Source organism: Apodemus sylvaticus, chromosome X, assembly GCF_947179515.1.
Source record: "Apodemus sylvaticus chromosome X, mApoSyl1.1, whole genome shotgun sequence".
NCBI lineage: Eukaryota > Metazoa > Chordata > Mammalia > Rodentia > Muridae > Apodemus > Apodemus sylvaticus.
Window position 1 is genome coordinate 91842212 of NC_067495.1, and position 71700 is coordinate 91913911.

At 41.4% G+C, this 71700-nt stretch overlaps 3 protein-coding genes across 5 annotated transcripts; 2 read left to right on the top strand and 1 right to left on the bottom strand.

Annotated features, from left to right (window-relative positions):
* Positions 1–7647: 7647 nt before the first annotated feature.
* On the top strand, positions 7648–8845 carry LOC127674585 (protein ARMCX6-like; the record flags this gene model as incomplete). Its single annotated transcript, XM_052170298.1, has 1 exon — positions 7648–8845. A coding segment is annotated over one exon (534 nt), but the record flags the coding sequence as incomplete, so codon positions are not given.
* Positions 8846–22392: 13547 nt separating this feature from the next.
* On the bottom strand, positions 22393–25313 carry LOC127675468 (protein ARMCX6-like). Of its 2 annotated transcripts, XR_007975481.1 has the most exons (5): positions 25225–25313; positions 24829–24921; positions 24440–24519; positions 22956–24109; positions 22393–22823 (listed from the first exon to the last, which is right to left on the bottom strand). XR_007975481.1 is itself a non-coding variant. In XM_052171576.1 (4 exons), the coding sequence occupies exon 4, from the start codon at positions 23963–23965 to the stop codon at positions 23063–23065; it is 903 nt and encodes a 300-aa protein (XP_052027536.1). In that variant the 5' UTR covers positions 23966–24109; positions 24440–24519; positions 24829–24921; positions 25225–25313; the 3' UTR covers positions 22393–23062. The 2 variants fall into 2 exon arrangements, 1 of the variants encoding a protein (XP_052027536.1); XM_052171576.1 differs by having other exon boundaries at positions 22393–24109.
* A 5163-nt stretch (positions 25314–30476) lies between these two features.
* Positions 30477–35342, top strand: Armcx3 (armadillo repeat containing X-linked 3). 2 transcript variants are annotated; one of them, XM_052171146.1, is made up of 5 exons: positions 30477–30635; positions 31171–31249; positions 31653–31714; positions 31983–32052; positions 32355–35342. In XM_052171146.1, exon 5 carries the CDS (start codon positions 32502–32504, stop codon positions 33639–33641), a length of 1140 nt encoding a protein of 379 aa, XP_052027106.1. In that variant the 5' UTR covers positions 30477–30635; positions 31171–31249; positions 31653–31714; positions 31983–32052; positions 32355–32501; the 3' UTR covers positions 33642–35342. The 2 variants fall into 2 exon arrangements, with proteins under 2 accessions (XP_052027106.1, XP_052027107.1); XM_052171147.1 differs by having other exon boundaries at positions 31988–32052.
* The last annotated feature ends 36358 nt before the right edge of the window (positions 35343–71700 follow it).

Sequence of the window (71700 nt, forward strand, 5' to 3'; positions counted from 1 at the left end):
TGTTTATGTTTATGAAAACTGTGAAAAAAAATTAAGCCAGCTTTGTTTGAGCTTGCAGCCTTCTCATTTAGTGAGGCTTGCTGAACTTGCACAGGCCATGGCATGTTATCAAACAAGGTGGAACTTCCTTTGGAAAATAAAATCCAGAATGATAATTTATAACTGTGAGAAATAGAATATAAGCACAACCAGTTCTTAATGTTTTCTGCTTAGAACATTTTCTCCCTAAGATCAATGTAGATTGGGATCAAAGATCATAGAGGGTTGTTAATTTAAGGATCTGGCTTTCGAGTGATTTAGATAGTTATTGCTCCTCTCAAAGTAAGAGGTTTGGTGGAGATCTGCTTCATTAAGTTTATGTTTTTTTTTTCTTGAAGAAATGATTAGTGATTGATGTTTCCTTATTTTTTCTTTATGACTTCTAAGTTTTGGCCATACTGAAGAATCGTATAAACCATATTGTTTTTTTTTTATAAATTTATTTTATATTTTTATCTAAAATATTGTTTATGGAGCTAAAGAGATGGGTCACTTGTTAAAAACACTGCTCATTCTTCCAGAGGATACAGGTTTGATACCCAGTACCCATGTAGTGGCTCATAACTATCTGCAACTCTAGTTCCAGGGGACCTGACATCTCCTCTAGCCTCCGTCAGCAACAGGCAAGCATGTGATGCCCAGCCATATATGCAGGTAAAATATTCAAACACATAAAACCAAATAAATAAATCGAAAAAAAAATCTTGGCTGTATCCAATCATGTATATTATGAAGTCAACATATATTTTTCAATACAATTTCTCAGACCAATGGCTTACCTTATGGACACACTTTTTATATTTTGCCAGACCTTGGTTATTTATGATACGTTGCTCTATAATTGAAACTTTTTTCGTTTGTTACTATTGAGGCACAGCAACTTTCTATCTTTTACCAAAGAGCTTTATTCCATTAAAAATTAATCATCTGGTGGTTTCTTAGTGCAGGATTAGAAAAGAAGAAAAGTTTCCTGGTGGTACCTTAGAGGGATATACAATTTGAGGAAACATGAGTAAAGATAAATGGAGACTAAGGCGAGGCTACATGGAAAGCAACTTACCATGTAGACATGGTGCTTCAATAGAGTTGATTAAGACATGCTTTCCAAGAACACTGTGAGTAGAAGGAATGTAAAACCTGGCATGCTTGCATATGTGTGCCTGTGTGCATGCATGTGTGCATTCGTGTGTGTGTGTGTGTGTGTGTGTGTGTGTGTATTTATCTATGTGCCTGAGTGTTTGATGTGTGGTGCTGGAGATCAAACCCAGGGCTTTTGATAGGTCAGGCAAGCACTCTGTCACACGGAGCCACTTCCCCAGCCCTCTGCCAGCATTCACGAGCAACTGGTTTCTTGGTTTAAGTCTGCCATTAACTCTTTTGTATGTCCATGGGGGAGATCATGCTAGTTTGTGTCTCCATTCCTCTCTCCCCGTCAGGTGACACTATGTCATGTGACTCCTCAAGCTGTAGCTGGAACCAGGGTGGCAAGGACCATGGTTCTTGGAATGTACAAGCAGGATGAATCTTTGTTTTCCATCTTCTGGCTAGAAAATAAACAGTTTACCAGGATCAGAGGTAGAGTCAAAAGGGTCTGGGATGGCACATAAATTGAACTAGGTAGGAAATGTTACTATACTCACAATCGTGCTACTGCATGAACCAAAGGAAGAGCTAGCCAAGTTGTGTTCTGGGAAACAGTTTTATTGTATGTATGTAATAAGGCCCAGGGGATATTAGTCCTCAACGATCAAATTCCTCAAGATCCAGAGAGTAAAGCTTTTATACATTCTTTTTATTTCTTTGCCCTCTAGTTAAATACTTTATGGTTGGGTATTTTAGACTAGTCTGAAGGGATTGCGAGAATAAGAAGGGAGGGAAAGGCAAGGGGTCGCAGTAGTGATATATGGTTAGTTGAGTACATGACAGCTTGTATATGTGCCTCTGCTGGATGTTGAGCAGACTACATGGCTGTTTCTTGTTTTTCTTTCTCTCAGTCCTCTAGAGGCCTCTCCTCCTGCCACATTATAAGTCCACTATGAAGGGTTTTATAAGCACCACAAGATGGGATCCACTATACTTTGGGTTTTGAAAATTATTTAGTTTGTAAAAGTGGTCTGGACCAACATTTTGGAGTCAGTAACTGAAGTTCTTATCTATACTATTTCCCCCTCATGAAGCATTACAATACATGTGCATATCAGTACATTTGATTATTATAAAATTTGCTGCCCAGTCCTCTTATCCAGGATATAATACACATATTGTCACTATGTGCATTATAAAAAAATAATAAACATAATAACTATAAAGCATGCTAAATCTTGAAGATATGAATAGTTTCATATCATTTTTTATCAAGTACTTATATTAGGGTGTGTAGCTTGATTTTTAAGTACACAATGGTGTCTCTATCTTGATATAGAAAGATCTCTCATTAAAAAATATTTTATTTTATGTGCATGGGTGTTTTGCTTGCATATATGTTCATGCACTATGAGTGAGTGTTGCCCATGGATGCGAGAAGAGTTTTCAGATTTAAAATGTCCTGGTTTGAAGATTTTCCAAGTAATGGAGACTATTTATTTATTTATTTATTTATTTATTTATTTATTTATTTATGTGTTTATTTATGTATTTATATATGTATGTATGTATGTATGTATTTATTCTTACTTTGAGATACGATCTCACTAAGTAGCCAGAACTGATCTTGAATGCAATCTGAAGCCCAAGCTGGACTTGAACTCATGAGATAGTCCTGCCTTAGTTTCCTGAATAGTTAGGATTAGAGTTGTTTTCTCTCTCCTCCTTCTGGGTTTCCTTCATGTATATGTGGTTTGTTTGATGGGATACTCAGGCTTAGTTCCGGTTCCTCTCTTCTTTTTGCTGCCTGTTACTCATAGTTCATAATTTCTATTTGCCCAGCCTTATGTTCAACAACTCTTTTTTTTTTTTTGGCTAGCTCTCTGATGACTTTTTTATTGTAATTATTGACATTTTCAATTCCAGAATTACCTCCCTCCCTCTCTCTTCTTCCTCTTTCCTTTCCTGTTCCTCTCTTGCTCCTCTCTTTTCAGTTTCTATCTCAGTTGATTTTCTTGCTTTGCTGAAAGTGTTCTAATGGTTTCCTTTCTTCATGGCTTTCTTCACTTCTTTGAGCATATTAAATTCATGGATTTGCTGGCTTTGTCTAACAAATCCAACGTGCAGGCTTCCTCCAGAAGGTTTGTATCAGTTTATTGTTTTCTTATGTAATGTCCGGATTGTCTCATGTTTTCATGCCTTGCAATATATTTTTTTCTTAAAAAAAAAAGAAGCACCCATCAAAAAACAATTACAATTATTTTGGCAACTGTAAATGAGACTGTGGTTCTTTCATGGGCCTTTTTTTTCCTATTATGGTGGTGTTTGTTGCTGTTGCTGATGTTGTTCAGTCATTTTACTAAACCAGTCTAAAAAGAATGTTACCTTTTTTTTGACAGTGGCCACTTTAATGGATGTTCCATGAGTTTGTCAGCTACCCAGTCAATCGAGATTTTCTTCATGCAACCATGTCAAAGCAAATCAAAACAAAATGTTCCATTGTTTTCAAATGGGCCATGTGTATTGGAAGCACACTTTAAAAACACATTTGCATAATTTAGAACTTTTTCTTCAGTTTCACTTTATATATTATTTCACAGTCTACACCTAAAGGTCAGTCAGAGGTGAGAGAGCCTAGGGTCATGTTGGCTGTTTTGTTGTTGTTATTCTAGTCAGGGTCTCATGGCTGGATGGAGACTTCCTATGGAGAGCAGCAGGCTGACCTTAAACTCACAGAAATCTACTAGCTTCTGCTTGGAGTGTTAACACTAAATACATGTGCCCAAGAATGTCCTGTGCATGCATTGTGGATTTCAGAAATAGGTTGAAGCTTTACCAAGGTCATCTTCTTCAAAGCATCTTATTCTCCAGGATTTCCTCTCAAATATATATATATATATATATATATATATATAATTTTCATTGCAGTTCTACATTCCAGGGACAATTTTCAATGAATGCCCTTAAAGTAGACACTTCATCTTTGGAAGTGTTCTGAATTCAGTAAAATAAATGCAAGCCCTTTGAGCAGGTTCTTCAGAGAGTCACCAGAACCTTGGAAAGCCATAATCATAGATCGTTATGAATATTGTCTGTTCTGCTCTTTGGGGGGGGGGATTAGGAACACCAACAGAGAATGTGGTTGGATTTCTTTAAGGTTACCTCAGAGGCATGGGCCGACCTGTGCTTAGATGGACTGAAGTTTAGCTTCCATTCTCTTGTGATTTCTCTGGCTAGTGTAAAGCTTTGATGATTTTCTGCATTCCCAATAAACTTGTTTCTGAAAGTATCTCCCATCTCCTACTGCTTTTCTGTATGGGATTTAGGGGCATTTGATGCTGCCATCTTATTTCAATTATTTGATTAAACAGCTGCACTTCCTCATGAAAGAATTATTGCACGCGAGACATCTGTGCTTTTTGTCCTCGTGTTTTTGGGAAAGTGAGTTCCAAGGTGTGAGCTTTCCAAATACCTCAGGAGGTTCTTGACAAAACAACTTCTGGGGCTGGCTAATTGTTCTAGGTCAGATGGCATCATGTTCAACCCTTCTTCCTTCCTTCCTTCCTTCCTTCCTTCCTTCCTTCCTTCCTTCCTTCCTTCCTTCCTCCCTCTCTCTCTCTCCTCTTTCTTTCTTTCTTTCTTTCTTTCTTTCTTTCTTTCTTTCTTTCTTTCTTTCTTTCTTTCTTTCTTTCTTTCTTTCTTTCTTTCTTTCTTTCTTTCTTTCTTTCTTTCTTTCTTGTTTTCTTGAGACATGTTTTTTTTTGTGTGTGTGTGTAACAGCTTTGGCTGTCCTGGAACTCACTCTGTAGTCTAACCTGGCCTTGTACTCACAGAGATCCACCTGCCTCTACTTCCTGAGTGCCAGGATTACAATCCCATGCCACTCTGCCTGGCATGTACTAACATGTTGGCAATACTTTATAATTGCCATTTTTGTCCCCCCTTGCCCCAAAACATAATGAATATTTTTTATTTTCCTCTTATTTTCAACGAGAAAACATAATTAGTTTTTGAGGTAAAATCAACTAAAGTGTACCTTCAATACTTTCCTTTAAAGGGAAGGAGGGAGGGAAGGAGAGAGGGTGGGAGGGAGGGAAGAAGAGAGGGAAGAAGAGAGGGAGAGAGAGAGAGAGAGAGGGAGAGAGAGAGAGAGAGAGGGAGAGAGAGAGAGAGAGAGGGAGAGAGAGAGAGAGAGAGAGAGAGAGAGAGAGAGAGAGAGAGAGAGAGAGATTCTGTGTTAGCATGCCCCCTCTTCCACTCTAAGAGTGGTTGTTGTCCAGGAGTTTTTATTCTCCAGCTAGTTCATACCCAGGATCTATCAGTTTGCCAAAATTATTGTTTAAATGCTCCTACAGTTATTGGCTCCAGAAATTTCTGTTTAAGGCAAGCTGGTTGTGACTGATTTTTGTCTGTACCACCAAACTCTGGAGGGGGCATTAATTTACCTAGCACTCTGTTTTACTTTCTGTTGCTAAAATAAAATACTCTGACAAAAAGCAGCATGGGGTTAGGTGTGGTGTGGTGGCTTTGCCTTTAATCCCAGCACTGGAGCGACTGAGGCTGGTGGGAGCGGAAACTGGGGACCATGGCATGGATCTTAGATGACCAAGAACTACAGAGAAGCAAAGTTCTTTGATCCAGCTATCAGCTCTTATTGACCTCAGTGACTTGATTTTTATAGTCACATAAAGAAGAAAGGAACCATTGTAGTTATGAACAGTTTGTTAGGAAAACAAAGATTTGCCGGGGAACTTAAGGTCAAAGTTGGGCCATAGGCTCCTCCACCTGGATCAAGCTCATTTTACTCCTTAAATAATCCACAAACTTGAGAGGGCAGAGGTGGTTTGGAGAACCTGGGGTTGATATGTGGGAAATGTTCTACAAAGACTTAAATTAGTGAAAGGTTACGATCCATAGCTTTATCATCCAGGTCTAAACACTGATGCTTTTCACACAGATGTTGCTTTGTGTGTCTGTCTATAGAGGGCAGCACAAACCAAGAGAAGGGAAGAGGAAGTCATCTTCAGGATGTTTGATTCTAGCTATTGCAGTCTGTATTCTTTTAAGGAAGCATCAGACTTGAGCCAGTCAGAAGACCCAGGGCGAAGTTAAGCGGTGTGTCAGAACCTACTATTCCACTCTCGCTCCCAGACAACCCGTAATCCTAGTCTTCTTTGGTTCTGTGAGTGCAGGGCCAGCATTTGTAGTATAGAAACGAAGGTTGGGAAAGAACAGGGCAAAACAGTCCAGCAGATGTGGAGGAGTATCCAGGTCATAAACTCACTGGAAAACGAGGTAGACGATGTGCTGAAAACCTAAATGGCAGACAGTATTTCCATTTTATATAGTTTGCATAGAAAGTAATGGGTTCACTTATAATATTTTTGCATACATCTCTGTAATTTAATCATATTTGCCTTCCATTCAGTTGTAGGAGTGCACTTTGGTTGTACAAAATAATGGGCTTTAAAATTCATTATATCTTTGTGCAGGTATCTAACATACTGGGTTTAGCTGGACTCTAGATGGGACATTCTTGAGACTTCTATGTCAGGGCGTGCACCAAAATTGATTCTTTTTTGTCTGTTTTCCTGTAGATAACCTAGGAAAGGGAGGAAGGAAATCCCTCAATACAATGTGGTATCCCAGAGAAATCGTGGGAATTGGGTGTGACAAGTCAGAATATAGGATCCAGAAGCAGCACTCTTTCTGCCTCTCACAGGCTTTGTTTTTTGTCTCCTAGCACTGTTATATTTAAGCACCAAGAAAAGCAGGTGTTATACTTTCAGGGAAATTTCAGAGAGAAACATTTGGAAACTCTAATTTTTAAACAAAGGAAGATAGGGAGGAAGGCAGCGAGGGAGAGGGAGAAAGAGGAAAGGACAGAAAAAGGGGGAATGGAAGGGAGGGAGGGAGGGAGAGAGAGCTAGAGATATTTGGTATTAGCAAATGCTTCCTGAAAGAGGGCAAAGCTGTGTTGCTCTTAGGACAGGCATTAAGAGACTCTGTTCAGAAGACACTTGTGATATGGGACCTAGAATGGGATTACTAGAGAACTTTGTCAAGTCTGAGATCCATTGTGACTTTTGATGGAAATGGGATGTGCTTGGTTGATGAACCACAGAAAATGGGTGCACAAGCCAGGTCATGAAGGGTGTTCATCCGCAACTGCAATAAAGAAGAAATCAGTTAAGAAAGGAACAGAAGGGTGGGGTAACCAGACAGGGCCGAGGAAAGAGTGGTCTCAACTCAAGGTTCAAGGAAAGCCAACGTCCTGAGGATGAAGAAGAATTAAATCATTTGTGAAGAGGTTTTAGAAATTCACAGAGACTATCATATCAATGAACAAGAATCACACTTTGATCCACTGAAAACTTGCTACTTGGATATCTAAAGGCAAATAACATATTTTGGATTTCACTTTGTAGACCAGCCTGGCCTTGAAATCACAGATATACCCACCTGCCTCCAAATCCCAAAGACTAGACCACCAGTATCAGGTTGACAAAAAATGTTATTTAAATTCTTGACCTGACCAAGTGTGCTTCCAGTCAAAGAAAGAAAATGTCCACGGAGCCCACAAATGCAGGCTTTCCCCTTAGCCACAATGTCAGTAAGCTTCTGGCCAGCCTCTCCGTGGTTGGAAACAGGAGTCCCAGCCCCCAGCCCACTGGGAGGGAGAAGGCTTGGTCTGTCCCTGGAAATCCAAGCTACAGCACCGAAAATCAGGGCCAGATTAAGATGTACCTCGATGAAGTGTGTCCAGAGACAGTGTTGCACTGCTGCAAGTCATTTCTGCAGCAGGCAGGATTAAGTCTGCTAATAAGCATGACAGTCATTAATAACGTGCTTGCCAAGACCGTTTCAGACCTGAGGGTTCCTTTGATATCCGAGGGGAGTGGGTGTGCAGAGGTTCAGGGTTTGGAAGCACTGATGAGCTTGTCTGAAAAGCCAGTGCTGGCGGGGGAAGCGCTGGCTGCCCAGATGCTCTTCTCACTCACGTGCCTCTTTAGCAGAAGTGCAAGCAGAGAGATGCTTGTGGAGGCCATCTCCCCTTAAGTGGCTGTCTCAGCAGTGTGAAACTGAAGCCACCCAGAGCCCCAGGGCAAAGAGGCTGCAGTGGGTGCCACCAAGGATGCAGTCTTAGGCAGTCAGCTCCTCCCTGGGTGAGAGTTCCTCCCAATGTCTAAATGCAGGGCTCCACTCTTACTGGCCGGGCAGGGCTCCCCCAGAGCTGTGGGCAACTTCTGGGTTTTGTAGTCTGCAGGGAAAGCACACTATAACTTGCTCCCTTGCAGTCTTCTCCATGCCATAAAGGGTAAGGGGATCCCCGCGGTCACTAGCTGTGGATAACTAAGAGCAAATCACAGCATCCAGATAAAGGGTAAGGGGATCCCCGCGGCCACTAGCTGTGGCTAGCTAACAGCAAATCACAGCATCAGAGTGAATGTTGTTGTTGCCCGTGGTGATCTCCCTGTCTAAGCGGAACCACTTAGCAGAAATGACACCCACACGAGAGCTTGCGCCCAACACCCTTCTGCTGCTGCTTAGGTTGAAGTAGTCCCCCTCTCCTCTGTCCTACACTAGCTGATGGATGGCTAGCATGTGAATCAAGAAATGCACTCCCTTCCTGTCCATTGTAGTGACTGACCCTCTTACTCCCCAGACCTTTCCCCTCACCCCCAGTGTGTATCCTCAATAAACTGTGTGCTTTGATTGGCAAGACGATTAAAAAGGGCCGATGGCCTCCTCATTGAGTTTGCGGCCTGCACAGACATGGAGACAAAATGCACCACAGAGTTCAGCTGTCTGGGCCCCCTGCTCCCTGAGGACAGGGCTTGTGCTCTCTGAGGACAGGGTTCCTGCTCCCTGAGGACAGGGCTTGTGCTCCCTGAGGACAGGGCTTGTGCTCTCTGAGGACAGGGCCTCTGCTCTCTGAGGACAGACAGGGCTCTCACCAGGGCTCACAGGAGCCGGGGGTGGGGGGAGGGGGGCAGGAAGGTACTGCTGTGCTTAGGAGAAATAAGGATAAAGAGAGGGACTTGGGGGAGAGGGATGGGGGGTACCATGAACTGTGTCCAGAACTAGAGAGGTCAATACCCTTCCCCACAAGGAGAGTGGGCAGGATGCTGTCACATGCTGGTCGCAGCCTGCCTGCAGAGATCCATGTTCTGCCTCTGACAGTCACACAGCCACCCACGCAAGGGAGGAGGGCCCTATGGATTGAGCCATGCATCCAGGCCTGCCCACCTCATTCTCCCTCACACAGCACTTCCCCTTCCGGGACCTCTCCTGACTCCCCTGAGCTCCTGCCTCACCAAGGCTGGCTGCCCTGCATGCTTGCCACGTGGCAAGCCCTAGATGCCTTCCCAGAGCCATGACAAAGCAGGAGACACACCTGCTTCCCTTGTGAGGGGCTGCTGCTGCTGCTGCTGCTGCTGCTGCTGCTGCAGAACAGGTGTCATGTACTGGTTGATGTCCCTGGGGTGCTGTCCTGAGTCACTGTGCCCTGTGCACTGGTGCTCTGTGCACAGAATGCGCTGTCTCCTGCCTGCTTTCCTCCATATGTCTCTCCATAGCTTGCATTTCCTCTTCTGCCTCCACACACCATTTGACTTCCATCCCTCCTGCTTGTTGTACCCTGTTCCTGGGTATCCATGGTGACCAGTAAGCTGGGGTGCCTGCCAGACCCCTTGGACCGACTCTGGGAAGTTGTCCAAGCAGGTGTGCATACTGACCATACTGACCGTCTTAGTTCCTGGAAACGGGATGAGACCAGCGTCCTGAGATTATTGCCACAACATACAGCCATCAGGGCTTTGTGCCTCAGGCCGCCTTGGCCAGCTGAGGGACCCAGTCTTGTTTACCAGCAGCTGCTGGTTGCATGTCCCTGCTTTGAGCCTATAGATATATCCCTTGGCTGGGCAATATACATTCAAGGAGAATTTTGTGTACACGCCTGTATCCTATTGTCCTGGTCCAGCCTGCCTCGCCAGTGCTGTCCTCAGTGACAGCTCATTGCTAGGCCTCTAACCTCAGCACAGAGGCATGGCAGAGGCTCCTGTCTTTGCTCAAGCTTCTGCCCCAAATTAGCATGTGTCTTTCTTCTCCTCTGCACATCACTGTCCTCCAAGTTCTGGATCTCATGCCGTGGTCCAGCATCTCCCAGGCACTTGAGGCTTAAGGATTGCAGATGCCTGCTGACTCCAGGAGGGCCTCAGAGGTTTCTAGCACAGCTTCTGTGCAGCTGTGCCCCAGGAAAGCCACCTGGTTCAGAAGCATCTCCCCAGCTTGGTGCTGGTCCACAGCGCCACCTCCTGTTCATTTGCTGGAAGTGCCCTATCATAAACATTGCTAGGATGGGCAAGCAGAGCTTTCCTATCTGCTCCCTCATACCCTGACAAGTAAGTCATAGTGTGGGGCCTAGGTAGGAGACCAGGTTCCGATGGGGCTTCTGATCTGGGGTGGCATGTTGAAGGAGGCATGGAACAAGAGCGCTGGGATGCCCATCGTGTTTGTACAAGATCAAAATGGCTCTGGATAACAACAGGCACCTGCTGCTGGGCTTTCCCACCAGGCACAGTGAACTGGATCATGCCTGAGCTGCCCTCTCTGTAGGTGGTGCCAGAAGGTGCTGTTTCTCCACACTCATTCTGGAGCCCTCTCTTGCCACCTGTTGACCCTGTGGAGAGTGTGCTTTGAGGCTTCTCCACTCCATTCCCTGGAAAGACTGGCAGGATTGCATCTATTCTCGAATGGTGCCCTGTCACTGAACCTTTTTCTGTCACAATCAGAGCAGTTTTCCTTCCACAGCACTCACCTCTAAGTGCTTCTCAAGGACCGGTATTGCTGTCACCTAGTCAATCTCTGTCCATTAGCAGTGTTTGATTAAAGGATATGGGAAGGCTCAGCAGCAGGCAGTGTTGGATTGTGCTTACTCCTGCTTTCCTTGGGACTCTGTGTTCATGGGGAAGGTTTCTTTTGTGAAAGTTCACAAGCTTTTCTACTTTCCAAACACTCTGAGGACTCACTTTAGCCTATGAGAAGGTTATTGACAACCCCACTGCTACTGACTTTAGCAAGCAACAAAACCTCAGAGGTTCAGAAGGGAACTGACTCAGAGTTCCTCGCAGCCCTGCAGATGAGGATCTTTCCCCTGGTGTGCCAGATGTGGCTTTTGTCCTTCAGAATCTTCCTGATCTTTCATTTTCCTCCTAACTTTGCTTCAGGCCTGTAGGCCTTTATTTTCTTTGATTTCAGAATTTTGGAGTGAGGAGGTAGTGTGTGTGTGTGTGAGTGTGTGTGTGTGTCTACATGCATGTGCATGTGTCTGTGTGTGTCTGTGTCTTTTGACACTCTCATTATAAAATGTTCCCCCTTCATAGTTTTTTTTTCCAGCTCTCTTGTGCCTTCTTATTCAACTTTTGACTTATGGATCTACTAAGACATAGACTGTTAGGCTGTGCATAGCAGCACATGTTTTTAATCCCTGCACTTGGGAGGTGGAGACAGGCAGATCTCTGAGAGTTTGAGGCTGATCTGGTCTTCAAAATGAGTTCCAGGACAGCCAGGGTTATGTAGAGACTCTTGTCCTAAAAAGCAAGAGAGAACAAACAAAAACAAAATGATGGGATATAACAGTATGACAAGTCTTCTTCTTCTTCTTCTTCTTCTTCTTCTTCTTCTTCTTCTTCATGAACATTTGGGGTTTCCATTGTCACTGATTGAGTGCCCACCCATATTCTGCAGTGCAATCTTTATCACCCAAACCCAGCATTTTGCCTCTGGCTTCCTGCCATTCTCTTCTGAGGCACCCTCCTTCCTCCTAGGCCACTCTAAAAGGCCTTAGGAGCCCCAGCTTCCTGCGTGGCCTAGTGCAGGCGGTATGTATTTGGGTGAGGAGGTTCCTTTATGTGATTGTGCACAGGCCTCTGCCTAGGTGTTCTCTAAGCTATCTTCCCAGCTTAGGAACCCTTATTCTCTTGACTTTAACATTATGGGAGATCAGGCACTGGTCTCTTTCCTTTGTCGAAGACTTATATCTTCAAGGCAAATTAAGTCACAGAATAGTGTGCTATGCTGCCATCATAAACATCATATATGCTGTTTTATACTCTAGTCTATGCAATTATATATATTTTAATATAATGTCAAATATCTGTGAAATATCCCCAAAAAGGGAACTAAGATTTTTTTTAAATGCTGCTGGGTATATTCAAACAATAAAGGAAAAATTTACCAGGACCCCTTCCTTTTAAATTTTGTACTTATATATTCCTTTCCCATTCAAAAATAAATTTACTAAGCAACAATTATTATTGGTTGATATAAAAGCTATTCATGTAACATTATTCTGTCACTGAGTTCTTTCCATGAACTCATCATTTTTACTGTTTTGCCTCTTTATTCTCTCTGACTTATGTAGATAAACATAGTTTACAAATTATGGCAGTTTTATCTCTTGCTATCCAATAGTTCATACATAGTTCATTCTTTTTACTTATCTCTTTGCACTGTCAAGGACCTCCAGAACAATGATATTGATGATATAGTGAATATTTGTCTTCTTTCTGATATAAATAGACTGTGCTTCAGTGAAAGGCTGATGTCTATTAGCGGTGTGTGTGTAAGTAATATGTCATATACTTATACAATCAAATTTATAAAAGAGTAAATGTGTGTACTAGATCTCTGTATATTAGTCTATACAGTTCTCCAGTACCTTATGTTGAGTGAAACACTTGATTTGCAGAAAGATACAACAAATTGCCATTTATATAATTTTAAGTATCTGAAAGAATACTATACATTATTTTCTATACATATATTTTTAGGAAAATTTAAAATGGCCTACTGAAAGACATGCATATATTTTTCAATAGCATTTGCATCTGAGAAGAGATATCATAAAATGTAACCCTTAAAATGTATGCAATTCAATTTTAGTAATTATTTTGGAGATTATAATTAATTAATAGAGTATATTAATTTTTGCAGTTAATTATGTTTGATTTATGCTCGTATCACCACAATTTTCTCCTGTACTCTTTTTTAACTAAAAATAAAGGTACATTGTATGACTAATACACAAAGAAAAAGGGTGTTCTTGAGTAAATATTTCAAGAAAATTTTCAAAAATTTAACATTGAAAAATAACACTAAAAGCTTCTTTGGGTAGGAGGAAAGTCACTTACAAATCAGATTGGTGTCACATTTCCTAGTCATATCACTGATTATGAGATGTCAACACATCAATACTTTTATTTTTGGTTGTGAGCTTTTAATGGGTAGGCCATCTCTCCTACTCACATGAATTCTTTTAAATCCTTAAGAATATGTCTCCTTCTAGTACTCTATCCCAAAAAATGCTATTGGTTAGATTACTTGATAGCAATCAATCTGTTTTCAGGAGGCTTGATGGTAGAGCACATGATTAGCGTTCATTAGATCTCTATGGGCCCCAAGTGTGTGGGGGAGGGTATCAGGAATGGATGTTCTCATAAAACTTACATCTTATGGATCTTCACTTAGGAAATATATGAGCATGTGCTCTGAGAAAGTGAGGTATTAATTAAGTCTAAGAAAAAATATAGAATACGGGAACTAGTAACCACAACAGAGATAGCAATGATTGCTGTTTTTTAAGATGCTGGCCAAGCCTAGCCTTGACTAACCTGAACAAAGTGGAGCAAGATGACAAAAGACTTAAAGGATGAAGTCATGAACAATCGAGGTGCTGTGATGTTGGGAAATGACTTTCAGACCAGAAAAACGAGAATAAATAAAGGCAAATAAGGTCATGCCTGTTATGCCTGGTCAAATTCCCAGGGAGGTCATAGGTCCTACGGAAAAACCTATTATTCTTGTTTTGTTAAATGGACATGTTGTCCTCTAAATATTTGAGTTTATACCAATAGATTATTGCCTCTACTTACTCTAAGAAACTTCAGTGTACAGTGTCCTATGTGCAGTGTGCTGTGTGTCATGTGCAGTGGTCAGTGCAGGGAGTCATAGCTGGCAGAAGTACTGAGAATAATTTAACTGTTAAATGCTCAGGCATAAACAAGTCATTTTTATCACACCCCTCTCTAAGCTCAGAAAACATCACAGAAGAACGGAAGGGGCAGAGAATGGGGAGGAGTTCTGCGAAAGCTGTCTTCTGGATATTGCATGCCTGTTGCACTCATTAATGAAGTGAGGCTGTGCTTACCTGCCCAGGACCTGCACAAGAGTAAAGCCATTGACCATTGAGCATGGGTGGTTACGGGGGTGGGGGGGGAAAGGGGGGGACTTATGCGGTCCCACTTCTGGCTGAGGAACTACTGGTAGTTAGTGGCAGGCCGTGAGAAAAGAGTTCTTTTTCTGCAGGGTCGCAGCCACTGGAAATAGCCCCCACATCTATGCTTATGTATACCAGTGTGCCATTGCCAAAAAAGAAAAAAAAAGACATGAAGGCGGGAAGGGGTCTTGTTAGGAATAAGGAAGGGTCCAGGAAGAGTGGAAGAGGGATTGGAGTAGGTAATGGACTATGAGAAAAGTATCATACACATGTATGAAATTGTCCTAGAGCAAATAAGTTTAAAACCACACGTTAGCAAATAAAGGAAATGGAACAGCTAGAAGGGCCTTGGAGAATACCGCACTGTAATGGCTCCCAGTGAGACGTGCCTCTCTGCTTCATCTGCTCCCATGTGGACTTGAGCTGAAATGTGGGATTTACTTTGATCAGTTTAAACTTTGGCAAACATATCCCAAGAAGTGGCTTGAATAGTAAATTTTTAGTGAGGCGTTCATTCGCACTTTCTCTTCTGAAGCCATCACTTGTGGAGCTGCCCACGGTTGCCTGTGACTGAATGCAATGCAGAACACAGATGATCTGTTCCGCGGACACAAATACAGAGTTTTCAGATGAAATAGGGGACACCCAGTTAAATTTGAATTACAGTTGAACATCAGATAAATTTTAGCCCCACTCGCTCTGTGTGTGTGTGTGTGTGTGCGCATGTATCACAGATGTATGGAATGTGCTTTAACTTAAAACAGTAATTGTTCACCTGGAAATGAATTTTAACTAAACATCCTTTATTTCCACTTGACAGCTGTGGCAGTCCTAGCCGCAGGAACCACCCCCAGCCTGATCTGCCAGCTGACTCTAGCCATGGTAAGTGACTTCAGACAACAGCAGCAGAACTAACAAGGTAAGCCTGCCACAAATTACTGATCCATAAAGTAAAAATCAATTAAGAAGACTGTTCAAAGCCACTGAATTTTGAAGTGGTTCTTATGGAGCAATAGATAACAGATACACCAAGCAAAATTGTGCTTGTTGTCAAAAGTGCAGCTAATTAAGGCAGAGGATAAGTTCTGTGTTTGATGGAACAGAAATGAAAATGTATATTGCATCTTGAGCGTGAGAACAGTTTTTCTAAGCGTCATAATACCCTTGACCTTGGAGCTTAGAATATTTCCAAGTAACCATTGTAGACCGAGCTAAAATAAAAGCCAACCACAGGCATTCTAAGATTCTGACCATGTCACATAGGATGGGGCAGCCTTGAGAAAATTGTAAGTTACTCAGAGAGAGAGATGCAGCTAAATATCCCTAGGAGGCAGTGCATTCACACTCCTCTGTGGCTGATTTACACAGTGTGTTTGGCTTGCCATTAGCAAAAGTAGAAAACCAGAGCACAGCTACATGGCTCCGAGGACAGTCTGAAGCAACAGAGTGCAGAGAAAGATAATCCTCCCACAACTCAGGAAAGACTTAAGTTCTATTTGCAGCACTTCCTGAGTGACTGTATACTTAAACTAAAATAATAATAGCAGATGGTGTCTTGGTCAAACTGATATCCCCAGGAGTCTTAAAATCAAGGCGATCTTTGCCCTTCTGATGGAAAGAATGCACCGAGCTCTCTTTTTTTATGTACATATGAATGCAGCTGAGTTCCAGTTTACTTCTTTTTTGTGATCTAAAAGAAACACGCTTTCTACTCTCAACTCTAGACATTGGTGATCATGAAAGTTATTTAGATGACTATTAATGTAGCTATATAACTCAGCTCATTCTTGAGCCACATAATGCTAGAACTGGAACCATCCTACATAGTCTTAGAAAACTCTTTCCAGGTCCCCCCTGAAGATGGTAGTTCACACAGGCATAGGACTTAATGAATGGAGACTGACACAATATGAGGCACAGAAGATCATAATTGGTGAAAGAACCACCCTTTCCAAGCAGAATGTTTATCATTATTCCACAAAGTACAAAAGAAATACATTTTGTTGGATGTTTATGAAATAAAATACATTGTATGTACATTCAAGTTCAATTTAGCCATCATACTTATTTTAACTGACCACTTCTTTTGCATGTCAGAAGTTACCTCTATCTTGCTCACTACTGAATGCCAAATTCTTTGAGTAGTTCCTGGAATACAATAGTACTCAACATATTCGTTAACGGCAAAGAGACCCAAATATTGGAAATCACAGTGTTAAGAGAAACGAAGCTGAAAACAAGCTGACATAGCGATCCTGATAACTGATAAAGTTGATATTAAGCTAAAATTAATCAGAAGAAACAATGAAGGTCACTATACATTGACAATGGGAACAATTCACCAAAAAGTTGCAACAGGAGCTAAGAGAAATGATTCAATGGTTAAAAGCATGTACAGCTTTTGTGTAGATGATCTGAGTTCAAATCACACCACCCATGTTAGGAGTCTCATTAGGAGCCTGTAACTCTAGCTAGAGGGAGTCTTACACATTTTTCTAGCTTCCACAGGTACCTGTACTAATATACTTAAATGTGTATGTCTGTCTGTCTGTGAATGTTGGTGCTTACTTATGAAAACTGAGCCGGGTGGTGGTGGCACACACTTTTAATCCCAGCACTTGGGAGGCAGAGGCAGGCGGATTTCTGAGTTCGAGGCCAGCCTGGGTCTACAGAGTGAGTTCCAGGAGAGCCAGGGCTACACAGAGAAACCCTGTCTCGAAAAACAAAAAAAACAAAAAAACCTGAAAGGGGACCACAAGAAGGGAGTAAGAAAACTTAATTGGGAGGGGGCAAAAGAAGTCGATAGAATATATAACATGAAAGTGAAAGGGAAGAATATTTTGATGGAGTAGGAGTAAGAGAGCACTAAAGTAGGCAGTGGGGGAGGGGACAAATAAGAATAAAGTATCATTACATCCATGTATGAAAATCGTTTGTATGCTATTTAAGAATACATTAAATGGTTAAAAATACTTGTAATTTTTATGATTAAACAAAAATAACAATGAAAACAGCAAGAATAAGAGACAGAGACAAATGATGATACTACAAATGAAAAATATATCTCACTTTTATATTAGAAGGTCATTAGCTCAATTTCAAAACTACTAACATTTCTGGGCATAGAGAGATTGCTCAGTGGATAAAGCACTTGCAGTGTAAGCCTGAGTGTCAGAGTTCTGATTCCTAGAATCCATGTAAAGGCCAGGTAGGTATGGACCAGTGGACAATGCAAGTGGAGAATAAAATACACTTGTGATTCTGTGCTGCCCAGGAAAAGGAAAAATCAATCATAAACAAAATAATCTCTATTCTTATGTTCATGGGGCTTAATATACAGCAGTCAAAAAGAAACAGGAAATATAATGGAGTATGATAACTTCTATGAAAATTAAGGTAGGAGAAGTGCTTCAAAATAAAATTGCAGTGGGTAGTTTAAGCATCTTTGATGTCATCTTTCTTGCTTTTAGTTGGCAGAAACTCAGTTGCAAGCACAGGAAGAAGATGTTATGATTGCCTCTGTTCCTGTACCTTGTGGTAAGAAAGCTCAGGAAGATGGGCAGAAAAATATGGAGGTGTTTGCCTTTCTGAGCCTAAATAGAGGTTCTGCCTGAATGAAGCGTCTCAGTGAACTGGGCTCTGACTCCATCACACAGTGTCTCCACAGGTTTGTAAATTGGTTTATGCTTGATAGTCTGCTCGGTTAACTTTCCAGAATGTCTCAAGCTGCCCTCTCCAAGTCAGCCATGAGACAGTTTCAGGGCCCTGAAAATGAGGGGATATTTGTACCTTTCATAAAAATAATAGTAATAAAAAACCCAAAGACAACAAATGAAACCAAGAAGCATACACTCAATTAACAACAGAAGTGGGCTGTGCTCTGCTGTATTGCAAGAAACAATGAATTAGGCTAAATTAGACATCAGAGAGCTCATAGTTTTGGAAAGTAATCTGTCCCTTGATAGCTTCAGACTAGCAGGACTGAAGAGACTATGTTTCAGATAGCTTGACAGATTCCTTTCCATGATACTTTGTATCAAGAAAAAGTTTGTCCTTTGTCCTTGATGAACTTTCTTTAAGTACCTTGTTCAAGAAAAGCCAGTACTTCTGGAAAGTAAGGAATGACGGCAGGACCCACAGGACAGACATAAGCAGAACATGAACAAAGGAGAGGGCCACAGGAAGGGGGCGGTAGATGTAAAATTTATCTAAAAAGGCTTACCATAAAGTAGGTGAAAACTGCCACTGAATAGTTTGCACAAATGACGTAAGTAAGCCAGAGCTCAAAAAAGATGGCAAGATAAGATTAAGATGAAACTTTTACAATCAGGCGTTGGGGGGAAATGTGGAAAAGGAAACTTAGCAATCATGGAAATGACAGAAGCAGAAGGAAGAAACAAACTACAGTAAAAAAAAAAAATAGTGCCAGTTAGTACGTAAGTGTAGTTGTGTGTGTGTGTGTGAGTGTGTGTGTGTGTGTGTGTGTGTGTAACAAATTTAAAGAAAAAAAGGACATGAATTTGAAGGGGGAGCAATGGGGGTTGTCCATAGAAGGGTTAATAATGTGTTTACAATCTCAAAAATTACTTAAAAATATACCAATTCAGGTAAATTTACTGTTAATACACGACTAAGACCCAAACAGATGTGATTATGGCTACGGATCAAATAAAGTAGTGATAAACTTGATGGAGTGTAAATGACATAACTAAAAATAAGTGATTAAAGAAAGAGAAAGATAAGAATTAATTCCAACACACCAATTTTATCTTTAATAATTGGCATCAAGGGATGCCACCTATAGCAAACAAACAGAAATAAAGATAGGAATATAAGGATTATTCCAAAGATAAGCACTGAGAAATAGAAATTTTAAATTTAGGCTTATTTATTTTCTCATTTTATGTGTATGAGTGCTTTGCCTAAATGTATGTCTGTGTGCCATGTCTGTGCTCTGGGCATCAGATCCCCTGCAAGTGGACAGTTGTGAGTAACTGTGTGTGTGCTGGGAATTGAATCTGATTCCTCTGCAAGAGCAACAAATGCTTTTCTTGACTGCTGAGCCAATTCTCTAGCCCAAGACATAGAATTTAATCAACAAAGACAAAATGAATAAAAAGAGAATAGAGAGAAAGAAACATGTGAAGTCATTCATTCATAATGGGAAACAAATATCCACAAATAATTGAGTCACCAAATAATTAAGAGACATTAATGCAATAAAATACACCATTCAGCTATTAAAAATCAAGATGCTTGCACAGTGGGTGAGGAATGGCAAGGTGATTCACAAATCATTGAGTGTATGTGTTTGTCACTCTTGCCAACGTGTTCACTCCTGCTTCTGATTTTCATTGTTAATGGGCTCTTTTAATTGACTTATTTAGGATGGGTGGGTAAGCCTAGCTTGTTAAGGCTGCCAGGGTAGAGGCACTGACCCTAAAGAGGGTAACAAATGGATTGTCTATTTAAACAAAAACCGCATTTGAATTTAAAATGCAACAGAAAGAACTGTGATTTGTCGTCGCCCAGCCTTGTTCATATCATGTTCTGGAGGTGTCTGATGCATGTTTTGTAATTTGGTCATTCCACATATATTTCTCTATGTTCAGATTCTCTGAAGACTGAGATAAACACATAGAGCAGCATCCTGATTTCCAATCTTACCTCCAGTACCCCTGTTCCATCTTATTCTTCATCACCCAGCTTAAGTAAGTAAAACAACAATCTTATATAAAAGGAAGTAAATCATTGCCTGTATATATATGTCAGAACTTTTGAGGCCTCAACAGTAACTCTTAAAATCCATAAGCCATCAACTGGGAGTTTTCCTAACTTATATATCAACATAGAGATGAAAAGATGTAGTTAATTGTACTGGCCCTTTTTTTCCTCCAAGGATAAGTCATTTTTTATGGAAGGTTATAACAAAAACACATATTTTCCACCTCGCCCCGCCCCTCCAATGCTTTATCTCTGAGGCAACAGCATGTCTGCAGTCCTGCCAGTGTTTCCAGGGAATGGAGTGGAGAAGCCTCAAAGCACACTCACCACAGGGTCAACAGGTGGCAGGAGAGGGCTCCAGAATGAGTGTGGAGAAACAGCACCTTCTGGCACCACCTACAGAGAGGGCAGCTCAGGCATGATCCAGTTCACTGTGCCTGGTGGGAAAGCCCAGCAGCAGGTGCCTGTTGTTATCCAGAGCCATTTTGATCTTGTACAAACACGATGGGCATCCCAGCGCTCTTGTTCCATGCCTCCTTCAACATGCCACCCCAGATCAGAAGCCCCATCGGAACCTGGTCTCCTACCTAGGCCCCACACTATGACTTACTTGTCAGGGTATGAGGGAGCAGATAGGAAAGCTCTGCTTGCCCATCCTAGCAATGTTTATGATAGGACACTTCCAGCAAATGAACAGGAGGTGGCGCTGTGGACCAGCACCAAGCTGGGGAGATGCTTCTGAACCAGGTGGCTTTCCTGGGGCACAGCTGCACAGAAGCTGTGCTAGAAACCTCTGAGGCCCTCCTGGAGTCAGCAGGCATCTGAAATCCTTAAGCCTCAAGTGCCTGGGAGATGCTGGACCACGGCATGAGATCCAGAACTTGGAGGTCAGTGATGTGCAGAGGAGAAGAAAGACACATGCTAATTTGGGCCAGAAGCTTGAGCAAGGACAAGAGCCTCTGCCATGCCTCTGTGCTGCGGTTAGAGGCCTAGCAATGAGCTGTCACTGAGGACAGCACTGGCAAGGCAGGCTGGACCAGGACAATAGGATACAGGCGTGTACACAAAATTCTCCTTGAATGTATATTGCCCAGCCAAGGGATATATCTATAGGCTCAAAGCAGGGACATGCAACCAGCAGCTGCTGGGAAACAAGACTGGGTCCCTCAGCTGGCCAAGGCGGCCTGAGGCACAAAGCCCTGATGGCTGTGTGTTGTGGCAATAATCTCAGGACGCTGGTCTCATCCCGTTTCCAGGAACTAAGACGGTCAGTATGCACACCTGCTTGGACAACTTCCCAGAGTCGGTCCAAGGGGTCTGGCAGGCACCCCAGCTTACTGGTCACCATGGATACCCAGGAACAGGGTACAACAAGCAGGAGGGATGGAAGTCAAATGGTGTGTGGAGACAGAAGAGGAAATGCAATCTATGGAGAGACATATGGAGGAAAGCAGGCAGGAGACAGCGCATTCTGTGCACAGAGCACCAGTGCACAGGGCACAGTGACTCAGGACAGCACCCCAGGGACATCAACCAGTACATGACACCTGTTCTGCATCACCACCAGCAGCAGCAGCAGCCCCTCACAAGGGAAGCAAGTGTGTCTCCTGCTCTGTCATGGCTCTGGGAAGGCATCTAGGGCTTGCCACGTGGCAAGCATGCAGGGCAGCCAGCCTTGGTGAGGCAGGAGCTCAGGGGAGTCAGGAGAGGTCCCGGAAGGGGAAGTGCTGTGTGAGGGAGAATGAGGTGGGCAGGCCTGGATGCATGGCTCAATCCATAGGGCCCTCCTCCCTTGCGTGGGTGGCTGTGTGGCTGTCAGAGGCAGAACATGGATCTCTGCAGGCAGGCTGCGACCAGCATGTGACAGCATCCTGCCCACTCTCCTTGTGGGGAAGGGTATTGACCTCTCTAGTTCTGGACACAGTTCATGGTACCCCCCCTCCCTCTCCCCCAAGTCCCTCTCTTTATCCTTATTTCTCCTAAGCACAGCAGTACATTCCTGCCCCCCTCCCCCCACCCCCTGCTCCTGTGAGCCCTGGTGAGAGCCCTGTCTGTCCTCAGAGAGCAGAGGCCCTGTCTTCTGAGAGCACAAGCCCTGTCCTCAGGGAGCAGGAGCCCTGTCCTCAGGGAGCAGGAACCCTGTCCTCAGAGAGCACAAGCCCTGTCCTCAGGGAGCAGGGGGCCCAGACAGCTGGGCTCTGTGGTGCATTTTGTCTCCATGTCTGTGCAGGCCGCAAACTCAATGAGGAGGCCATCGGCCCTTTTTAATCGTCTTGCCAATCAAAGCACACAGTTTATTGAGGATACACACTGGGGGTGAGGGGAAAGGTCTGGGGAGTAAGAGGGTCAGCCACTACAATGGACAGGAAGGGAGTGCATTTCTTGATTCACATGCTAGCCATCCATCAGCTAGTGTAGGACAGAGGAGAGGGGGACTACTTCAACCTAAGCAGCAGCAGAAGGGTGTTGGGCGCAAGCTCTCGTGTGGGTGTCATTTCTGCTAAGTGGTTCCGCTTAGACAGGGAGATCACCACGGGCAACAACAACATTCACTCTGATGCTGTGATTTGCTGTTAGCTAGCCACAGCTAGTGGCCGCGGGGATCCCCTTACCCTTTATCTGGATGCTGTGATTTGCTCTCAGTTATCCACAGCTAGTGACCGCGGGGATCCCCTTACCCTTTATGGCATGGAGAAGGCTGCAAGGGAGCAAGTTATAGTGTGCTTTACCTGCAGACTACAACACCCAGAAGTTGCCCACAGCTCTGGGGGAGCCCTGCCCGGCCAGTAAGAGTGGAGCCCTGCATTTAGACATTGGGAGGAACTCTCACCCAGGGAGGAGCTGACTGCCTAAGACTGCATCCTTGGTGGCACCCACTGCAGCCTCTTTGCCCTGGGGCTCTGGGTGGCTTCAGTTTCACACTGCTGAGACAGCCACTTAAGGGGAGATGGCCTCCACAAGCATCTCTCTGCTTGCACTTCTGCTAAAGAGGCACGTGAGTGAGAAGAGCATCTGGGCAGCCAGCGCTTCCCCCGCCAGCACTGGCTTTTCAGACAAGCTCATCAGTGCTTCCAAACCCTGAACCTCTGCACACCCACTCCCCTCGGATATCAAAGGAACCCTCAGGTCTGAAACGGTCTTGGCAAGCACGTTATTAATGACTGTCATGCTTATTAGCAGACTTAATCCTGCCTGCTGCAGAAATGACTTGCAGCAGTGCAACACTGTCTCTGGACACACTTCATCGAGGTACATCTTAATCTGGCCCTGATTTTCGGTGCTGTAGCTTGGATTTCCAGGGACAGACCAAGCCTTCTCCCTCCCAGTGGGCTGGGGGCTGGGACTCCTGTTTCCAACCACGGAGAGGCTGGCCAGAAGCTTACTGACATTGTGGCTAAGGGGAAAGCCTGCATTTGTGGGCTCCGTGGACATTTTCTTTCTTTGACTGGAAGCACACTTGGTCAGGTCAAGAATGCAACTGAAGGATTTAAAGCTCTGTTCACCCCATACGTTTTTATGTTCATAAGGGAATGGCCGCTTGATTGGGTGTGCTCTGTTTGCCTTTCCACCACCTGACCGTCTGTCCTCAGTCCCACCTGGGGCCCCAGGTTCATCCCAGTTCCCATCCTCACTCCAGGGTCGAGCCATTGCTGTGAAATCAAACCAAATGTCTGCCTCCTCTTCATCCAGATCCTGCTCCTCATCCCATTCATCTTCCTCCTCGTCCTGCAGCTCGTTCCCCTCACTTCTTCCCATGGTCAGTTTGTACATGCAGTAGCAGGCACCAGCCCCAATCATCAGTCCGGCTGCCATCCAACCCATTTCCCGGGCCCGACCCATGCCTAAAGGTGGGTGAGCCTTGTGGCCAGAAAGAAGAGGGTCTTTCTTCACCTGATTGAAGAGAACGGTCAGGGGATGTGTGAATAATGGTACAGCCTAGTAATCTTCAGGCTCTCCTAGGCTTCTGTGATTCTTGTTGTGAATCTAAGAGTAAGAGAAATAGCATTAGAGCTCTGAGCTGTGATGGGGTTCATACCTGCCCAGACAGGTAGGCGTTCGAATTCTTGCTGAGAAAGTTGGATTATTAGGGAATGATCTCATTGTTCTTTTCTGCCTTTCCATATCTGCCCTCAGGATCTACTTTTATACTTCCAGGATTCTCAGAGACAGACAGTAGGTGAGGCTCTGCCTTGATAGGCAGGCAGGTCAAAGGAACAGCTGACCCTCATGCAGGCTTCCTTACACGCGGCCTTTCTCTCCTCCTCCTACCCCCCCCCCCCCCCCCCGCAAAACACTGCATGTTTTCTAACTAACCTCTACAAAAGCCAAGTGAATTCCTCTTTTCTTCTGGTGTCTTCTGCTGTATTCCCTCCAAGGAGATAGGTGGGCCGAGCCTGCCAGAAGGACCATCGAAAAGCGATGTAAGACAGAAATAGAGAATTGAAAGTGTAGTTGGACAGATATAACTACACCGATTGGTGCTTTTCTGAATTTGGGATTTCTGAGTAAAATATATTATTTCTCACACCCTTCCGACTTGCTAACGAGGGCCTCCCCGCCCCCTCCTCGTCCGCCATTTCCCCAGCAAAGGCCGCCACACCCCTTTCCCTGCACCGAAATGGGAGGGGGTGTGGAGAAAGAAGGGGCCAGGAGAGGGCGACTGGACCTGACCCGCAAAGATCCCAGCCCCCCTCATCTCCTACCTTTAGGTTCAGGATGAATCCCACCTTCAAACCTGCAGCAAGGTTCCAACCAAGGCGTCCTGCTTTTTCTCTAGCCTAGGCTCCAGCGGACACCTATAACAGAGAGGGGACGGACGGCACCGAGTGCTTGGTGGACTGACCAGCATCCGGGACGTGGTGCCTGCATGAGGGTCCTTTCTTTGCTGTATTTGGTGCAGCCGCCGTTCATCCACCTCACCCCAAACCTGAATCCTGCCACTTCCCCCTACTAAACGAACCGAGGGTGGGATGCGGGTCCAGGGCTAGGTATTCAAAAAGTAGGTGAGAAAGGGACATAGCCCATATTTGCCAAACTTGGATGTGAGATGCTCTTGGCCCGCTCCCACCCCCATCGCCTTCCAAGCAGCTTCCACCGACCTGCACGATCCCAGCGAGTTTCCTTCTCCTTCACGCGCCTGCAGAGTAATAGGGGGTTGGTACCCAGTCAGAGGCGACTAACAGGACTTCGGCTCTAGGCGGCTCTTGGTCACGTGACAGCCACGTCACCAGTGAGCTCTAGCCCCCAATTTCCACTCCCACAAGCAGTGCGGCAGGCGCCAGTAGGCTCCGTACCTCCCCTAATACTTGGGGCCCTGTTAATCTTTTTCTCTACAACAATATCAGAAACCAGAAATTACGGTTTCTCTATAAGTTTTGAGTTTGACTTTCCCTAATTACTGTGCACTCACACTTTCTTCCTGGGGGAAATGTCTATTCTATTCGTTGGTGTTCAAATCCTGCATCCCTTTCTTTAATTTCCATCCCTCTTTATTTTCAGTCTCTGCAGCAGAATTGGAGAGAGGGGTCATAAAAGGAAACAGAGATAGGAGAGAAATTTTCATTAACACTTTAAATCCAATTATGTTTTATTTCATCTGTCCTAGTTGATAGACTATTATTTTGTAATCATAAGTCAAAATAAAGCTATTTCCACTTGGAAATATAAACAAATTCCAACCTTTTAAAATGTATGTTTAAAAATGTCAGATTTTCCAGTTACTGGCAACAGCACATTGATTTGGCAAAGTTAATTTGTCCAACGTTGAAAATATTTTCTTCTAGATAGCAGCTTTAAAATATCATCTTACAGTTTTGAGACATATCCTCCCAAACAAAACCAGTATACTTTCAATATGATTGATGAAAGAACCATAAATAGATCTGTAGTGAGGTCAGTGTTCAACTTTTGGTCATTTTAAATGAGTGAGCCATATATTTGCCCCTTTCTTTAGCCAGAGGGAACTCACAGGTGTTAGATGATTGAGATCTTGTCCAAGGTTCAATCATGACATTCAGATTCACCCAAACGACAGATTTTATTCAGTCCTCAACTTAGGTTTTAGACTTTACAAATTAGTGACATCACAGATTGTCTGCTTTCTATGCAAAGGGATTTAAATTCTATTCTGGAGCTCCACAAGGCAGCCTATAAGCCAACCTGAACTCAAATAATTTGAGAACTCTCTGTTATCCCATTGATGAGAGTTCTAGTTAATAGGTGGCGATTTCATGTCACCATAAGACTTCTGCCATTCATGTACTATATCACTACGTGAATGGTTAGTATTCAGCATTTTCTATTAACAATGGGAACGAGGGACTTTGGATGACTGTCAATTATAAGGACACTGGTGACAAGAGTTTCTTTCCCCTCTCATAGCTAGGACGAAGTCCAGGATCCCAAGTAGTCAGCCCCCAGGAGAGAAAGACCTTTTTCATAACTTCTTTGTACCTCCCTTACAAACTCCTCAGAACTCAGGAACAAAATATGCAGGAGTAAGTGCCCAGGCACCACCTGTTCACTGCTGGGAGTCATACTCTAAATATAGACCCCCAGGCTGCCTCTTTCTTAGAATGTTGAAATTTGACACTGCAGCCAGAAGCTTTCCCTGTGGAGGGCCTCTGTGGAGGAGGCCCTTGCAGGAGATGAGCCAGGGAGTCCATAATGCTTTGTTGGCAAATATCAGTAACTGAGAGCATATCATTGCTCTCTGGTATTCCCAAGCACTAGACTCACATTCCAATATTATAGCCCACTTTTTTTGTCATCTCCTCTACTTTCTTTGGTTCGGCCACGGGGCTCTTATGCTGCTTTTTAATGATTATTTAGTTTTCTCAGGTAATTGAATTCTGCCCTTGAAAACTTATGAACAGACTACTCTGGTTCAACTGTGCTTTCAGCTTTTGGCTGCTATGAGCTTACACAAGACACTCTTGTTATTTGGGATATATCCATCAGAAAGAGCAAAGAAATAGTCAAAGCCTGGTAAATGAAGGTGATTCTGCAATGTGAATTCATTTTTCACAACATTTTGTCCAGTTTCAAGGACAAAAGCTTCATGTCTACCTCTCCTCCTAGCTACAAAATCTCCACCCACCCCCCTTGGTATATCATCTAGTCATTTCAGTATATAGCACAGAAGAAACGGACCAACATCCTCTCTGTTTATCGTGATTTTCTAGTTTTAATCCACTCCCTATCTAAAATTTCTTAAATCCCAGGAGCATTAACCTTCTTAGCTATTTTATGTCCTTGTCACTTTAATTCATAGTTCTTACCAACAAACACAAGAGCTATGACTCAAAAGCCACTTTGTTCTCCATTATAGGCACTCACAGATCCTTTAAAAAGGATCTATTAGACATTTGATACACCATCTTAAAAGTGAAAAAAGAGAAATGCTTAAGCAAGTCCCCATACAAATTTGTGTAATGTTTTCAGAGCCTGTAAAAACAAAGCGAAGCCAGTCAAGTTATTTCCCAAGGAAACTTTTTGCTGGCCACACATAACACATGACTTGTAAAGTACCCAAAAATAAAAATGGACCATTGGTTGGTAACACTATACATTATGGAGGGAGACAAAAGAGGAGGTTGACATTGGAAAAGCTAGAGTACTTTTGATGCTGTGTTACCTGTTGTGGTACTGTATCTTAGTTAAGGTTGTCTTACTGCAAGCAGCTTATCCAAGTCTGGTTATCATAAAAAACAAATGCTAAAGAGTAAGGTCAACTTTCAGGGCTCTAGGGGTCAGGTAGGAGAGACTGAGAGATGATTGTTTCACACCCATTTTCAAGGTTTCTTTCTTTCCTCCCTCCCTAGTTCCCTCCCTTCCTCCCTTTCCCCCTCTCTCTTCCTTCCTTCCTTTCATCTCCAGATTAAAATTTTAGCGCTCGAGCTGATGTGTTTTGGGTAAAGCACCCACGTTTTTGCTAGGGAAATGCAGAATATGCTAATTGTGAAATTTACTGCCTTTCTTTATTATGAAATGTAAATTGTTTGAAATGGTAATTTACTTTGAATTTTTTTACTTTAGCTTCTATTTATGTACATGTATAGGTTACTATTTGTTACCACAAATAGTATGGTTCCACATGCAGTAGAGGTAAGAAGTCAGATCCCTGGAACTGAAGGTATAAGAAATAGTGAGCCACTCCCACATGGGTACTAGAAACCGAACTTGGGTCCTTTGCAAGAACAACAAGTGTTCTTAAACACTTAGCTGTATTTCTAGCCCTAATGTATAGTGTCCTTTAATTATTTTGATTAATAAACCTTTGTTTTACTGTCACTGAGATGTTGGGAACCTGCCAACTACCACATGCCTTAGTTGTAATTTCTACATCACCTGATCATTAGAAAGGTACAGTATAAAATGGTAATGCCCTACGTTGTCCTTTGAACCAAGGCCACCTGGCTTCCCTGACAGGGTTCCACAGAGATGCATACACAGTTCAGGGTGCTGTCTTGAGTGTTGTTGCACTATCTACCTCAGATTTTGTCTGTAAACCACGAGCAGATGCTCTGTCCATGATAGACTCTCATTCAAAGATACACATAAATCAAAATCTGAATGTTCAAATGGACCAGTCTTTGTATTCGCTCCCTGCTAAATAGGCTACAGTGAATGTTACATTTCAACAGGATTAACAACTGAATAATTTATCTTGAGAAATACAAGTGTCAGGGAGTAGAAGGGGTTTCTTCCTGCAGACCAGCTACTGCTTGGAATGTCACAACTTCAGAAGATTGCTTGATAAACGTAGAATCAGAATAAAGACATTAGTTTGTCTTAAGAAGTGACTTTGAGCTGAGGAAGTCTGAAGTATTTTCATACATTACGGGGATGAATTTGTAAGGATGGAATGTTCCATTCACCTTAGTCAGAATTTCCTCTCTTCCAGCCAGTGCTTGGGTCAGACCGATCAACAGTTTCCTCTGATGTCCCTTTTTGCACGTGAATGTCTATTTGTTACACCTGTCCTATAAATGCAGAGACAGATAGTTGATTTGGTTCATTTTACTACGTTTGAAATCGTGTCTCAATTCTGCTTTATAGAAGCCACACTGACATAAAATTTCCTGGGGATTAGCTTGTTTCCAAGCTCTCTGGACTATGGACGTACTCTCATGTTTTCTGTGGATTTTGAAAGTTCTACCTTGTATCTAAACTACTAGGAAATTCCTCACGGAAAAGCTCATGTTTTGGAAGGCTGCATGGCACTTTGTCTTATGTTATTTGTTTTTGTACTACGCATTAAGTTAACCGTGTGTGGCAGCCAGTGTCTGAAAACAAACCTGTCTAACTTAAACAATGAGAGAATGTAATTACTTTATTCCTTTTTCTGTTTTTGAAAGTTAAAATTGCAAGGGAATTATTGTGCCCATCAAGCTAATCAGTGTGCTGGTTTCCCACTAATTGCTAGATGCTGAGTTCAGTCAAGTTTGCCTTGGTCTTTGTGCTCCTGTAATACTATTTCATTTGCAGATGCTGTTCTCTCTTTGTACCCTAGTGTATTTCATAATGTTCTTTGTATATTACTTGTGTAGCAGCATGTGTACCTTTTTTTTTTATCACACACACTTGATTTCCCCTGAATCTTTCCTGTTCCTGGCTTTGGAGAGACCAAACCTCCTCCTGGTTAACTTGTGCCCTTCAGTGCCTGTTGCTTAGTCAGAAGGTTTACATATTCTCAGGATGGCTGATTAAGTTCATTCACAGTGTGTTATGTTCATTCAGCTGTGTTATGTGATAGGCCACAGAAGACATTAAGATTCCTATGAGGAAAGTGGGTAACACTTTCCAACAAGTGAGAAACGTGGGACTATTAGAGACCACCATCCAACAGTGATCTCCCACCTCTGTCCTTATTCCTCCCCCCACGGAAATATCGTTACTGTATTTTCTCCCTCAGAAATAGAATGCAGGCTGTGAGCAGGGGAAGCCACGGCAAAAATAAAAAAGTATCTTGAAAGAAAAAGATACAGTCTCCTTCCAAGTTTACTTTCTTGGTGACTTACTCATTTCAGGTCTAGGACGATATTTCAGAGGAAATGGTAGATATTCATAGCTGGGAGGAGGGGAGGGAGAGGGAGAAGCAGCTATCCCAGGAGTCTAGAGAAGAAAGAGTCAATTAAAAAAAAAGTACAAGTGACCCGTAGCCCCAGGGGAGGATGCTGTCCTGTTTTGGTAATTGAAGGAAGGGAAGCAAGATTAGAGGAAGATGGGATAAGCCGCAAAGAAGAAAGAGTAACAAGGCCTAGTATGGGGGAGGGAAAAGAGGGGGGCGGGTCCTCTTCTGCCGCACTGCTGGTGGGAGGGGAAAGTGGGGATCCGAGTTGGTGGATTACGTCGCTCTCACGTGATCAAGAGCTGACGTGTGCAGAAGTCCTTCTTGTCCTGGTCGTTGTTCCCGTCTGAGTACCAGCTCCCTATTACCCTGAGGGCGGGCGGGCCTGCAGCGGAGAAAAGAAGGAGGCGGAAAAGAAATTGTCCCAGATCCCTGCAGGTCAGTGCCTGGGATATTCCATAAAGTGGGGGTGGTGGAGGGTAGAGGGCGGAGGCCGTCGCGGGTCCGGAGCCGCCGCCGTCGTCTCTCCCACTTGCTGCCCTCTTTCCAAGATATATGTCCCGCCTGCAGCCCATTTCGATGCTGCAAAACAGTGAGTAGAGGGGTGTTTGGGCAGGCGTCCAGAAACCCGGTGATGGGAATCTGCTGGGAGCTGAGGCCCTCAATCCGGAAAGGGAGCAGTGGCCTGGGTGTTGGCCCCTGGTCCACCAGGACTCTTCTGGATGGGAAAAACTGGACATTGGATCCTGCGTGGTGGGGTACAATGTGATGTGTCAGCCGGACCCTGAGCCAGCTATCTGGCGGGAAACCTTTAACAACCAGGCCTCCGAATTAGGAAAGAGTTTCGTTCTCTGGGGACTGGTCCGTCCACCAAGCACTCAGTAGCGGATGTTTCCCGTCTTTCTGCTTGTGGCCGTGTTTTCCTTACCATGGCTCTGTGGCTAGTGGGTCCAAGCCTCTCCCGGGTGGCCAGTCTTTCCATAGGTTGCTGTACAACGCCAGGCAAGAGAAGAGGAAGGAAATTATCCAGATCGGTGAAGGTCGAGTTGAGGGTAAGATCTTCTGGGAACCCTAGGAGCGGCGGAGGTAGAAAAGAGGGAAAACTAAAAACGGTAATCTAGGTTTAGATATGAGTCTAAATGTGTTTCGCACACTCCCCGAACTGTGGAGCAATGGCGTGTTCTCTCTCTCTCTCTCTCTCTCTCTCTCTCTCTCTCTCTCTCTCTCTCTCTCTCTCTCTCTCTCTCCTCTCTCTCCCTCTCTCTCTCCCTTCCCTCCCTCCCTCCCTCCCTCCCTCCCTCTCTGTCTCTTTCTGTCTCTCTCTCTGTGGGTGTGCTCCTGGGGGGTGGGGGCGGGGGTTAGGATGACAGAAGGAAAACCTATCAGATAGTTTGTTCATAATCCTTCTCTCTCAACAGCACTTAGTGTCCATGTTTTCCATCTGTCATCCTGCAGGTCTGCTGTAGCAGGTGGCACTGCTTGAACCAAGGGAGGAACTTTCCCCTGGATCAGCAGAGGTCGGTGTGGGCGTGGGGGCAGCCTGGAATGGGGGAGGGGTCGGAAATCAGCTTGGGTTGGGCCAGGCTCACTCACTCCTACTTTGCTTCCTTGCATCCACCCATTTCAGACTCGGGAGGGGTCACAGCATGTGCATGTTTTGGATGGCACAGTGAGATTTAACCAAAATCTGATGCCTTGGATGGTAAATTAGGAAAGCATCAAGAATACACTGGGTGCGTCAAGCCCTCCTTTTTTTTTTTTCCATTGCTTCTGGTATCTCTGCAGAACAGAAAGATTGTTGGGCGTGGCATAACTCACAGGAAAGGAAGAAGGGGCAAGCTGCTGATTTAAGGAGGTTAGTGCAAGGGAGCTTATCCCATGGGGTACAACAGAAGCCTGTGACGAATGAGAGCCCAGAAATACTTGTGGATGCCATTGTCTTTATGCTTAGGGGCAAGAGTGAACTGGGGGGTGGGGTGGGGGAGGGAGAGGTATGTAGTGGGAGAGTGAAATGAGGGAGATAGAGGTTTTTGTCAACAACCTATATTCCCTATCTGGTATTCGATTTCTACTTTTTTGCCCCACTGAGCAATTGTCTGCATGGAGCAGCACAAAGAGAAGAGAAAGCCAAACCCTCTTTTTTTTTCCCATTTCTAGGTTTACCTCTGAAACCAATTACTGTGGCCTTGAAGTGACTTGAAGAAGATCACTCTCCGCAGGACTACACTCAGACCGGAAGCCCTCTTCCCTTATCTTGAGTGACTACTCTATTTCTTGGTCCCTGCTGTTGCCAGGGACGATTGCATGGGCTACGCCAGGAAAGTAGGCTGGGTGACTGCAGGCCTGGTGATTGGGGCTGGAGCCTGCTATTGCATTTACAGATTGACCCGAGGAAGAAAGCAGAACAAGGAGAAAATGGCTGAGGGTGGCTCTGGTGATGTGGATGATGCTGGGGACTGTTCTGGGGCCAGGTATAATGACTGGTCTGATGATGATGATCACAGTAACGAGAGCAAGAGTATAGTTTGGTACCCACCGTGGGCCCGGATTGGCACTGAAGCAGGGACCAGAGCTAGAGCCAGGGCAAGAGCCAGGGCCACCAGGGCTCGAAGAGCTGTCCAGAAAAGGGCTTCTCCTAATTCAGACGATACTGTTTTGTCGCCTCAAGAGTTACAAAAAGTACTTTGTTTGGTTGAGATGTCTGAAAAGCCTTATATTCTTGAAGCAGCTTTAATTGCTCTGGGTAATAATGCTGCTTATGCATTTAATAGAGATATTATTCGAGATTTGGGTGGTCTCCCAATTGTTGCAAAGATTCTCAATACACGAGATCCCATTGTTAAAGAAAAGGCTTTAATTGTCCTAAATAACTTGAGCGTGAATGCTGAAAATCAACGCAGGCTTAAGATATACATGAATCAAGTGTGTGATGACACAGTCACCTCCCGATTGAATTCCTCTGTGCAGCTGGCTGGACTCAGATTGCTTACAAACATGACTGTTACTAATGAGTATCAGCACATCCTTGCTAATTCCATTTCAGACTTTTTTCGTTTATTTTCAGCAGGGAATGAAGAAACCAAACTTCAGGTTCTGAAACTCCTTTTGAATCTGGCTGAAAATCCAGCCATGACTAGAGACCTGCTCAGGGCTCAGGTGCCGTCCTCGATGGGCTCCCTCTTTAATAAGAAGGAGTACAAAGAGGTTATTCTTAAACTTCTAATCATTTTTGAGAACATCAATGACAATTTCAAATGGGAAGAAAATGAGCCTGCTCAGAATCACTTTAGTGAGGGTTCCCTTTTCTTCTTTTTAAAAGAATTTCAAGTGTGTGCTGATAAAGTTCTGGGAATCGAAAGCCACCATGATTTCCAGGTGCGAGTTAAGGTTGGAAAGTTTGTGGCCAAACTGACTGAACGAATGTTCCCAAAGAGTCAGGAGTAACTTGGTGACTTTGTAGTGTGGCAGCAACACACCTTGTAAACTATTCTTTTTCTCCACGTTGTTTATATGGCAAAGGAACCCTTTCAGCTGCCAATTTTGAATGATGAATATCATACTGTATCATCAATGCTGATATTTAACCAAGTTTGTCTTCAGGTTTAAGTTTAATGAATGTATATCATTACTTGTCCTGAAACATGTTGCATTTTATCTTGCTGCCCACATCGAAACATTTTTACTGTTCCTTCCCCATAAGTGACAACGAACCAATTCATCTTAAGTAGGCTCCTTTCTGTCATTTGCATTGATTTTATTTGTGCATCTTCAATAAAATTTTGTGTTAATGCTGGAAAGAAACAACAGAAGAAGAAAGAAGCTATCCTGTCTTTTGGTTTATAATCTAGTTGTAGAGAGACAAGAAACATACAAATAATAAAAAAAAAACACCCAAAACACTCTCCCCACCAAACTCAAGATTATTTAGAACATACATTCTCACAGATGTGTGCCTTCAGAACAAAGAGGAGGCAAAGACTTTGGTTGCTGCCTAAATGAGTCGGGTTAAAGCTTCAGGGAGGACAGAGCCACTGAAAGGGAGCCCTGAATGAGTACAGAAGTTAATTGCATTCCGTGAGACCAGAGTCAAGGGGAAATGATGTGAGAAAGGCATTAAGTTAGGGAACTTTATGGTAGTCAAAACAGCAGCCTTAGAGTGTGGGGAATAGCATTAAATAAATCTAGAAAACCATGTGAAGCCCATTGCAGAAGGCCTCTTGAATGTATTTTTAACTAGGAAAGAACTGGGGGTCAATATAAATGTCCTCCTCACGCAATGTGTCATCAAAGAGACTGTAGCAAAATGGATCCTTTCCAACTCTGGTGGTGGGCATTTGGCAATACATATCATTAAGCCTTAAACTATGTAAACCTTGTGTCCTAAGGGGATAACTGAGTAATTGGCCAAAGAGCCTTATGTGCAAGGCCGATCTTGTCAGCACTCTCTTAAAGTAGTACATAGGGAACAACTTCAGTGTCTGACACACTGAGTTGACTAAATAAAGAATGTCCATGCTGTGTGAGAAATATGCTGATGGAACTCAGTATTGCTAGAAAAAGATATCACACATTGTTAAGTGAGCAAGGTAAGTTAGATAGCAGTATTCAGAATATGATAACATATTGGGGAAGTTAAATCATGTTTAAAAAGACACTAAAATCTATGGAATTATATATACCTAGTAAGTACTAAGAGTTATATTTGGATTAAAGATAATGAGTGATACTTACTTTTTGTACTTATTATTCATCTATGTTTTCTTGTTTATCAAAGTTAATGTTAATTCTTTTAGGAAAGTTTTGGAAAAAGGAAAGTCATGGAGGGCAGCAGGTGATTCATTTGAATGTGTACTGAGTGGAAAACATTTAGGCCCAAAATGAGGTGGTTTGAAGTTTCCTCCTAAGAATGATAGAGGATGATGCTGATAAGGCTGATTATGAGGTTTAAATGAGAGAATTTCTGCAAAGTATCTACATTATTCTGGCATATTGCAGCAGTTGCTTAAGAAATGTGAGTACCTTTAAGTACCCAAAATGTAGTTTTGATGGGTTTTGGTTGACTTTTGTTTTGCTGGGGCATTCTCCTATGTTTCAGTGTCATTTAATAAATAATAATAATAATAAAGGTTAACATTTATTAAGTGATTACTGTGTAGAGTTCTGTTATTACTGCAAGGAAAGTATGGAAATACTTTCTCAGGTGTTCCAGGACTAAAACTGTCATCTCAGTCATGATCTCTCCAGCCTTCGTGCTATTTTTCTTATTGGGAGAGGAAGCTATCCTACTTTGCATGTGAAACCAGGAAATGTTGCAGTCTTCTGTCTAGTTATGTTCTACGTTGGGCTCCAGGTTTTCACATATGTACTCTGATGTCTGGAGTAGGACCAGGGACTGCTTGTCTTCAAGTTGGACCATAACACTACTAAGTCATTCATGCATAGGAACTCATTTGATAGCACTATAAAGGACAAGATGATAGGAAATGGTGAGATTTTTTTTCTTGTCCCTACTAAATAAGATAAAAAGAACTGCTATGGCATGGGCGGGGGGGGGGGGGCAGATCTATTTAGATCAATGGAATTTGAGGTGTTTGTGTGATAGTCACATACCTCATTGCCATTTGAATGAATTAATACTTTCTGCCAGTTGCAAATGTCCAGGTTGCAAATAAGAAATTGGGAGACCTGACAGGGGTTAGACGAAGACTGAGGACAAAGGCCCGGATGCAGTCTGGAGAGGACTGCCTGGAAGAACTAGGTAAGCAATTAGCAGCTGGGGAGGGATGCACAAAATTTACTCATCCTGTTATAAATTTTCTTATAAAAAATAAAAAATAATAATTGCTCCTTCGAGATGCTTGAGAAAACAGAGGCTTTGAGTACAAAGTTGTCCCTTAACTCCATTATATAGAACGAACACACACGGCACTCCGATCAAGCCATGTTGAGCTGCAAAGGACATTGAATGGAGGAAGGAGGAGCCCCAGTGTGGTAGGCGTCTGCTCCTTTTCTTCATGTTACTCTTGTTCCTTTCCCTCTTTCCCTTTCTCCCTAACTTCCTCACTCCATCTCTCCTCCCCTCACACTTCTGTCTGTTTCCCCTTGGGAGATAATCAATGGTACTCTGCAGCTCTGCTCTTCAGGAGTGGTGCCTTTAATTCTGATGACACAGTGCTGCTAATGGGGTAGGGTGCTTTATGCAAAATAATATTTGTCATGATGTGGCTATAATGAAATTCTGATTTTTTGGCTTGTTTTCGGAACTCTTCTTGAACAGAACAAATGCAGGAGAGATATTCTTGGCTTGTTGCCCTGTGTGCCCTGCACGTATGTTTTATGTTCCCCTGCCTGGTATAATTTTGGTCAAGTAACACAGTCTATGGGCGAGGCAGGTGTGGGGCAAGGCTAGGCCATTTCCTAGCTTCCCAGTCACCCCCCCCCACAAAAGGTTGCAGCTCTCAATCATTTTAGGAAGAGCAGGATCCTGGCTCTGAATGGTCTGTAGAGCTCAAGGGTCAGGTCAGGGAGAAGTTAGTCTCTTGTCTTTTAGGGATGATATTAAGACACCCAGAGGATATCCTGTCATTTTGATGTCCTCACCAAACACATTTAGGATCTCTGTCAGTCCAAATGTGCTCAAAGATAATTTTGTAATAATGGAGCTCAGTTGCTTGTAAATTGTTCCCACCACCCCCAAAGCATAACATTTCAAGGCTCAGGAAACAGGTTTTCTGTCTTTAATGCATATTTCATCTGCCTTGTTTCAAAAGAGACCCCAGTGTGGGGCAGACAGTTGATGTAGGTAACATACATTTCATGCTCACGGCTCTCTGGTTTTGCTTGGTTCTGTTGAGAATAATCTTTGAACACAGAACTCACATAAGACTGTTCTTCTATGCTGGGTTTGCATTCCATTTACACCACATCCCAGGCTGAAGCTTGTCCCTGTTTGTTTGTTTTAAGTTGTGGCCCTTCCTTGTCTTGAATGCAGAGCAATCTCAGCTCTACTGCCAGGTCTTCTGTGTGCTCAGGCCTCATGAGGGCAAGGTGGGGACAGGAAAGGGGTACTTACTTAGAGCTGACAGTGCTCCACAGGCTTCACCTTCTCCCCTGGGGCCTTGTCAGGCCTGTGTGGAGAGCTTGGGCAATGTGTGTACTTGAAGATGGGTGTGGGAGGAGTGGGAGGGAAGTGAGGGCTGCAAGCCCTAGTGGAGGGGTAACTCTGTCTGCAGAGGCTCATGCAAATGTAATTTGATCCCTGTGGAGAGTGGGCTGACCATTACTGTTCTGAAAGGTGAAAGAGGAGCTATAATAAAGCCAGCTTTGTTTGAGCTTGCAGCCTCCTCATTTGGTGAAGCTTGCTGAGCTTGCAGAGGCCACATGCTATCAAACAAGGTGTGACTTTCTTTGGAAAATAAAATCCAGAATGATAATTTATTACTGTGAGAAATGGAATTAAGCATACTAGATTCATAGAATCTGGGGCTCTGAACATTCTTTCCCCAAGATAAAAAGATCTAGATCAGAATTGAAATTATCACAGAAATGTATTGTTTATTTGATACTCATGGAACGTACCCAACTTAGATAAATAGTGGTACAGTCTAAGTAAGATAGCCTGGTGCATAATATCTGAGATAGACATTGCCTTGTTGCTAAATCCAGTGAGTGTGACTAAAAGCTAAAGTACAATTCCCCTCAAACATAATTATAACTTTTGCCTGCCTACATGCTTCTGAAGTAGAGGGAAAACATAAGTGCATGGTAGTTTTATGACAAAATAAATGAAAAATATTGGCTGCTAGAAATTCAGGCATGCATACTCAATTTTAACAATGCATCATAGCTAGAGAGACCTCTTTGTGCTTCCCCTTTGGAAGCTAACAGATGGCACCTTCTGATATCCAGGGAGGAGGATTTCACATCAGTCCCAGCTCAGGGGCCTCTGGGTTCTATGTCTGAAATGCAGAGTGTCTTCTGCAATAGGAACTTCCTTCCATCCCTGGGAGGCTAGTGAGGACAATAGAAATAAGCCCCTAGTGTTTGGGGAAGTTCATGGACAGTGCTCTGTAACAACTGAAAAGGGCATCTCAAACCCTCTATTGAGGTTTTCCTAAGGTTCTCTCTGGCTCATGGGAGGTAGTATTGTCAGCCCAGATGGGAAAATATGATTCAAACCATACATGTATATTTATACATAGACTAACTTGTATTTTAGATATTTTAGGTAGTTAATATAAAATTCCTCATGATATTTCCAGACGTTCCTATTATTATGTCTGCCTTCCTCCTTCCTCCCTCTATATCCTTTGCCTCTACTTTTCTATTAAACTTCACTATTTTTCCCACTTCCCATTCAGATCTCTTGTACCTTGCTATTCCACAGTCTATTGTTCCCTCTCCTCCCAACAAAGATCCTTTTTTTCATTTCTTGGTTTCGACAGCTACTCCATGGTACATACTCACATCTAAAGATTTGGAACAAGGAACCTCAAATGAGAGAACATGTGATGTTAGTCTCTCTAATTCTGGTTTACTTCACTCCATATGCTCTTTTCTAGCTCCATTCACCTGCAAATTTCATGATTTCATTCTTCTTCATAGTTAAATAGAATTCCATACTGTACATGCACCATGTTTTCAGTATCCATTTGTCAGCAGAAGGACATTTAGGGTGTTTCTATTTCCTAGCTATTCTGTTTAGACAAACAATGAAAATGGCTGAGTATATCTGTAACATATCTGTGAAGTAGGATATTGAGACCTTTGAACATATTACATTTATGTGACTGGGTTGTATGTTGATTTAGATTTATATTTAGTTTTTAAACATTCTCTAAATAGATTTCCAGAGTGGGTGCACCAGTTTGAAATACCACCAAGAGTAAAGGAGGGTTCTCTTTCCCTCATATTCTCTCTAGCATTTGTTGTAGGTTGTTTTGTTAATTTTTTTTCCATTCTGACTGGGATAAAATGAAATATCAAAGTAGTTTTAATTTTCATTTCTACTTGCTAGGGGTGATGAACATGTTCTGATATATGTCCTATACATGTCCTATACATTTTTATTTCCTCTTTTGAGAACACCCTGCTCAGATTCAAAAGATCCATTTTTTAATGGATTTTTTTGACCATTTCTTGTTTTTCAGCTCTCTGTATAGTCTGGACATTAATCCTCAATCAGATGCATATTGTTTTTTATTTCTATGACTTTGTAAGATATCTTGAGCTCTGGAATGGTTATGCCTCTGGCATTGTTCCTTTTGCTCAGAATTGTTTTGACAATTGAGTCTTTTCTGGTTTCATATGAATATTATAATAGTTCCCTTCCTTCCTTCCTTCCTTCCTTCCTTCCTTCCTTCCTTCCTTCCTTCCTTCCTTCCTTCTTCCCTCCCTCCCTCCCTTCCTTCCTTCTTTCCCTCTCTCTCCCTTCCTCCCTTCCTCCCTTCCTCCCTCCCTCCCTCCCTCCCTCCCTCCCTCCCTCCCTCCCTCCCTCCCTCCCTCCTTCCCTCCCTCCTTCCTTCCTTCCTTCCTTCTTTCCTTCCTTCCTTCCTTCCCTCCCTCTTCCTTCCTCTCTCCTCCCCCCTCTTTCCTTAAGGAATAAAATAGGACAGTGATCTTGATTGAGATTTCACTGAATCTGTAAATGGTTTTTGATTGAATGGTCAGTTTCACAATGTTAAATCTATGAATCCACGAGCATGTGACATCTTTTCACTTTTTAGTGTCGTTCTTTGTCTCTTTCTTCAGAGGTGTAAAGTTTTCATTGTAGGGGCCTTTTACCACCTTAGTTAGGTTTATTCCTAGTTATTTTATATTCTTTGAGGTTATGATGAATGGGATTATGCCCATGACCTCTTTTGTTGTTGTGCACATTGATTTTGTGTCCTTCCATATTGCTAAATTTGTTTATTGTTTTTAGAAGTTTACTGGTAGAATTTTTAGGATTTCTTCAGTATAGTATCATATCATTTGCAGGGATACTTTGACTTCTTTCTTTATTTGTTGTCCTTTAATTTCTTTCTCTTGCCTTATTGCTCCAGTGAGTACTTTAAGCACAATATGGAAAAGAAGTGGGGATAGTTGATATACTGACTTCCAAACGTTACTTCAAGTTTTTTTTTCATTTAGGATGATGTTAGCTCTGGGTTTCTCATACATATTTTTATTATGTTGAGGTATTTTTCCTTGAGCCATGCATTCTCTAGGACTTTTATCATGAAGGAATATTGAATTTTGTTAAAGGTGTTTTTCAACATCTATTGAGGTGATCATGTGATTTTTGTTTAAGTCCATTTATATAGTATATCACATTTATTGGCCTACATATATTAAATTGTCTCTGTATTTCAGGGATAAATCCTTTTGATTATCCTGGTGTATAATCCTTTTGATGTAAATCTGTATTTGGTTTTCAATTATTTTAATGAGCATTTTAAAAACTCTATGTTCATTGGGGATATTATAAAATATTTTTACATGACTCTTGGTTTAGGGGAATACTTTTGTGATGAGATCTGGGTTTGTGAATTTCTTTTGTTAGTTAAGTGTCTGATAGGAATTGAAGAGATTGGGTAGAAGGTGGAATTTGCAGGTTGGGCTGGGCCTAGGGATTAGATTTAGCTTAGTTGGAATTAAGTCTGGTGTACACAAAGAACTTGGCTGTTATATAGGATGTGTGTCCTGGTCCAAGGATGGAGTATAGGGGTAGATCTGGGGTCAGGGGTTGGTATATGGACTTTACCCTGCTAGAAAAGGATGTGCAGGATTTGGCTGGATGGAGACGTAATCTATGGAGTGGGAAGGGCCTGTGAGTGAGGCAGTCAAGGCTATAAGTGATCTTTTATCCTATTACTTGTTTTATAAATTTTTGAGTTCTGATATTTGTGAGTCTATATCTATAGTTCTCTCTCTCTCTCTCTCTCTCTCTCTCTCTCTCTCTCTCTCTCCAGTTGTAAGGGTCAGGTGTTGAAGTGTTTTATTTATTAGTTTGTAGTCTCCTTTGTTATCTTTTCTGACCAATTTTCCCTTGAAAACTATGTTGTTGATTGGCTACTCCATCTTACTTTTAACATCCATCCCCTTGACAGGTTGACTTCTGTCTTTTGACTCTCAATATTGAGTCTGGGAGATGTGGTTGTTACAGACAATACATGGTTGGGCTTTTTTGTTGTTGCTTTGTTTTTAAAATGTAGCTTCTTTATAGGCAAGTTGAGGCTATATCTATTTAAGGCAATTATTGAGAATTTTTTTAGTTATTGTAATTCTGTTGTCTGCTTTTATGACAGGTTATTGTTATTGTTTTTCCTGGCTGGAATAAGGGGATGCTGCTTTGGCATGTTGAACATGATAGATTCTTTTCTACCTTCTTTTTTGTTCATCTTTTCCTCTCTTGAAATGTATTCTTTGTTGTACTTTTAAAATTGAGACTATTTTCTTTTTTTGTGGATAGTACCACATAAGGAGCTTCTTAAGTGCTGGCTTAGTGGTCACAATGGCCTTAATTTGTGCTGCTTTGAAATATACTTTTGTTTTGTTTTTTGGATTTGGTTTTTTCGAGACAAGGTTTCTCTGTATAGCCCTGGCTGTCCTGGAGCTCACTCTGTAGACCAGGCTGGCCTCGAACTCAGAAATCCGCCTGCCTCTGCCTCCCAGAGTGCTGGGATTAAAGGCGTGTGCCATCACTGCCCGGCGCTTTGAAATATACTTATTCTCCATCACTTTAAACAGTAACTTTGATGGGAACATGGCAGTTTTGGTTGGCAATGATTTAGTTTTGGAAGTTAAATATATTATTCCCTGTTGTTCAGTACTCTCTCTTTTTTTTAAAGATTTATTTATTATTATATGTAAGTACACTGTAGCTGTCTTCAGACACCCCAGAAGAGGGAATCAGATCTCATTATGGATGGTTGTGAGCCACCATGTGGTTGCTGGGATTTGAACTCAGAAACTTTAGAAAAGCAGTCAGTGATCTTAACCGCTGAGTCATCTCTCCAGCCCCTCAGTCTGTTTTGTAAAAAGTGAAAATGTCCTGGGCAATGGTGGTACATGCCTTTAATCCCAGAACTTAGGAGGTAGAGGCAGGCAGATTTCTGAGTTTGGGGCCAGCCTGGTCTACAGAGTGAGTTCCAGGACAGCCAGGGCTATACAGAGAAACCCTGTTTCAGAAAAAAAAAAAGTGAAAATGTGTTGTATGCATGCAGATAGATGCATGCCACACACATGCAGGCCTATAAGAGGTCATAAGAGGGTACCAGGCACCCTGGAGCTGGAGTTAGAGGTGGCTACTAGCCATCCAAATGGGTGCTGGGAACTGAATTCTTAACTACTATGCTGTCTCTCTAGCTCTACTGTTTTCATTTTTAACTTTTTTGATAATGAGATCCAATTCAATTTCGTGTCATTTTTCCTTGCAGGTAAGATAGCTTTTTCACCTTAAAATTATTAACATTGTTTTTATTTTACTTAATATTTTTGAGATATGAATTATATGTTATCGTAAAGTGCTGCTTTGGTCATGATACTCAGGATTCTAAGTTCCCCTTTAGTTTTGATGTTTCCTGTTCTCAGGCACACATCGTGATGTATAAACAATTGATGCTTCCTCAAGATGGCTGCTGCTTATTGCCCTCCAAGTCATATAAGGACAAAATGGAATTACTCTCTACACTGGAGACATCACTGTCTCATGGAAACATGCATCTAGGTTTAAGGCTTATGAGGGCCCTGGGCTTATCCTGGAGGTAGAACTGACAGTTGTTTTTCTTACCTTGGACTATTTAACATACCTTTTGGATGGGGTTTCTGGTTCTCTTTCCCCTCTGCAGAGCCTTTCCCCTGGAGCTGTTAGGCTTGGCTTACCTCTCCAGGTCTCCTTCCCTCTTACTTCCTCTTGTTCCCCCTCCCCCAACCCTCCTTTCATTCTTTCATGGTTTCATATGTTGATCTCTGACTCACTGTGTCAGTGGGACTGGCCTTGAACTCTTTAAACTTGTTGCCCCAGCTTCCCAACTGCTGAACTACCCTACCACACCAGGAGTATTCATGTTCTTGGTACCTTTGAGCTAGTGTAGCATTACCTTGTGAATTTCTAAAGCTCTTCTTTTCTCTTGTTGGAACAGCATATACTATTCCTTTTATTGATTGATTCTTTTCCTTTACTAAATGACATGGTAGCAGCTCTTATCCCTCCATTTTATGGGAAGTTTCACCCTCACATTATTATTAATTTTTAAAATTTGTAACATAGTTCTTTGTATTTAGAGCACAATCTTATTGATTATAATAATTGTAACATCTTCTCAATTTATCCTAATCATTTCCTTGTCTTTTTGTGATTGGTATAATATTGGAAATATTTTTGTTTTGTTTTCAAGGCAGGGTTTCTCTGTATAGCCCTGGCTGTCCTGGAACTCACTCTGTAGACCAGGCTGGCCTCGAACTTAGAAATCCACCTGTCTCAAAGTTCTGGGATTAAAGACATCCAACCACCACTGCCCAGCTGAAAATACTCTTGAGAGAAAGTGAAGGTTAATGGTGACATGGACTTGTTTCTGGTTTGTTGTTGTTTGTTTGTTTGTTTGTTTGGTATTTTGTGGTTGCAGTGAGGATTGCTTTTGGCTTTTGGTAAAAGATATTTTCGATACCTGTTATTCCCATCAATTTCTGTTGGTGCCTGCTAGGATAAGCTTCTGATTTCCCTGCTCATGTCTTTTCAAAATAGCGACAGGATTATCTATCTTTTCTCCTTTATTTAGTCTTATATAGTATTTTTAGTCTTTGAGAATTTCACATGGGCCATTTAATTATATTTTATTTATTTTATATGTCCATGTTTCTGTATTTGTGTATGTATGTGAGTTGTGCATGCTATGGTGTGTATGTGGAGATCAAGGGACAACTTGGGGAAGTTAGCTCTTTCCTGTACCATGTACATCCTGGTGCTCAAACTCCAGACAGCAAGTACCTTTACCTGCTGAGCCATCTCCCTGGTTCTCTTTTTTATTCTAATGCAATTAATTATATTGATAAAATTCCTGGCTAGATTAATTTTGCCTTTGTGGAACATGGTAGTTTAAATAAGAATGTCCCTCTTAGACTCATGTTTGGATACTTAGTCCTCAGTTAATGGTGTTATTTGAGGAAAATCAACCTGGTAGGAGGATGTATTTGTCACTGGAGGCTTTTGAGGTTTCAAAAACCTCCCACCATTCCTACTGCACTCTCTGATTTCTGTTTGCAGTTCAAGATAGGAGCTCTCAGTTGTTGTTCCAGTTACCATATCTGCCTGCTGCCATGCTTCTCTGCTGGGATGGTCATAGACTCGTTCCTCTAGAACTGTAAGCCCCAATAAATCTTTCATTCTATGAGTGGTCTTGGTCATGCTGTCTTATCACAACAATAGAAAAGTAACTAAGATATAGAGTTCTCTTAGGTCATAGCATCAGCTTGTTCTTGCTACACTTCTGAGTTCTGTGTCTGGGTTTTATCGTTTTCAAAATGTTATTTTGGTTTTTGAGTTAAGGTTGTTATAGATATTGTTTATGGTTATTATCTTAATTTTATTGCTACGATAAATCAAAGTACAAAGGGGGTCCTTAAACCCTCAAACCCCACCTCCAAAGACACACCTCTTACAATATGTACAGATTTCATAATTGTTCCCAAGTATACATGCGTATGAACCTGTGGAGGCTATTCTCATTCAAACAGCCAGATACACTTATTTATTTTGTTTTTGTTTTTGCTTTATTTAAAAATAAAACTACAAAATAACGGATTTCATCATACCTTGTTGATAGTTTTACACTCTCCCCCCACCTCTACCACCACCCTCACCTTTTGCTTGCAGTTTTCCTTCTTGCACATTGTCCATATGGGTTTTATTTATTTATCTATCTATTTGTTTATTTACATCTCAAATGCTGTCCCCTCCCAGTCCCCTCTCACAGAGACCCTCTCCCATCCTCCTCCCCTGTTCTTCTGGGATAGTCTGAGCCCCAACTCCCGTGGGTATCCTCCTCCACACATCACATCTCTGTAGGATTAGTGCATCCTTTCTCACCGAGGCCAGATAAGGCAGCCCTGTTGGGGAACACACTCCAGGGTCAGGTTACAGCTTTAGGGATAACACTCACTCCAGTTGTTGGGGAACTCACATGGAGACTGAGCTTCATATCTGCTACATATGAGTGGGGAGGCCTAGGTCTAGCCTGCATATGTTCTTTGGTTGGTGTCTCAGTCTCTGAGAGCTCCCAGTGTTCCAGGTTAGTTCATTCTGTTGGTCTTCCTATAGGGCTCTTATCTCCTTCAGGGCCTTCAATCCTTCCCCCAACTCTTCTGTAAGTGACCCTGACCTCCATCCAATGTTTGGCTGTGGGTTTCTGCATCTGCCTCAGTTAGCTCTGGATAGAAGATAGTTATGCTAGGTTCCTGTCTGCAAGCATATAACAGAATATCATTAATAGCTTCAAGGACTGGTGCTTGCCATTCATTTGTTAGCCATTCCCTCCATCTCTGCTCCATCTCTGTTCCTGCATTTCTTTTAGACAGGACAACTTTTAGGTCAAAAGTTTTGTGGATGGGTTGGTGTCCTTATCCCTCCACTGTGGATCCTACCTGGGTACAGGAGGTGGCCTCTTCAGGTTCCATGTCCCTACTGTTAGGCAGCTTGGCTAAGGTCAACTACATTGACTCCTGGGAGCCTTGCCTATCCTAGATCTCTGGGAATTCCTAGAATCCCCCCCCCCCAATCAGATGCAGATTTACAGTCTATTCTCCTGGCCCTCTGGCCATCTTTTCTGTCTCTCCCCACACCTCATCCTGAACCCCCACAAGCCCCTCCCCAACTCCTCTCCTATCCAGCTCCCTCCCTCTCTCTGCCTCCTATGACAATTTTATTTCCTCTTTTAAGAGAGATTCAAGCATCCTCCCTTGGGCCTTCTTGTTTAACTTATTTAGGTCTCTAGGGTGTATCATGGGTATCCTGTACTTTATGGCTAATATCCACTATTCAGTGAGTACATACCATGCATGTCCTTTGGGGTCTAGGTTACCTCACTCAGGATGATATTTTCTAGTTCCATCCATTTGTCTACAAAATTCATGATGTCCATTATGATAGCATTCCATTGTGTAAATGAACCTGTACCCATTCTTCCCTTGAGAGATATCTGGATTGCTTCCAGCATCTGGCTATTATAAATAACGCTGCTATGAACATAGTGGAGGATGTGTCTTTGTGGTATGGTGGAGCATCATTTGGGTATATACCCAGGAGTTGTATACCTGGGTCTTCAGGAAGAACTATTTTGAATTTTCTGAGGAACCTCCAGAATGATTTCCAGAATGGTTGTGCCAGTTTGCAATTCCACCAGCGATACAGAAGTGTTCCCCTTGCTCCACATTCTTGCAAGCATGTGCTTAGTTGCTTGAGGTTTTGACCTTAGCTATTCTAATTAATGTAAGGTGGAATCTCAGGGTAATTTTGATTTGCATTTACCTGATGACTAGGATGTCAAGCATTTCTTTAAGTGCTTCTCAGACATTAGAGATTCTTCTGTTGAGAATTCTCTGTTTAGCTCTGTACCCCATTTTTAATTGGGTTATTTGGTCGGTTGGAGTCTAACTTCTTGAGTTCTTTATATATTTTGGATATTAGACCTCTGTCATATGTAGGGTTAGTGAAGATCTTTTTCCATCTGTCGGCTGCTGTTTTGTCCCATTGATAGTGTTCTTTGCCATATGGAAGCTTTTTAGTTTCGCGAGGTCCCATTTATCGATTGTTGATCTTAAAGCCTGAGCCATTGGTTTTCTATTCAGGAAATTGTCTCCAGTACCAATGTGTTCAAGGCTATTTCCCTTTTCTCTTCTATTAGAGTTAGTGTGTTGGGTTTTAAGTTGAGGTCCTTGATCTACTTGGACTTGATTTTGTGCATGATGATAAATATGGCTCTATTTACATTCCTCTACATGCAGACATCCAATAAGACCAGCACCATTTGTTGAAGATGCTTTCTTTTTTCCATTGTATGGTTTTGGCTTCTTTATCAAAAATCAAGTGCCCATAGGTGTGTGGCTGTATTTCTGGGTCTTCAATTTGTTCCCACTGATAAACTTGTCTGTCTCTGTACCAATATCAGGCAGTTTTTATCACTATTGCTCTGTAGTATCTTGAGGTCAAGAAGGGTGATTCCTCCTGAAGTTCTTTTATTGTTCAGGATTATTTTGGCTATCCTGGCTGGGGTTATTAGTTTTCCATATAAAGTTGAGAATTGCTCTTTCAAGGTCTATAAAATTGTGTTGGAATTTTGATAGAGATTGCATTGAATCTGTATATTGCTTTTGGTAAGATGGCCATTTTCACTATGTTTATCCTACCAAACCATGAGCATGGGAGATCTTTCCATCTTTTGATATCTCTTCTTCAATTTCTTTCTTCAGGGACTTGAAGTTCTTGTTACACAGATCTTTAACTTTCTTGATTAGAGTTACACCAAGATATTTTATGTCATTTGTGGCTATTGTGAAGGGTATTGTTTCCCTAATTTTTTCTCAGCCCATTTAACATTTGTATAAATGAGGGCTACCTATTTCTTCAAATTAATTTTGTATACAGCCACTTTGCTGAAGGTGTTTATCAGCTGTAGGAGTTCTTTGGTAGAAACTTTGGGGTTGCTTTTTTGTAGTATCTTATCATCTGCAAATAGTGATACTTTGACTTCTCCCTTTCCAATTTGTATTCCCTTGGTCTCCTTTATTATTTATCTTATCACTCTAGCTAGAACTTCAAGTACTATATTAAACCTATAGTGAGAGAGAGGGCAGCCTTATATTGTCCCTGATTTTCATGGAATTGCTTTAAGTTTCTCTTCATTTAGTTTGATATTGGTGATTGGCTTGCCATATATTGATTTTATTATGTTTGTTTAGGTATATGCCTTAAATCCATGATTGTTCCAAGACTTTTAACATGAAGGGGTATTGGATTTTGTCAAAGGCGGTTTCAGTATCTAATGAGATGATCATGTGGTTTTTTTTCAATGTGTTTATATAGTGGATTACATTGATGGATTTTCATATATTGAACCATACCTGTATCTCTGGGATGAAGCTTACTTAATAATGGTGGATGATCTTTTTGATGTGTTCTTGGATCCACTGTGCAAGTATTTTATTGGGTATTTTTGTATCTATCTTTATAATGGAAATTAGTCTGCAATCATCTTTCTTTATTGAGTCCTTATGTGGTTTAGGTATCAGTATTACTGTGGTCCCCCAAAATTAACTGGGTAGTGTTCCTTTTGTTTCTATTTTGTGGAATAATTTGAGAACTATTGGCCATAACACTTCTTTGAAAGTCTGGTAGAATTCTGTGCTAAAACCATCTGGCCCTGGGCTTATATTGGCCAGGAGACTTTTAATGACTGTTTCTTTTTCACTAGGGGTTATAGATCTATTTAAATAGTTTTTTTTTTCTGATCTTGATTGAACTCTAGTAACTTGTACTTATCAAATAAATTGTCCATTTCTTTTAGATTTTCCATTTTGTTTCAATATACATTTTTAAAGTACAGCCTTATGGTTCCCTGTACTTTTTTTGTCATGGGATGTTATGTCTTTATTTCTATTTATGAGTGTGTTAATTTGGATATTTCTATTTTTTAGTTCGTTTGGATAAGGGTTGTATATCTTATTTATTTTCTCAAAGAACCTACTCTTTGTTTCATTGATTATATTGTTTTCTTTGTTTCTGTTTTATTGATTTCAGCCCTCAGTTTAATTATTTCTTGTTATATACTCCTCTTGGGTGTGCTTCTTTAATTTTTCTAGAGCTTTCAGGTGTGCTATTAAGTCTCTAGTATAGGATCTCTCCAATATTTTTATGTAGACAATGTTATGAACTTTCCTCTTAGCACCTCTTTCATTGTGTCCCACAAGTTTTGGTATGCTGTGTATTAATTATCATCAAATTCAAGATAGTCTTTAAATTATTTGCTAACTTATTTGTTTAAGGTTGATTATCACAGCCAGTTTATGATAGCCCAATATACATTTTATGAAGAACTAAAGATATTAAGTATCCTGATTTACTCAGCATACCTTACATATGAGTATTTGAATGTCATAGTATATCTCATAAAGATGTATAATGCATGTGTTGTTTGCAAAAGGAAAGTTAAACCAAACACTGTATCACAGAAAGCCTTCATCTTGTGTGTGAAGAGAGAATATGGTGAGTTATCTGTTCTGTGGCTTTTTTGTCATATGGCCAAAGAGATGCCTTATGCATCAAACACATGATGCAACTGACGATTACCTTGATTCCAGAACATCCTTTCTGCGTCTCCTAAATGCTGGCTTACAGACATGAGCCACTATACCTAAGTGAATATATATTCCTCACGACCATTGCTATTTCATATACCATGAATAAGAGGGGAAAATCACTCTTTTGAAGAATTGTATATGAATACATAGGGAATGTTGCAATACCTCAGTGATAATAATTATTTGCCTCACATGCACAAGCCAATGATCTCAGTTCCAGTACTACATAGAAAACGGTAATGAAACAAATGCAAAGAAGAAGCAAGACCTAGGTTAAAAGCATAAATGACATAGAGTATTTCACAGCTGTAACCCAGCACTCCAGAGGCACAGTCAAAAGGATCACTATTACACAGTGGGCTTCAAATCATCCTGGAATTCATTAAACCCTCTTTCTCTCTCTCAAAAAAAGGTGAATAACCAAGTAAAAACAGTTGTAGACATGATAAATTAAAAGCTGTAACACTAAAAAGACCCCTTTCCTCTTACTCTGTTACCTTGTCCAGTCTTAATAGGAGGGGATGGGCCTAGTCTTGTTTCAACTTTATATGCCATGTTTGGTTGATATCCCTGGGAGGCCTGCTCTTTTCTTTTCTTTTCTTTTCTTTTCTTTTCTTTTCTTTTTTCTTTTCTTTTCTTTTCTTTTCTTTTCTCTTTTCTCTTCTCTTCTCTTCTTTTCTCTTTTCTCTTCTCTTCTCTTCTCTTTTCTTTTCCCTTCTCTTCTCCTTTCTTTTCTTTCTTCCTTTCTCTTTGAAGGGAAACAGAACAGGAGTGGCTCTCAGAGAAAGGAGAGGTCGGAAGAGGGAATGCTGGGGTCCAGTGGAAAGAGAGGAATCTTCAGTCAGGTTGTAATGTATGTAAGGAGAAAAAAACTAGAAGAAACAAACACAAAACTTTCTAACATAAAAGCACAATATGGGGATGTGGATGCTAATTTCCTTGGTTTGTTCTGCATACCCTGAATACTTGTGTTGAAATATCACACTATGCCTACTGCTTACTGGCAGAATTGCCAGTGGATAAAGATGACAGTCCAGGTTTCCATGCTATATGCTGCCTGGGGATTACTCTCAGCTTCTAGAAGACACTCCGTGGATCTCCTAGAGATGGGAGCAGTCCATTCCAGCTTTAAGCAGTGACAGTACATTTATTCCATGTTTCATTTCGTCTACTACTTGTGATGGTTTGCATATGCTTAGCTCAGGGAGTGGTACTATTAGGAGGTGTGGCTCTGTTGGAGTAGGTGTGTCACTGTGGGTGTGAGGTATCAGACCCTCCTCCTAGCTGTCTGGAAGTGAGTCTTCTCCTAGCAGCCTTCAGATGAAGATGTAGAACTCTCAGCCCCTCCTGCACCATTCCTGCCTGGACGCCACCATGCTCCCGCCTAGATGATAATGGACTGAACCTCTGAACCTGTAAGCCAGCCCCAATTACATATTGTCCTTTTATAAAAGTTGCCTTAAAAAAAGTTGCCTTGGTCATGGTGTCTATTCACAGCAGTAAAACCCTAAGACACTACTTTTTAAGCTAAAAACAACATATGGCTCTTCCAATACTCCTAATTCATAGAAAGATAATATAAATGCTGTAACATGAGTAGCGTCTTCATACAAAGAGCTGAATGATAAGCTGGATTAGTGCTTGAGTAAAAACAATTTGGTGCTTCACAGTTTTTTTTTTATTATTGTACAAATATTTGGCTTCATGAACTATTTTCTTAGACATATCCAGAGAGGCTTAAGTAGTAGACTAAAGATGTCCAAAGTATTTTTTAGACTTTTACCCAAAAATAATCTGTTCTCTTGATCCCAAACCCTTTCAAGCCTCTGTGTTTCATGTAAACACAGTACTCCATGTATCTCAGTATGGTGGGTTCATTAATTTAGTTGTTTGTCATAGGAATTCAGCAAATTCAGGAGAAATAATGCAACAAGTATGCAAGTTGGGTACAGACTGTGGCTTGACCAATAGATGATATCATTTTACTCTCAGCTTATTCTGTTTATATCACCAAGGCCAAATTTGGAATAGTTAGAAAAAAGGAAGATTATACAATTAATTACTAAGGGAGGGATGACATATACAATAAACTATTAAACAGTGATGTGCTTTTGGACTGAAATCTTAAAGAGCATGCTGTTTCTACCTTTCCTTGATGATGACATTTTATTTTGATAACATTTATTAGATATTGAAATACATAATATTTTCATATACAAATGTATGACAAAATGCTGTATTTTATATGTAAATGTCTCTTCTTGTTTTCCCATCCCACTATATTTCTAATGTTTCTATTTTCTGCTTTCTTTGCATTAGGGGAGCTGTTTATAGAGGAACATTAAATTGTCTAAAATCATGAACTATCATTAGAGTCTACTCAGCATTACCACAATGTATCTAGCTGTGGTTCTTCTTCTGCTTTTTCCTGCTCAAAGCTAAAATGCTCATTATAAAGATTTATGTCTTGCTTTAGCTGTTGAGAATTATATGTCACAATTTCTTCAAATATTAAATTTTCCTTAATGGAATTCCTTCCAGGTGTATATTTTTTCGTTCTCCTTCTTTCTTCTATGCATTCTAACTTCCTCCTTTTACTTACTACATTTTTTAATAGTCCAGTTGTTACCTCCTCTTGATTCTCCCACAGTTCCTCATATAATTAATTTCTCCTCCCTCTGTCTCAAAGAGGATGTCCATACTCCCCCTTCCCCTATCAGGCCAACCCACTTCCTGGGGCCTCAAGTCTCTTAAGAGTTAGGCACATCTTTTCCTACTGAGGCCAGACCCAGCAATCCTCTGCTGTATATGTGTCAGAGGCCTTGGACCAGTTCCTGTATGCTGCCTGGTTGGTGGCTCAGTGTCTGAGAGATCTTAGGGGTCTGGTTTAGTTGAGACTGCTGGTCTTCCTATGGGGTCCCTCTCCTCTTCAACTTCTTCTAGCCTTTCCCTAATTCAACCACAGGGTTCCCTGGCTTCAGTCCATTGGTTGAGTGTAAGTCTCTGCGATTGTCTCAGTCAGGTGCTTGTTGGGTCTCTTGGAGGACAGCCATGCTAGGTTCGTGTTTGTCATCAGGGAAATGCAAAACAAAACGACCATGAGATTACACCTGGAATCAACCATCTGGAAATCAATTTTGAGGTTCTTCAGAAAATTGGAAATAGATCTACCTGAAGACCCAGCTACACCACTCTTGGGAATATAACCAAAAGATGCCTCACAATACCACAGGGGCGCATTGTGCTTCACTATGTTCAAAGCAGTCTTATTTGTAATATACAGAAGCTGGAAACAACCCAGATGCCCCTCAACTGAAGGATAGATACAGAAAATGAGGTTCATTTACACAATGGAATACTACTCAGCTATTAAGAAAGAGGACATCATGAGTTTTGCATGAAAGTGGATGGAACTAGAAAATATCATCCTGAGTGAGGTAACTCAGACCCAAAAGGACATGCATGGTATGTACTCACTGATAAGTGGATATTAAGCAAAAGACTATCTGTAGTTTCTGATACCTAGGATACAATTCACAGAACTCAAGAAGGCAAACAAGCCAAAGAGCCCAAGTGAGGATCCCACCTGGGAGGGAGAAGAAAGCAATCATGGCAGGGAGGAGGGAGGGATCAACCTGAGTGGAAAAGGGGACAGGGAGGGGAAAAGGAAATCACGATCAGCTTTGGTGTGTGTGTGTGTGTGTGTGTGTGTGTGTGTGTGTGTGTATGTATGTGTGTGTGTGTGGGGGGGGGACTAAAGCCCTGAGGGCCAACAGCAAGAATGGAACCCTCTGGAGGTGGGAGGTGGGGGGACCCTCTAGAATGCACCAGAGACGTGGGGGTGTGAGACTGATAGAACTCAAAGGGAGGGACCTTAGATGAAATGCCCTACAGTAGGGAGAGGGAACTTGTAGAGCCCACCTCCAGCAGAAAGACAGGGCGTCAAGTGAGGGAGGGGGACCATCCCACAGTCACAACTCTGACCCATGCTTGTTCCTCTCTGAAAGAATTACAGGGATGGAAATGGAGAGGAGCCTGAGGAAAAGAAGGTCCAGAGACAGGCCCAAAGGGGGATCCAGCTCAAGGGGAGGCCCCAAGGCCTGACACTGTTACTTCCCTTTTATACTTAGTGTCACTTAATCTTTGAATGCTTCATTGGGGTGATTTCTCTTTCAAACTGATTACTTCCCAGCTTCTGAGTTTGCCTCCATCGTGTTTCATTACTTCCATATTCCTCACCATGTGATGCTTCTTCGGAGAAGAAGCTGGGACTTTAGATATAGCGCAGATGCATAGCATGCAAGAAGATCTAGGTTTAATCTCCACTACCACAAAAGGAACGGACAGGCAGCTGCTTTGTATTGTTCCAGAAGATAACAGGATCTTATCACCTTTTCCCCCATATAGCATAAATAGAAAGAGACAGAGACACTGTTGATCCCTGAGAGACAATACAAGCAAAACAGAGGGTCAGCATGTCTGAGTGTCATGAGGAAGAAATGAGCATGGTGGATGGCGGAGAAGCATCTTAAAAAATGCTCAACTTCATTAGTCATTAGGGAAATGCAAATCAAAACAACCCTGAGATTTCATCTTACACCAGTCAGAATGGCTAAGATTAAAAATTCAGGAGACAGCAGGTGTTGGAGAGGGTGTGGAGAAAGAGGAACACTCCTCCACTGCTGGTGGGGTTGCAAATTGGTACAACCACTCTGGAAAGCAGTCTGGCGGTTCCTCCAAAAACTGGGCACCTCACTTCCAGAAGATCCTGCTATACCACTCCTGGGCATATACCCGGAGGATTCCCCACCATGTAATAAGGATACATGCTCTACTATGTTCATAGCAGCCCTATTTATAATTGCCAGATGCTGGAAAGAACCCAGGTATCCCTCAACAGAAGAGTGGATGCAAAAAATGTGGTATATCTACACAATGGAGTACTATTCAGCCATTAGAAACAATGAATTCATGAAATTCTTAGGCAAATGGATGGAGCTAGAGAACATCATACTAAGCGAGGTAACCCAGACTCAAAAGGTGAATCATGGTATGCACTCACTAATAAGTGGATATTAACCTAGAAAACTGGAATACCCAAAACATAATCCACACATCAAATGAGGTACAAGAAGAAAGGAGGAGTGGCCCCTGGGTCTGGAAAGACTCAGTGAAGCAGTATTCGGCAAAACCAGAATGGGGAAGTGGGAGGGGGTGGGTGGGAGGACAGGGGAAGAGAAGGGGGCTTATGGGACTTTTGGGGAGTGGGGGGCTAGAAAAGGGGAAATCATTTGAAATGTAAATAAGTTATATCAAATTAAAAAAAAGTAAATAAAAAAATTTACTTAAAAAAAAAATCCTGTCATCCAGAGGGCTAATATCCAATATATACAAAGAACTCAAGAAGTTAGACCCCAGGAAACTAAATAACCCTATTAAAAATGGGGTACAGATCTAAACAAGAAATTTTCACCTGAAGAAATTCGGAGGGCTGAGAAGCATCTTAAAAAATGCTCAACTTCATTAGTCATTAGGGAAATGCAAATCAAAATAACCCTGAGATTTTACCTTACACCAGTCAGAATGGCTAAGATTAAAAACTCAGGAGACAGCAGGTGTTGACAAGGATGTGGAGAAAGAGGAACACTCCTCAACTGCTGGTGGGGTTGCAAATTGGTACACCCACTCTGGAAATCAGTCTGGAGGTTCCTCAGAAAACTGGGCATGACACTTCCGGAGGACCCTGCTATATCACTCCTGGGCATGTACCCAAAAGATTCCCCAACATGTAATAAGGACACATGCTATGTTCATAGCAGCCTTATTTATAATAGCCAGAAGCTGGAAAGAACCCAGATATCCCTCAATGAAGGAATGGATGCAGAAAATGTGGTATATTTACACAATGGAATACTACTCAGCAATTAAAAACAATGAATTCATGAATTTTTATGCAAATGGTTGGAACTGGAAAATATCATCCTAAGTGAGGTAACCCAATCACAAAAGAATATACATGGAATGCAGTCACTGATAAGTGGATATTAATTAGCCCAGAAGCTCTGAATACTCAAGACACAATTAGCATATCAAATGGTTCCCATGAAGAAGGAAGAAGAGGACCCTAATCCTGGAAAGCTTGATCCAGCATTGTAGAGGAGTTCCAGGACAGAGAAAAGGGAGAGGGAAAGATAGGAGAATGGATGGAGAGAAGAGGACTTATGGGACATATGGGGAGGAGGGAAACTGGAAAGGGGAAAGCTTTTGGAATGTAAACAAAGAATATAGAAAATAAATTAAAAAAAGAAAGAAAGAAAAAGAAAAAAATCTGTCATCATTAGCGCATGCGTACACACACACACACACACACACACACACACCATAGTATGAGTATGAGCATCAGAGGACATCTTGCAGGAGTCATTTGTCCCTTCGGACTTCTGGGGTCCAGTGATCCATCTTAGGTCATCAGGGTGGGCAGCAAGTGGCTTTACTGCCACCTTGATATTTTTATAAAATGAAACCATCCTTATTGCTTGTGTGTCCAATTGTAAAAATGATTGCAAACTGATTTTAAGGCTTATTTTTAAGAGAACAATAGTACCTGAAAATATGGAGAAGTAAGCACAAATTTTGTTTATTCGCTAATTCTATGATTACCATCATGTCCATTTTATCACCATTCTACTACCAATTCTCATCTGCAGATCTCCTCTACATTTTGGTGGGTTGACCTATGGTGGCAGAAGACATGAGAGACAGTACTAAGCATGGACATTAAAGCCAAAGGGAGGAACCTAGCAATTGGAATAGCACTGAGAAATGGGATTCAAAGTAATTGTCCACTCTGGGAAGGCAAGCATTAAGACCAGAATCCCAGATCATGCCTTTTCATAACACTGAGAAATTCCTTCTGCAAAGGTCTTGAACACTGTAAGAGAGCTTGCTGGTTCTCCCATTTTTCCTGCTTTCCCTTAGGAATCCAAGTATCACTGAATGAGACCGTGATACTGAGTTCTTATCAATAGATAGATGCTGTATTTCAGAGTTTCACTTATAAAGCTTCCCCATGTCCATGTTAATGATTGCTTTTGCAACCCACCTTCTGATTTCTAGTGTTGAATAATGTATGAGTGTTCATTTTCCTTAATTTACTTCTTCATTTCCCTAAAAACAGAATCTAGTTGGCTTCTAATTCCCTGTTACCTTAAGCTCTGTGTAGTATGTCTTCATGCATATCTCCCTATGGATTTATGCACGAAGTGCTCTGGAATACATATATAAAAAAGAATATTATTTTGGTCCATGGGGTATATGTATAATTAATTTAAGCACTGCAAGATTACTCTTTGCAATAGCAGTTCCACTTTAAACTCTAATAAGCTGTTTCCTTCTATCTACAGACTTACGAGCTGCTCATATGTCTCAGTTTTCTAATTTTGCTAGCAAAATAAATATAAATTAATTGTATTTTAGTTATTGATTATCTGAATAGTAATGAGTATGAACACTTCTTCATCCACCTCTAAGAATTTTGGTTTTCTTTCCCCCGGGTATAGGTTTTATATATTTTATCATGTTTCTTTTTTCTGGGAGTATTTTACTTATATCAGTTATTAATACTTTGTTAAAATTGTTGCAAATATATTTTCCCCATATGTTATCTCTTACCTTTGTTCATGGTATCCATTATCTAACAGAAATTATTTTCATTTATTCAAGTTTATTAGTCTTCTGGTTTTTTGTATCTATTTCTTAAGTGTGTTTGAATATGTTCCCTGGCTGCCACATGCATGCTTATACATATTCACCAGTATACACATGCACAAACACATACATTCACACGCACAAATATGCATATGCATATGTGTCATTTACAGTTTAATAACTGAATTAAAAATAATATAGGAATATATCTTTATGTCTTGGACATAGATAACCATTCCTTAAGCCAAACCTTAGAAACAGCAGTAGCAGTGGAAGAGCACAGTCTTAGTTTGTATAAGGTCCTGGGTTTGATGCTCATTAACACACACACACACACACACACACACACACACACACACACACACACTATTCCCAGCCCTACTGCTATTTCTAAGGTTTAGTTTAAGGAATTTTTATTTATGCCTAAGACATAAATTTATATTCCTATATTATTTTAAAATTCATTTACTAGTTTGTATGTGATGTGTGTATGTGTGTGTGTGTGTGTGTGTGCGCGCACACACATGTGTACATGTGTATATGTGAGACCATGCATGTGAGAGCCAGAGGACAAGCTTGGTTTTCAATCCTTTAGGTGCCATCCACTTTAATATTTGAGACAGGGTTTCTCACTGGCCTAGAACTCCAAGCAGAGTAAGCTGGCTGGCCGGTGAGTCTCAGGGATCTTCCTGCCTCTGCAGATCCAGTACTGGGTTATAAGTAGGTGCAACCACATCCAGATTTTTGTATGTGGATTCTGTGGGACCAAAATCAGGCTCTCATGTCTACTCAGCAAGCACTTTTTCAACTTGCTATCTCTTCAGCCTGTGTATTACTTTCTGTTAGTTTCATATTTTAGTTTTCATGTTTAGGTTGTTCATCCACTATAGTTCAAGTTCATATACTTGATGTTAGGGAGCGGTGAATAGTGAGTCAATATTGCCAACAGTACACACTAAATAGTCCATTTATTTCCTATTGATTTGTGTTGCCAATTTCACAGGTTATTGCTTCTCTATTTAAGTCTTTCTATAAGCTTTCCATTTATCTATATATCTTTCCCATAGTACTGTTATTATTCTGGTATGGAAAGGACAGATGTTGCTCACCAAATGATCTATGTACTTACATTGTCCACTTGCCTTGTATATATATTATTGGGCAAAACACTGTCAGTAAATGTAGTGTGAATGACTTCTGGGCCACAGATTTTTTTTTTGTATGACAAGCAGTATACTGAGTTATGAGACTGGGTTCCTGAGTTTGTGTACTTGCCCATTCTGGATAATTGATACAATATAAAATTTAAATTATTTCCCATTTAGAACAGTGTGTACTGAATGTCATAATTTCATATTATCATTTTATTTTTTAAAAAAACTTGGTATAAATTAGTGGTTTTATTTGCATCTTAAACACTAGCAGGTGTGCAAAACAGGCTAATGTCCATGGGCATAGTTAATGATATGCTTACTTATTTTTCAATATTAAATACTGCTTTTTTATTTTTAACACATTCAAAACCTTTTTGGATCTTCATATCACTGAACCCCAAAACAATGGAAAAATACAATTGCATTTTAGATTTCAACCACCAAGTCCTTCATTCTTCATTTAATGATTTGAATATTTTAGCATAGGCTTAAAATAGCACAAGAAATTCAAACATTTTATAATCTCCTCAAATTCTTTTTTAAATGATTTATTTATTTATATATATAAGTATACAGTACGTGTCTTCAGACACTCCAGAAGAGGGCATCAAATCCCATTACAGAGGGTTGTGAGTCGCCATGTGGTTGCTGGGAATTGAACTCAGGACCTCTAGAAGAGCAGCCAGTGCTCTTAACCACTGAGCCATCTCTCCAGCCTTCTTCTCAAATTCTTATTATCACAACAAAGTAATACAAATTAAAGATCAAAGTCTGCACAGAGAAATTTTTACAAAGACTTTATAAAGAACAGATCAAAATTATCACATGACATTGCACATCAAAGACATTAAAAGTCAAAAGAGAACAGTTCTGCAGAGACTTATGGAGGGGGCAGAAATCTAGACAAAAGACACCAAATAACAAAAGATACAGCCACTCTATGCTTGATCTGAATGTATGAGGCCAGAACTTGTTAGTAGCAACTGGAAAAGATACTCCAATACTTCGCTTTTATTTTTCTTTTTCAATTTTGGACATAAGGTTGAGATATGAAGCCCAGGCTAGTCTCAAAATTGCATTTCATCAACTTCAACTCTCTCAGCACTGGGATTACAGGAATGTGAATGGCCAAAGAGGGTGTCAGATCTCTGGGTTTTGTAGTTATCAGTAGTTATGAAGTACCCATCTCTGGTCCTCCTCAAGAACATCAAGCTCTCTTAACCATTGAGACACCTCACCACTTCAGACTCTCTATGGCAAAGTTGAAATGTAATAGAGGTGTGAACTTTCCCAACAAGGAAGCTTCTTCAAAAACATGTAGGTTCTACAAGGGAGCTAAAGCCATGATGCTGAGCACTAAAGTACCCAACCAACTCTTTTCTACTTCTTGGAGACCAGATCACTCAGAGGAGAAGAAATGCAGAGATGCTAGGGTACGCTTCTGAGGTCAACTCTATAACCTCAAAATGGAGATAACAAATCAGTCTAAGAGTGTTGGAAATGAAAAGTTCACATATCATACATCGGTATTCCAACAATCTTTTAGAGTTCAGGAAATTAGAGGCAGATACCATGCAGAGGCCAGCACAGTAGTCATGATGCCTGTCCATTGCTTGCTCCTGAGCAGTTCTGAACGCTTCATATATAAACTGATTGGTACCATGTACAGTCTCTCTTTTTCCTCAGTGTTAGGAAAGTGCCATTTCTAAGGAAATCATGGAACTATTAATTATAGAAGATGTGGGTACAGCTTGGGGAGATGGCTTAGTCTATAAAAGTACTTGCTATAAAGTTCAGATCCCTAGAACCCATGGCATTGTTTGCTTTTCTGTTTTTATGAGCAAAAGCAACTCGGAGAGTTTGCTTATTTGTTATAGCCTATCATTAAGACATACCAAGGCAGGAACTCAAGACAGGAACCTGGAGGCAGGAACAAATCAGAGACCATAAAGTAGTGCTGCTGTACTGGATTGATTCCCCTGGCTTCCTAATCTTTACATACATACACACACACACACACACACACACACACACACACACACACACACACACACACAGCCCAGGTCCATCTGCCTAGGGATGGCTCTGTCCACAGTGGGGTGGGTCCTCCTACATCAATTGGCAAGCAAGAAAATGCCTCCAGAGACGTATCAACAGGACAATCTGATGGAGGAAATTCCTCAGTTGAGTTTTCTTCTTTCCAGTTAAGTCTGTGCTTTTGTCAAATTGACAAAAACTCACCAGCACACTGCATATTAGTGTGTGTCTGTAACTGCAGCAATCTTCTAATGGTAACCCAAACAGACACAGGAGAATTACGAGAAGCTAATAGTCTATTTAGCCCAGAACATGTTATCGTAAACAACATACTGTCTGAATATAGAAGGCGAAGACTGACAACTGAGCTTGTCTCCCATCTAAACACTTCCATGACACACATGTACACCACACACACACACACACACACACACACACACACACACACACTTTTTAAAAAGATGTGGGTACATTCTGTAGAAACAAGATGCCAATTTCGAATGAATTCAAAGTATTTGACAACTGAAAGTACTAAAGTACCTGAATCCTGTAGCTCCCTCTTTCCCATGCTTTGGGGAGTGTGGGTGGTCACATACATGCCACTAGATACTTTTGATCACTTCTACTTGCCATAAAACATCCAGGATAGTGTTAGTGTAGCTTCTTCAAATTCCTCCTTGTCTTTCTTCTTTCTTCAACAATCATAGCAGAGTTATATTGACAACCACAGGCTCTAACAATTCACACATGACACCCACAATTTCATCTTCAGCAATTTCCTAAAAATATATGGGGTTTTATTCTGAGGAAATAGGGGTTGAAACTGTGCCTTGAGCTTATTTCTGGTCTTGTCCAACCGTATTTTCTTTGAAGTTTTCTTTCATTCATTGACCTCAATCTGCTCAAAAAGGAGACATTTCCCTTAAGGTTTGCAGGAAAAGGTAATGCTTACTTTCCTTCTCTTTTAAAAAAGATGTCAGACTTTTCTTTTTTGTCCTGGAATTCACTCTGTAGACCAGGCTGGCCTTGAACTCAGAAATCCTCCTGCCTCTGTTTCCCAAGTGCTGGGATAAAGGCATTCGTCACCACTGCCTGGCTTTTTTTTTTTTACCCCCCCCCCCAACTTGACACAAATTATCTTGGAAGAACCTCAATTTAGAAAATACTTCCATCAAATTGTCTATCATAGTTTTCTTTATTAATGATTGAAGTGGAATGGCTCAGCTCAGCTCATTGTAAAGCATGCCACTCCCAGCCAGGTTGTTCTGGGTTGCTCGAAGAAGCAGGATAGGCAAATCATGGGAAACAAACCACAAAGCAGTGTTCATCCATGGTCTCTGCTTCACCTTCTGCTTCTAGTTACTGCCTTGATTACTCTTCATGGTAGACTATAAGCTATGAGCTGAAGTAAACCCTTTTCTCCCCAAGTTGATATGGCCATGGTATTTTATCACAACAGTAGGAAACAAACTCAGAAGGAGAATGTGAAATAAAAATAAGTTCAGTTTTAACATTTGTCATAAGCTTCCATGGCCGCTGTATTGGGGCTAAAACCAAAAAGACATTTTCTAGCATCATTAGAGAAGCACCATGCATCAGATGGTGGAGAGTCACTCAAACTCATACAAGGTGGTAGGTTGATATAATGCTTACATTGAACTGTGCTTTTTGTGCCAGAACAGGGGACTGCGATATCACTGGACTAAGAAGTCTTGAAAAAAATAAAAATAAAAAAGATATATTTTTTCTCTTTTTCATTTGTATGAGTGTTTTACCTGCATGTATGTATATGTACCACATTCATGCTTAGTGCCCACAAAGACCAGAAGAGGATACCAGATACCCTCTAATGGAAGTTACATATGCTTGTGGGATGGTACTAAACCCAAATTCTTTACAAGAGCAGTAAATGCTCTTAACTGCTGAGTCAGCTGTCCAGCCCACCTTAAAAAATAGATTTTGGAATGTTTTCAACCTCTCATATACAGCGACTATCTTCCAGCTCACACACACATAAAAATTGGAGCTGTTTGATTACCTACTGGTAATCTTTAAGTCTTGAAGCTAGTCTGGTCTGTCATATAGTAGAGACAGAGGGCACCTTCACTAGCAATGAAGGAGACCACCACCATCATTTTGTGCATTTATTCCAGCTGTTACCATTTAAAATTTTCTGTTACACTTCCCTTCATAGCATACAAAACATTTAAAGGCATGTTCTAATAACCCAGAGCACAAGTATTTGGTTTTGTTGGTGTGGTAGTTTTTTGAGACTGTGTAGCCAAACAGCTCAGGCTAGCCTTGAACTGGTGATCCTTCTGCCTGTTTCCCAAGTGCCACTATATCTGTCTCAGGTTTTTATTTTGTTTGGCTTTAGTTGCTATTTTGAGACAGAATCCCATGTAGTTCAGGTTGGCCTTAAATTTCTAATCCTCCTGCTTCAGCTTTGTAAGTGGTAAGGTTATAGGCCTGGTCCATTAGGCTCAGCTTGAATGGTGGATTTAAAAGTAAAATTTCATTTTTCTATTTTCTATCTGAACTGCATTTTGGTTCAATAAGTTAATTTTTATGATATTATTTGAATTTGTTGATAATCGGCATATGTTCACGTTCATAACCAGTTGTAAATGTACTATGTTTACTTAAAAAGATGGTATTAATTTTTTTTTACATCCCGACCACAGGAACTTCCTCCTCTCCTCCCAGTCTCTTCCCCCACTTCCCCTCTGCCGCCTCCCAATCCACCTCCCCAGCTGTTTCTCTTCTGAAAGGGGCAGGTCTCCTACTGATACCAACCAGCCTTGACATATCAAGTTGCAATAAGACATAGTAAGGTTAGACAAGGCAACTCAGCAGGTAGAAAGGGTCACAAAAGCAGGCCAAATAGTCAGAGACAGTCCCTGCTCCCACTGTTAGGGGTTGCACAAGAAGATCAAACATAACATATGCAGAGGACCATGGTCTGTCCCATGCATGCTCTCCAGTTGATGGTTCAGTCTCTGTGAGCCCTTGTGGGACCCAGGTTAGTTGATTCTGCAACCTTTCTTGTGGTGTCCTTGACCTCTCTGAATCCTTCAATCCTTCCAGCCCTTCTGCAAGATTAAAAAAGAGGGTATTTTACTTTTATTGGGTTCTGTATATTTTTATTACATCAGCTTGTTGATTGCAACATAGGCATGCACCACCATACTGGGAAATATTTTTGTTCCAAAATTTGATGTAATTTTATTGAATAAACCTTAAGATTTTTTCTAGTAATGTTTAATGACTTTTATTTTGAAGTCCTTATGTATTTACAAGAAATTGCAAGAACACTACAGAGAAATCTCTTTCACTTTTCACATAGTTTTTCTCAATGTTTAAGTTACCCAGAACTATTGTTTAATATCAAAATTAGGAAACTGACACTAGAGCAAGATTATGTATATAACTCTGTGTCATTTTATCATACTGCTATAATCAGGATTCAGGTCTAACACCCTACTACACAGATCTTCCTTTGTACTTGCAAACATTCTCACTGGATCCTGCATTCCTGGCTCTATTCTCCTCTTCTCTCTATTTTTAACAATTTAAGATTTTTTTAAACAGATCTCACTATTTGTTATGGCTAACCTGGAACTCACTATATAGACCAGGTCAGCCTTGGACTCACAGAAATTGGTCTGTTTCTGCTCCTCAAGTGCTAGGATTAAATTTATGTGCCATCATGCCAGACCAAGAATATTTTAAAAATGGAAACACAGTTCATGACTTCAATTTTTATGGGGCTAGAGAGGTGATTCAGAGGTTAAGACCACTATCTCCTTCTTTGGGAGGGACCTTAGATGTAATGCCCAACAGTAGGGAGAGGGAACTTGTAGAGTTCACCTCCAGTAGAAAGACAGGGCATCACGTGGAGGGATGGGGTTGCCATCCCACAGTCAAAGATTCTGTCCTAGAATTGTTCCTGTCTAAAAGAACTGCAGGGACAAAAATGGAGAAGAGTCTGAGGGAAAGGAGGTCAGATGACAGCCCCAAATTGGGATCCAGCTCAAGGCCTGACACTGATGCTATGGTGTGCTTACAGACAGGATCCTAACAAGACTGCCCTCCAAGAGGCTGAACAAGCAGCTAAGAGAGAGACAGATACTTACACCCAACCATAAGACAGAACCTGGGGAACCCTGTGGTTGAATTAGGGAAAGACTGGAAGAAGCTAAGGTGGAAGATGACTCCATGGGAAGACCAGCAGTTTCAACTAACCCAGACCCTTGAGATCTCTCAGACACTGAGCCACCAACCAGGAAGCATACAGGAGCTGGTCCAAGGCCCAGGACACATATACAGTGGAGGACTGCCTAGTCTGACCTCAGTGGAGAAGATGAAGAAGCACCTAACCTTAGAGAGATTGAGGCCCAGGGAGTATGGAGGCCTAGCAGGAGTGGGGACATCCTCATGGAGACAAGGCGAAGGAGGAATGGGATGAGGAACTATGGGAGGGCAGACAGGGAGCAGGGGCCAAAGACTGGACTGTAAAAAATATTTTCAAAAAAAGAGTACTATCTCCCTTTTTAGAAAACACAGGTTCAATTCCCAGCAACAACATGCAGCTGATAACTGTCTGTTAACTCCAGTTGCAGGGGATGTGATGTCCTCTTTTTGCCAACCTGGACATTAAGCACTTACATAGTATACAGACATGCATGTAGACCAAACTTCCATACACATAAAAAGTTTAAAAATATTTTCATTACTTATATTTCTTTGTGTGTGTGTGTGTGTGTGTGTGTGTGTGCGTGCACGTGCGCACGTGTGGGTGCATGTCTGTCTTTCTGTCTCTTTATCTGTTTATGGGTGCGTAGGCACTCAAGCCAAAGTGCTCATGTGGAGGTTAGAGAACAACTTGTGGGAGTTGGTTATCTACTTCCAATAAGTGGGCCTGGGGATTGAACTAAGGTCTTTAGGCTTGGTGGTCATCGTTTTTATTCACTGAGACATCTTACTGTTCAATATATGACTTTTTGATATGTTCCTCAGTACAAGGCCCATCCTTGCTGTTTGCATGTATGTTCTAACAGTAACAACCCTCCACGGCGTTGATGTAAAGCAGTTTGTTAAAGTATTCAACTCTTCTTCATTATAACAAAGTTTTCTCTCTCAAAGTGTTTAAAAAAGTGTTTAGGCTGTGTCTATTGTATAACTTTTTATGTCTTTCATTCCCAAAGTTTCTTTTTGATTATTCATCAGTATGCAGCTGGATCCAAAAAAATTCGGATGCTATCTTTTAATGAACAGATGCAGCCCATTTTCATTACTGTGGTTAGCAATACATTTGAACTATGTGCTTTGATTGTCATGCTATTTCAAAAATTTCACCTTTCTCTTTTATTTTCTATTGGATTAACCATGCTTTTTTTCCTGACTGAATTTTACTTTTTACTGTTTTACACATATGTTTTATTCCTTCCTCTCTCTGTGTCTGCCTCCCTCCCTGTGTTTCCCTGGTCTCTCTGTCTCTGTCTCTGTATCTCTGTGTCTCTGTGTGTCTCTGTCTCTCTCTGTCTCTGTCTGTCTGTCTGTCTGTCTCTCTCTCTCTCTCTGTGTGTCTAAATGTACTTCCTCAATCACTCTTCACCTTAACTTTTGAGACAAACTCTCATACAGAAACTTTGGAGCTCTGGATTTGGCTAGACTAGCTGGCCAATAAGCTCTACGGAACCTTCCTGACTTCACCTTCCTCATGCTGAGATTACCTGACTTTTATGTGAGAGTGCAAGTTCAGGTCCCCATGTTTGTACAACACAAACTTTTCCTGGCATTACATTTCAAGTCTATTATTTTAGGGATTGATCTTGAAGCTTTATTCTTCATATTTTATTCAAGTCTAGAGCTAATCAACAGCAATAATAGTTGGGAGTCTCAACGTGATTAATTTGTTCTGATCTTATATTAAAAATAAAAGCTCATTCAAAAATCTGTAATTCTCTTGATTTCTTTAGATTTTACTTTATTTTTAACTCCGTGTGTGTGTCCATGTGGGTCTGTGCATATGACTGTAGGTGGCCACTGAGTCCAGAAGAGAATAGCAAAGGCCCTGGAGCTGAGCTACAGACAGTTCTCCGACCCCCATTATGGGTGCTCTGCTTCTGAACTGCAGAGCCATTTATTTCTCTAGCCCCCCCCCCCCCCCGTTTTTCCTTATATTGCTCTGTCTTAACCTCACACCTAAAGTATTTTAGGTTTTCAAATTTTGAGTCTCTTATGAGACATTTTTCTAGTTTCCTCATCATCAAGGCATACTGGGAACTAATTTTGTAAAAGCCCAAAGAGACTCAGGATTTCCCAGATCACTTATTTCAGTTATCAGTATTCTTTGTTTCACTAAAGAGATCTGGCAAGGTGGTAAATTCAACTTATATTGCAATTAAGCAATGCAGAAGCCTAATTTTGAAACTCATTTCCTTGGAGGTCTGTCTGGCAGCTCTAAGTGGAAGGGATTCTTCCTTAATTTCTTTACCTTTAGGTTGAACCCCCTATTCAGGCCTACTAACTGTTTTTTACTAGGCGTTCTCAGTTTTCTTAGAAACAAATATCTGATCCTACCCAATTTATAAGGAGTATTTCAGTGGCCACATTTCAGGAATAATAGGACAATACATGGCTGAAGCCCAATCTCTAGGTCTATTATTATTTTACCAAATTAAGTATGAACTGCTGTCTTAAGCTTCAGAAACATCTACTTTATGCTGTTGAGTTTTTACATGGGATATGATTTTAAGACACTCAAATCTAGTCTTTACAAAATAGAATGTCTATTATATGTTTTTTTCACATTCATAAGACCTGGATACATACATCCATACAGAATGGGTTTCATTTCAAGAGGGATAGGAGAGTCCAATGTCAATCGGGGCAAAGGGAGATGGTTAACATAATTCAGCAACTGGGATCAAGGTAACAGATGCTGGTGTACCCATTTGTAGTGTATGAGTTCAAATGTTAATTCTAAGTCAAGCAGAAAAAGGCATGGCTATGGCAGGACTAGCCTCTTTTCAGGCTCTCCTTATTAATGAGTCAGAGAATCCTGAATCTATCCTCATCACGGCAATGCTATTAATTACTGAATGACCATGGATGCAATACCATGAAAACTGGGTAAGAGCAATTCTAGGCTCCAAAGCTTCCTCCAGCTCTCCCTTAGAAGGATGGAAAGGTCACTATCTTCATTATGATTACTAATGTCCCCAGAAAAATCTTCAAGTACTATAAGTAGTCAAGCTTACAGACGAGCATTCTAGTTTTCCAAAACATTTTTTCTTCCTAAAAGCTAAGATTTTATTGTTGGGGGAAAGTACTGTGAAATGCTTTCCCCAGAGGAATTCTTCTCTCTGCCAAATTTATAAGTGTGAAAAGCTACAGATTACATGAGAGCTCTCTTTTTTTGACTCCATGTATGGTGTTTACCTTTATAAATCTGGCTTATTTAACTTTGCACAGTGACCCCCAATTTCATTCACTTTTCTAAAACTGTCATTTTTTTAATGGCTAAATAACTTTTTGTTGTGTATAAATACCACATTTTTTCTTTATCCTTTTTTTTAAAAAAATAGTTCATTTGTACCTATGTAAAAATGATGTTCTATGATCAATAGCCAATTCAGTGAACAACTTAAATCACTGATCAGTGGGTTTCAACCTTCCCAATATGTGACCCTTTGATACAGTTCCTCATGCTGTGGTGACCCAATTGTTTTCGTTGCTACTTCATAACTGTAATTTTGCTACTGTTACGAATCATAGTATAATTATCTGTGTTTTGTGGTGGTCTTTGGTGACCCCTGTGAAAAGGTTATTTAATCTCCCCCAAAGAGGTCACAGACTGCAAGTCGAGACCTACCAAATTAAATAATGTTTCTTTAAGAAAACTATTCTTGATTTAAGCTAGCAACACAGTATTTCCTTTTTCATCACATAGACTACTTGAGAGACAGGTACTCAAGCATGGAGGGTTATCATGCATGTCATCTCACAATGAACAAGGACTTTGTTGAAACCTTTCAAAAGAAAACTGGATTTAAAGAATTTGAATGTGCCACTGTAAAAAAAATCAATGACTACTAGTATAGTTTGAGGTCACTGCCTTGATTCCCACTGTGACATTGATAATTTTCTCATTGCTTTTGTACCAAATGCCAATCCTGTGAAAACAGCAAATAACATGTTAGCACTGTTTTGAGAGTAGTTTTGACTTTACAATTTCAGCAATCTGCAATATTTTGTGGGTTGCACATTGAGAACTACTGATGTGCAATATGACCCCAATTTATGTAAGGAATACATAAAAATATTCACACTAAATATCTCAAAGAATTTCACTTATGTGAACCTTTATAAATGTGTCATAAACTTAACAGTCCTGTCTTTTGGATGGCCTTTCCTTCAGTGTCTGCTCCATTCTTTGTCCCTGAATTTCCTTTAGATAGGAACAATTCTGGGTTAAAAATTTTGAGGTGGGTGGCTCCATCCCTCAACCAGGGAGTCATGCCTATCCACTGGATATGGTCTCTACATCTTCTCCCTCCCCTTTATTGGGTATTTCAGGTGATGTCATCCCTGTTGGGTCCTGGGAGCCTCTTACTATCCTGGCATCTGGGACTTTCCAGTGGCTACCCCCACTTCTCCATCCCCCACTACTACACACCTCCGTTCAATTTCTTGCCCCTGTGTACTCCACCCCTATCTCCTCTCCCACACCTCATCCTGCCCCCTTTCTCCTCTTCCTCCTCTTTCCCTCTCAGGTCCCTCTCTCCCTCCGTCCCTCCCTCCCTCTCTCCCTTCCTCTACCTCTCTGTGAGTATTTTTGTTCCACCTTCTAAGAAGGACTGAAGGATCCACACTTTGGCCTTCTTTCTTCTTGAGCTTCACATGGTCTTGGAGTTGTAGTGTGGGTATTCCCAGCATTTTCCCTAATATCCACTTATCAGTGAGTACATACCATGTGTGTTCTGTTGTGACTGAGTTACCCTGCTCAGGATGATATTTTTTAGTCCATCTATTTGCCTGTGAATTTCATGAAGTCATCACTCTTAACAGCTGAATAGTATTTCATTGTGTAAATGTACTACATTTTCTGTATCCATTCCTCTGCTGAGGGACATCTGGGTTCTTTCCAGCTTCTGGCTATTATAAATACAGCTTCTATGAACATAGTGCTGCCCCACCTGGGGATCCATCCCATATACAGACACCAAACTCAGACATTATTGCTGATGCCAAGAAGTGCATGATGACAGGAGCCTGGTATAGCTGTCCCCTGAGAGGCTCTGCCAGCATCTGATCAGATGTAGATGCTTGCAGCCAACTATTGAACTGAGCCCAGGATCCCAATGAAACAGTTAAGGAAAGGACTGAAGAAGCAGAAATAGGTTTGCAACTCCATAGGAAGAACAACAATGTCAACTAACCAGCCCCCACCCCCCCCCACCTCCGCAGAGCTCCTAGGGAGTAAACCACCAACCAAAGAGTATTCATGGAGGGACCCATGGCTCCAGCCGCATATGGTGCACACCTTTAATCCCAGCACTTGGGAGGCAGAGGCAGGTGGATTTCTGAATTCGAAGCCAGCCTGGTCTACGGAGTGAGTTCCAGGACAGCCAGGGCTACACAGAGAAACCCTTTCTCAGAAAACGAGAGAGAAAGAGAGAGAGAGAGAGAGAGAGAGAGAGAGAGAGAGAGAGAGAGAGAGAGAAAGAGATAGATAAATAAATAAAATAGCTAATAAAAAATGTCGTGTCTTGTAATGGGTGTATAGCTCCCTTCTCAGCCTTTTGGCTACAATCAAGTTTAATGTTTGTATAAATATCAGTTTTAATTGTTTTTAGCTGAGTTAACAAATACTGATCATCTTATAATATGTGTACACATTATGGGATGATTAAACTGTTACATTATAAAATATATCACATCTACTTTTGTTGCTAACATGGTGGTGTTGTCTCTAGTCATGATGTGCAATACATCTGTTTCTGTCTCTGCCTGCCTGCCTGCCTGTCTGTCTGTCTGTCTCTCTGTGTGTGATTGTGTGTGTGTTTGTGTATGTGTGTATTTTGCTGGTGAAAGCTCCATAAATTATTTTGTTGGGATGTCAGCAGAGCAGGCTGTGTGTGGAAAATAGTTTAGTATCTTTTTCTTTTCTTTCTTCTTTGATTAAGTGGGGCAGCAAGAGAACAAAGAACTTGCACTTAGAAACAAAGGAGTTGTGGTGAGGGTACAAGAAAAATCTCACCCCAACTTCTTTTCTAAAGGAGCTGACCTCTAGCTTTGAGAATCCTACCAGGGGTCAGCACCAAAGGTCCTTTTGTTGTTCTGATTTTTTTCCCATCCTAACTGAGTTTTGGTCACTATACGGTCTTCACAGTTGTGTGAGAGAGCCATTCCCTGTCAGAACTTGTCTGGTGGCAGGACTTGAATGTGTTTGTGTGTGTGCCTGTGATTGTGTGTGCATGTGTGCAAGGATGCCTAAGTGTCCACTTGTATCCTGTTACCACCTCATTTCATCATTTATAATTTTAGGTGTGGCTTATTGTAACTTTCAAACAAATGCTCATTTTATCTCTACTCCTAAGCCCATGTCAGCTTCAATTCATTTTCCAATTGTTACCGGATTACTTTTGTATGTGTGTGTTCATGTTAGGGACCAGAGGACAATCTTGGGTAGCATTCTCAGAAACTCCATTCCTCCTTTGATACAGGGTCTCTCATGGGCTGCAGCTCATCAATTATGCTAGACTGGCTGGCCAGTGAGGCCCAGGGATCTTCTTGTCTGGTCACCCTCCAGGACCAGGATTACAAGTGGACAGTATCACACACATCATTTTTATGTGGGTCCTAAAGATCAAACCCAGGTCCTCATATTTGTGAGGCAAGGACTTTACCATGTAAGCTACCTACCAGCCCTGTTTTTCCTTTTATTTATGCACATTTTAAAGTGTCCTGTTACACCCCAAATAACAGAATATTTTGGTACCCAAGCTGAAGATTTACAACCTTAAAAACAAACAAAAAGAACATTCCCCCCCCCCAATTATCATTTTTATCTTTATCACTCCTCTTCCACAGGTTCTGTTTTTCTGTTTCAGGGAAACTAGCTTACTCCCTATCAGAGTAACAGAATTCTTATCGTCTCTCCTTTCTTGTCCTTTGGGCTAATCTTATGGGTATTCTTCATTGACGTTCTGCTCATTCTCCCAGATAACAAGCATCTGACCCTGAGCCTATTCCCAGAGACTACT

Bases quoted from the DNA above. Each gene is read 5' to 3' on its own strand.
- LOC127675468 (XM_052171576.1), bottom strand. From the start codon at position 23,965: ATGGGTCGGGCCCGGGAAATGGGTTGGATGGCAGCCGGACTGATGATT.
- Armcx3 (XM_052171146.1), top strand. From the start codon at position 32,502: ATGGGCTACGCCAGGAAAGTAGGCTGGGTGACTGCAGGCCTGGTGATT.